The sequence below is a fragment of the Brachypodium distachyon genome, chromosome 5 (assembly GCF_000005505.3).
Source record: "Brachypodium distachyon strain Bd21 chromosome 5, Brachypodium_distachyon_v3.0, whole genome shotgun sequence".
Classification (NCBI taxonomy): Eukaryota; Viridiplantae; Streptophyta; class Magnoliopsida; order Poales; family Poaceae; genus Brachypodium; species Brachypodium distachyon.
The window spans coordinates 8,731,858-8,798,138 of record NC_016135.3 but is presented as its reverse complement, the minus strand read 5'-3'; the positions used below and the strand labels follow the sequence as shown (position 1 = coordinate 8,798,138).

The window sequence follows — 66,281 nt, the reverse complement described above, 5'->3', positions numbered from 1 at the left end:
TATTACGTGTTCTCGTCGACCTGCGAAGTTCAGTAGTTGTCTCATTCAAAACTTCATGATCATTATCATTAGCTTCCTCTCTAGCTGATGCAGGATGCACGGGAACAGTTTCTGGTGCTGCGCTACACTCAAATTCGAGAGAAGGTTCAATAACCTCATCGAGCTCTACCTTCCTCCCACTCACTTCTTTCGAGAGAAACTCCTTCTCTAGAAAGGACCCGTTCTTAGCGACAAACACTTTTCCTTCGGATCTGTGATAGAAGGTGTACCCAATTGTTTCTTTAGGGTATCCTATGAAGACGCATTTTTCCGACTTGGGTTCGAGCTTATCAGGTTGTAGCCTTTTTACATAAGCTTCGCATCCCCAAACTTTAAGAAAGGACAGCTTAGGTTTCTTGCCAAACCATAATTCATACGGTGTCGTTTCAACGGATTTAGATGAATCCTCCACCAATAGCCATCGTGATTAGTATTTCTTAGCCATGCTATGTTAGTAAACGTGGGAGGGAATCTCAATCACTGTGAAATGATGATGTGGAGTGATTTTGGAAACTTGGCAAAAACAACCCTAATGAACCATCCTGGGTGGACTGCTTTGAGAATTTGAGATGTTATGCGACGTCAGGTCCATTTCTATGGGTCCCTCTGAGTCGAGTCTCCGTGGATTCAGAGATGGATCGTCCATGGACGTCTCTTCCGTGGATTCGGGGAGCGCTTGCATCGCAAATGTGGAATGCCACCTGGGGTATCAGAGACTGGACTACTTTCCTGTTTAGTAGCTTCCAGTACAACCACAAGCTAAATGGGCTCTGGCTGGATGGAGTAAGAAATGTGAACCCAGATCCGAGGGATTGTACTGAGGTAGTTGTGTAGGTGGGAGCGCGGGTCCCTCAGGTGGTCTGGGCAAACATGTTCTGAAAATTCTTGAAGTCGATGCCGTTGCTACTCCCCCAGGAGGACAGCAAGGGATTAACACGTCGATTTCTTGTGGGGAATGTGTACAACCTCTCGAGAGTGTCAAATTAAGTACTTAGCCGTGTCCCCGGTTATGGACAATCATGAGCAACTAGATATTGGGCTGTAAGGAAAGTCTCACTCATTCCAACTTCTTAAATAAAATGAATGGTTTGAACAGGATAGGGGCACTTGATGTTTCTACTCAATGTGCTCTAGGTTAATAAGAGCATGGGTGTTTCTACCCCGTGTCCATTAGTTAACAATACTGTAACATTCAATCGTAGTAAGATAAACTATGTTTTGCTACCACGCCATAAAGCCTGAACCCCACTATACCTCAATTGCATATACTCGGTAGGATCTGTTATCACTTCCAGGTGAACTTGCCAATACATTCAAATGTATTGACCACGTAGTGGCTGCAATTAATAATGCAGGTGAATCAGACGAAGAGTGAGGTTCGTCGATGTTATTTGGGTCATGTGCTTACATTCTAACATGCTCTCTCCTCTAGGAGTAGATGAGGCCCATTTGTTCTACCTTTTCGCTGCAGCTTTATGATACAATGTTATCATGGTTTTGAAACAATATTTGTTTATGCTGGCCTAAGAGGTCATGCAAGTTTGTAAGTACAATTTAAGTTCTGGATGACACGATGTAATAAAGTACTGTTGACATTTGTATCTTGGTATTACATCTTGAACTGTGTGTGCTAGTGAGTCGATCTACGGACTAGCACAATTAAGCACAGAGATCGAACCCTACTAAGGGGGCGGTCGCTTCAATTTTTGCTAACTCTTTTGGGCCTAAAGACGTGTCAGAAGTTATTATCTTTGACACTTCCCTAAAGAAGAACACGTCAGTTTTGTTTCTTTATGTGAGTAAAAGAAGTTGCAGTTGACGTGTTTTTTCTGTCAACATCAGATTCAACCATTAAAATTTTAATTTAAATTGCAGGAAAACATTGAGCCAATCAGAATTTCATTCATTGCATTCAAGATCTGCTACATTTGAAACAAGATCGACCACATTACATTGCAGACAAAATCTGATACATCTTATCTTATAACTTTATAAAGTTGAAGCCTACTCAATGCAATAAATTTAGCAAGCGCACTGAAAACTCGCTGTGCAATTAAGCTTGGGTATTTCTCAGCATCTTCGGCAGCCATAAAGTGGGAATCGTGCTCCTTGTTTGCTGCAGCGCATTGCTCCTCATGTGCAAGAAGAGCTAAAGTGTCCTCATCATAATCACTGGCGGAATCATAACCACCGTCCTCAAGAGTGATCATCACACGAGCGGAGGGGCAGTCACGCGCAAAGTGGCCAAGCCCGCTGCATTTGCGGCATTGAATCTGGCTGGTTTTGCCCGTAGACGCCATGGATGAAGAAGAACTTGGTGCGGGTCCAGCGAGGGCGCGCTTGGCGGGAACAGGAGGCGATGTAGTAGTTGTAGCTCGCGTGGGTGTGGGCGTGGAAGTGGATGGTGCAGCAGCCCGTGACGACGAAGGCGATGTTCTCCAAGAAGTAGAACGCCCTGCAGAAAAGTGAGTTCGGATCGCCTCTCTCCGATCCTACACTTCGCATTCAGCATTGCAAGCAAGGTGGAACAAACGAGTTATAGTATGGTATGACTTATATCGAAGAATGGTCTGAATCTCCTTATTTAACCCGCCGAAAAATCGTGCAAGTAAAGCTTCATTATCTTCCACTATGCCACAACGCATCATACCAGTTTGTAATTCTTGATAGTACTCTTCTACAGAATTTTTGCCCTGATCTAAACGTGTTAATTTGTTGAGCAACGTACGCTGATATGATGGTGGCACAAAACGAGTTCGCATGGCCCGTTTCAAAGCATCCCAAGTAGTGACTGGGTTAGCATAATTAACACGACAATATTCAGTCCACCAGATGGAAGCAAAAATAGTGAACTCACAAGTAGCAGCACTAACACGTCTATCCTCTGGATAATTTAAGCATGTAAAACATTGTTGTACTTCTAATTCCCATGAAAGGTATGCATCAGGACTATATCTACCATCAAACATGGGTATATTCAATTTTAATTTCGCAACATGGTCATCATCACGTACCGGCGGCACATGCGGGCGTGCGTGGCGAATGAAGGGGCGTGGACAACCACGCGGCTGTTGTAGAACTTCCCCCTCGTCCTCTCGCTCGCCCTCGTACTCATCGTCCCCGTAAGACTCCTCATGTTGCTCCTCACGAGCAGGAGCAGCCGAGGTTTGACCTTGGTGAATGGGAACACGCTGTGCCGGCCCAGTGAATGCGTGGAGAGGGGGATCCCGAGTCGCGGTTGGTTGTGGCAAGCGCGCCATCAACTCCCGGAATTTGGCGTCGAGCTTGTTGGTGAAAGATGTTTCGAGGCCCTCGAGGTGTTCCATCGTATCATTAAAGCGTTTATCGATGTCCTGCATGTGATCGTCCAAAAGCTTGGTGAAGTTCGCCTGTACTTCGGCGCTTGTCGGTTCTGAAGTCTCCTCCCCACCTGTCATGATTAGTATTCAAAAAGCACAGCAATATGGGTGTATATGCTTCGGGCAAGTGGTGGACAACGCATAATCTGTCAAGCAAACCAAGATTCTTACCCGTTCTTACCCTGCAGCAGGTGGTGACTAGCAACCGTTGTGATTAAACCTCAGGAAGATTGAATAAAGTGATTGCCAAGCGGTGTCAACGCACGGTGTAGGAGTATGTGGAGCTCTGGGTGGCTGTATCCTAATATCTGTAGCAACAATTCAAAACAGTAATGCCACAAGTTGAATAATAGCTCAATGACGGTACCGTGCTGGCCCTAGGCTATACTGTGCTAGAGACGCGAGCCTAGAACACCTGGGAGTCACGCCGCGACACCAAAAGCAACAGATACAGTACTGGGAAACAGACAGATATATACGAAAACTCACTATGATGGAACGTGTCTCAAAACGAGAAGCAAGGTCTAAAACCTAGATAGCCTCGAAAAAATTTGTGGCCAAAACTGAAACTGCAAAAAGCTGCTTTGGAAAGCGTGCAGACGTCTCAAAATTTCCGCTATGATGGCGGATAGCTAAAAACGATCCCGGAAGCATACAAACAGTGTATGCTAAAAAAATTCGGAGAGGGTTCCGGACTCTCTTCTTTTTTTGTTACTCCCCTCTTTCCTTGCGGCCGAAACTTTCCGGACTTATATCAACTTACAGATCGGATCGGGATCTCTTCGTATGGGAAGCAAACTCTAAAAAGGAAAACAAAATAAACCTGATTTGATATGGTATGTGAAATCGACAACGATACGGATATGGATATGGTGGCGGAATTGGTGGTTGAGGAAGATGGTAAGTGGAACCGAAATTGATACGGTTATGGATATGTGGTGGCGGAATTGGTGGTGGCAAAAGATGGTAAGTGGAACCGAAATTGATACGGTTAGGGATATGTGGTGGTGTGGAAGATCGGCGAGCGAGGCGTGGTGGTGTGACGGCGGCGTGATGGCTATGAACAGAACTCGAAACTCTAAAGGTCTAGACTCTAAAACCAACACTCGACACGACGATGCAGACTAAAATTCAACAATGCACGTACTGAAAGAAAAGATGCAAATGCTCGAAATTGTTTGTAGGACAAGATCTAACCCTAATTATCTTTTTGGCTTTTTCGTGGACTGTAGGAATAAATCAGATGCAACTAATCTAGGAAAACAGTAAGATCTCACCGAGAAACCTGAAATCTGATACCACTTGATAGAGGTAAAGGTGCCCGATCTTTTGATGAGAAGATAGCTATCGATTTTTGGGTGGATGTCGACGTTGACGAACCGGCTACAAACGTGCGAGACGTTGCACCTCAGCGATCGCTACACCAACTTCCGAGGTTATTGACCACGTCGGAGCTAGATCAACCTGATCACGAAGGATCAATCCCTGCATGCAACCGAAGAACAAGCAAAAATTATAGATGCAATCAAGATATTGTGAATAAAGGTGAAGCTTTATTGATGGGATTCTGCAAGCGCGTAGTACAGAAGGTCGATTTGACACTTGTGCCTATGGCAAAGAGTAGCAAATAGCTAAGTCTTAAACTAAACAAAATCTGAGTCTAAACGAAGACCTAACGGGGGTATATATGGAGGACTAGAGGGGTATGCCTTGGGAAAGAAGGCCGAAACCCACTCTAGGTTGGTTTCCTTCACCTATACGGGCTCTAAAAGTTCAACCCATGTATGTGGACGAAAATTACATGGGCCTAGCCCAAACTTAAAAGGTGACGCAGCACCATATAATTATGTGGACGAAAATATGAAGGGAAAAGCTCTATATTTCGCCCACGTCTTCATCTCTCATTATGGTGGCTTCAACGTTCTGAAATCTCCCGTTGCGACGCCATCTTCAATCCTCACACGCTTGCTGCCTTCATCTCCATGCGTGATCATGCTCCAATGCTTGTCCCTCTCATCCATGCTAGGTCCATCATTCCTAAGTGTGACAAACACATCTGATTTAGGCAGCATCATATTCTCATGTATGTGAAGAATCGTTCCAAGAAACGAGTACCTGATAATTAAGTTGGCGTGCACGAGCTCTTGTGCTAGGTCCTTGTAATGTGACTGTAGGTGCTGCGGGTGTATCAACATGTGGGATGTCCTCATCACTGCACATGCAGCCTATCCACGTCATCGTCCACGTCAGCATTTTTCCCATCTTCTATTCATCCTTTTATTCACTGCTCCGTTCTACCCACAGGCCACAGCAGGCACCTAGGCCATGTTCCCAGCCCACCAGCGGTCTCCAGGGACCTGTGTAGTCGGGCAAAAAAATCGATCGATGATTCCATGTGCCCCGTGCTTCCCTTTGCCTTGCGCTGCCCCGAGCTTGGCCCTGATCTGGAAGAACAAACTTTCTGTCCGTTCCCCTTCATCTTCCACTTCCACTGCCCGCTACCATTCAATACAACTGTCAACCTCCTCCGCTTCCTCTTCTTCCTCCTCCTATATCTCCAGCAATTTCAGTAGTTGCCGCTAGCCCAAGTGCCCATCTCGCTTCATCTTCTTCTTTCTTGGTCGTTGCCCAACTATTCGAGCTTTAGGGTATCATTACCGATGTAGATCGGCATTCAGATTTTCTTGGTTCCGTCTAGAATTCGCCGTACAATTCGCGACCAGGCTACGAACCAATCGGCACCGCCGCCGTCGACCCGGAAGAGAAGGAGCGCAGGGAGGTCTTCGCCGTGGATGAGCGGAGTGCAGCCTGCGCACCGCCATGCTGGGAGCGGCCGGTGTGCGGTGCCAGCAGAGGGCGAAGAAATGGAACCCCCTGCCCAAGCATCCCGTACTTTGCTTCAGAACCATAACTGCGCCGCCGGCTTGCATGATGCACTAGGCTTCCCCAAATCCTCCATCACACATCAGGAACGGGAAGATTATTGATGAAGTACCTAATTTATTACCTTGATGATCAAAAGGAAGAGGAATGAATGAAGGTACGGGAGTTCTTTCTTAATCTATGAAGCTGATGCCTAATGGCATGATGCCTACCAATTGTTCGTCGAAAGGACAAACAAGAAGTTTAATCAGTGTACCTTTATCATTTAGCCTGAATTTCGGGCGGTAGACATAGTTTGTTTACTTTACCAATTAAGCTTTCCCACTATAATATCAGTTTGTTGCTATGATGCTTCTGCAATGTAATCATTGATGCCCCATTACATTGATCTACTTTTTTTACTGCACCCTTTCTACATTTATTAGTATGCAATTTGCTTCCAGCATGTAATATATACAAGCTTTATCTTTCTCATAGATATATTAGAGCTGAAATTTCAAAGACATTGACGTTCTTCCTTTGCCGAGCGTATGATAGATACAGATGCAACTTTTTATCTGTTGATAGTTTGATAGGTTATTGTTAATTGTCCGAATAACTGATCTTGATTTTGTATTTAAAACTAACTTTTGTTGTCTGCTGTATTTTGCCCATTTGGAGAAGCCGAGAAGCTGGTATGATAATTAAGTTATCATCATCACCATTTGCGATGCGACTTTTCATCTATATAATATTTTTTATTTGTCTGCTTCAGGAATTGGAATAGTGCCATGTTCTTTCTTATCTACCTTCTCTTACACACATTTGTGAGTTCAGCACTTTGAAGGGAGGCCAATACTTTCGATAATAAGTTCTTGCTTGCAAGTACTTCGGTTTAATGTTCTCATCTTATAATTTCTCCACACACCATCGGTTTCCTATACAGTGAACACTTGGTAGTGAGTCCACATGCAATTAAAATTCATAGTCGCTGACTGTGATCATGTTTGTGGTGGCAAAGGTAACCTATCATCTTTTGTTTGGAGATGCTTCTTTAAAATATAGTTGTTCAGTGCAGTTTGATGTTGTAAGAGCTTTCATGCTTCGTAGCCAAAACATATTTCAGTTAGCTCCGTTATAATACATAGGTTACTGTTATATATTATTAACGTTATTCCATTCTACTGTGATATGCAGTTCCAATGTTCGCAAGGTTATTAATTGTTAGTGCAATTTCAAAATCTGGTGACTGTTTGGTATTGATTGTGATTTTCCATGGAAGTTGTCCTTTTAGAGATAATAACAAAGCCTATAAAGGACTTCCGTGGCTGAACTAAGTCTAATTGTAACCTTGATGCATATTTAAGTTTCCTAATCATTTTTTAATTTGACGTAGTATTACTTTAATTGTACTCGAAACTCCTCGTATCTAAGACTATTTTTTGTGTGCCTATATCAATACATTAGACACTTAGCAGAATGTTCTCTTTTTAGCTAATTATAGTTTTATTTTGTTTGTTTTATTTTTAGTTTATAAAGATATGTTTTAACAATCCCGCAGCAATCGCGAGGGATATTATTATAAAGAAAACCGATTGCTTAATTCCCCGCTCAGTAGGCACCCCGTTGTCTCCGCTCGAGCAAACCTCCGCGTAAATCTTCCGATCGACTTGAGATCCAAAGCCCAGTAAGGAGATACGAGCTTGCGGACCGCGTCCTTGAAAGGCCCGGATAGACTATGAGCTTCCTCCTGGAAGTTTAACATAAGCGCGCACACACACACGTGCTATCCGCTAAAAAAACACACACACACAGATGCTAAAAACGATATCCGGCGCGAGCGGCCGAGGAAAACGCTTGCTATTACGAATGGTTGCCGCACTGCTCCCTCTCTCGCGAAGTTTCCGGTGACTTCCGGTGCGTCCGTTCTTTCCGTTTCTCTTCCTGGTGTGTTCCTTAATTCTACTCCGTTTCTTTTCTTTTCCTCTTCCGCGATCTCACACGTCCGGCTGGCATCCTTCGCTGTATATATTTCCTCTTCCATCCACCATCGGGCATCCATTTTCGTACCTCGCGTCACTAGCGGCGCCACTTCTCCTCTGCCACTTTGGCTGATGTGTTGTTCATTTCTTGCAGACTTAGGCCTTGTTTGATGTTAGTATATTTTTTAGTCACTAGTGTTTTGTTATTTGAGGGTTTTGGGTGTTCATCCAAAACACTCAAAAACCCAAAACACTAGTGTTTTTAAAAAAAACACTAGTTCGAGAAGTGTTTTAATTTGGTTAAAAAATGGAGTGTTTTGTTAGGAAAACTAGGAATAATCCCCTCCAAACCCTTCTTACCAAACAACCATTTGAGATTTGTAGTGTTTTTCAATTTGGAGTGTTTTATACCCTAAGAAACACTTCAAAAACTCTAGTACCAAACGGGGCCTTAGTTGTCAGCACGATGTGGCTCCCAATACATCTCAATTTTGAGAAAATTCCATATTTGCCATTGAGAATTTGCCTGTATGTCCAAATGCCACTGAGAATTTTCCTATTCCAAATATGCCACTCAAATTTTGCACGGGGTACAAATATGCCACTACCGTTAGTTGACCACGAGTTGACCGTTAAGTAAAAGATGAAAAGACAATTTTGCCCCTATGCAATATGTTGATGTTCCGTTTACAACAAATTACTCATTTTAGAAAACTTAGCTTTTCAATGTTTTTAGGATGCCCATAATACCATTTCAGAGTAAGTTTCAGCAATAATGATTTTAGCATGAAAAATTGTAAAATTTCAATAGCACTTCTCTTGATTTTAATTAACATCACAAAATTCATAATAGATTCAGCAAATTAATATACTAAAACTCATCATAATTTGTGGAGAGAGAGAGGGAGAAGAGACCGAGAGGGTATTTTAATTTTCTTGTTTCTTTTTGTTTTTTCTGACCTGTGGACCAAGAGTATTTCGGTCAATATGAAATTGACTTAACGGTCAACTAACGTTAGTGGCATATTTGTACCTCATATAAAATTTGAGTGACATATTTGGAACAGATAAATTCTCAATCATATTTAGACATACGTGCAAATTTTCAATGGCAAATATGAAATTATCTCCTCATTTTTGTGTTGATGCTCCCCATAATCCATGGCCTTGAACCAGTGCCGTGAGATGTGGTTCCCAGGCTCCCTGCAGTGCTGAACGGCTGATTGCTTCAAGGGTAGCTGGCGGAGAGATACGTGGGAGTCAGGGAATCAAAGACTTCGAAAGACCGAACCGCTACAGGCGAGAATGTGTACAGATAGTGCTTTAATTTCAGGCAACCATTTTTTCCTCCACAACATGTTTCTGCTCTTCCAATATAACGATTTTTCTTTGTGAAAGGCAAGGCAATAAGCTAGGTGGAACCTCATGGAATTTTTCAGAACTTTTGCTAAGCTATGTTGCATTGCAGCTCTATTATCTACTATGTCCAGTTTCTGATATTCATGATACGCTTTAAAATAATTTGCGCTTGTTCTAATTAGCTCTTCAAGAACTTTTCAATATATTCCTGCGGCGACGAGTGGGATTCAATTGTGTCAATCATTTTTTGGATTTTCTTTGCTTTTATATTGTACATCATTTTGTCACATTTTATAGTTTTTTAACGTAAAACAAAAACACTTTTACATTTCTCTCATTAGTTTTATCGATTTTAATCATCTATTTACGCATTCGTTTTAACATGGTTCCGCAGCAACGCGCGGGGCATCATCTCGTTTCATATAAGATCGACCACATTACATTGCATTGCATAAAGATCTGCTACATTTCATACAAGTACACACATCAGAGCGTTGTCGACAAGATCAAACAGCGTCCTGATATGTCGGCAACATCATCCATGAGCTGTGCAGCGCCACGCCCAAGAAGGCGAGGTGCGTGGCCCGAGACAACAAGAGGAGCCGGTGTTTAGGGGAGGAGGAAAGAGTAAGGTGCTTATGGCGGTGGAGATAGTTCAGGCAATGAAGAAGAACAAGAAGGGGATTTAAGTAATGTAATCACGATCACCGAGGGTACCTCATGGACATCTCCCAATGCCGTTTCGCCGCCGGAGCCTGGTCGACGGTGAACGATGCCCTGAGGAAGCTGTGGTTCAGGCTGAGGCGCCTGAGGCGGATGAGGCAGAGGCACTTGAGGTTGAGGCTGAGGCGGGAGAGCCTGCATGAAGACCCCTCGGAGGCGCCGGCTCAGCCAACACCGGCGGAGTTGACGAACATGGACGCTCCTGGATCTCCTACCCATTGAGACGACCATACGCAGCTATTATCTTGCGAACCATGGTGGAGTTCCTAGGCGACTTGCACTGCATCCGGCCGCTTTTATAGCCGAGGCGAGGCAGTCCAAGGACCAGAAGGGGAGACTACGGACCGGATAAAGAGGACCAGCATCTTCCCGATGCATCGCCATGGCTATGCATACACCTATACTAAGCTCGCTCTGAAGTCTGAACACGCTACATTTTTGACCTGCGCCCGTGACTTATATAGACTCTAGAAACATCTCTGACGCAGCCTATCTAGAACGTGTCACAGACATCATGTGACCATATATATTTCTGATGCCTGTCCCATAATAAGCGTCAGAAGATTCACAGACCTCCTGTGACCGTAGTTCTTTGACACACCTGTTTCTACCGCAAGCGTCAGAAGAGTCAATGACCTCCCGTGACAGTTGTTCTTTGACACCTGTTTCTACTGCAAAGGTCAGAAGATTATTGAGCATCAAAAGCTTTCACCGCTGACTTTTGTCAGACGAAAATGCGTCAGCTGTCTAGCAACCTATATATATCCCCGGTCCACTACTTATGGAAATAAAATTGCCAGAGCGACTGAAAAGCAAAAAAAAAACTCTCGCGAAATATCTTCCTTGAATTCTTCCTTCATGGGTCATAGTGGATACACCAACGATGGTGCTGAATCAATGATTCGTGGCTTAGGGACTCCGTTTCCTGCACCTTCTCCATCCAGGACATAGATCCTGAGTATGATCCTGAGTAACTCCTGTGCATTGAGGAAGATAGGATGGTGGAGGTAACTCATGTGTCGAAGCTGCAAGCCATGCTAGAGGAAGAAAAGAATGTAAACAATACATTGTCTGATGAGAAGTTCAAACTAGAGTTCGATCTTGCTATCCAGGACGGGGTGATAGAAGATCTCGAAACGGAGATACAAGAAGTGAAGAAACTGATTGAATATTTCAGAGTTCATCTACAAGAGCAGACCATCTTCTGTGTGGCATGTGTTAGCATTGCAGCGGTATTAGCTGTTGTTTTGATTTGTGTTTTTCTTAAACTACAGCGTCGCTTTAATTTGATTTAATTAGCCACTACGCGTCGTGCGTGTAAAAAAAGAAGTGAGTTCCATCAATTCCCTGACGGAAGTTAGGAAGTTAGGGTGGGTTCGGAAGTTCCCCAAGTTCCTAGAACTCCTTCGATCCAGCTTCTACGGGCCACTCCAGCGTCTCTGGCAAAGCAGAGAACCTTCAGCGTCACTCCACGTTCGGCTGGGCCGGAAGCCATTTTTCCTGGGCCGCGAGCCCATTTTCCTTTTATTTCTCCTGGTCATCTTCCACGGTCTCCCCAATTGATTCGTCTCTCACCCCCAATTCCTCCCCGTCGACTGCCCACAGCGGGATGGTGAGTAAAGCTCGCACCTACCGATTGATTCGCTGCGAGAGGAGGGAACAAGACGCGAGAGGAGGGGAGGGAGTCGTTGGGAGGAGGGAGAGCGACAGGCAGGGTCGCTGCGCCTCCGCCGGCGAGCTTGCTGCACGCGTGTGTGCTCGGCCAACCTGGGGGTGGCTGCTAGCCCGGGCACGGCTCAGGCCGGAGATGAGGCCGGATCTAAGGCCAGGAAAAATTGTTGAGGAAGCTAGTGCTGTGACCGGAGAAGAGAATGGAGGCGCCGGCGGCTGGGAAGACCCTCCCGCTGTCCCGCAGGTTGCTGGGACGGGAGTTGGTCGGGATATGGCACTCGCGATAAACGTGGATGAGGGAGGAAGAAGCATAACAGGCGAAACGTTTTCTCACTCGGCGGTGGCAGATTACGTAAATAGAAGCTGCTCCAACCGGTGCTCTGGGTTCTGTACAGCATATGACTAGCTTCGTTCGGCACTGTTTCACGGTGGAGTTTTGAGAAGCTGCAGGTCGGAAGGCTACCGAACACGTCCTCAGTGAGCATCAAACAGTATACTGACGTAACGACTCTACCACGAGTCAGAGAATTTCTCGTGAACAAAATTGACGCTTCCGCAAAACAAAGTGTCACAACAACTAGAGTTCGTTCTGACGCTTTTTAAACCATGATGCATCAGTCGAAAATAAGCGTCAGAAGTGTGAAAGTTCTCTGACGCGTCTAGTTGGTATGTGTCGGAAATATCTTCTTGCCGCGGCCTCCCTATGCTACCCGTGGCATCCCTTATAAGAAGCGTCGAGTTAAGGATCGGCGCTGACGCATTTTAGTTTTGCGTCAGTGGTGAGCTTCCAAAAGTAACGGATTCTTTAGGAGTGAGGGAAGCAGAAAGTTTAGGAAAGTTGTGGGAGTATTAGAGAACCATTTTTAGGAAAGTTGTTGGAGAACTAATTGTTTTTCGTGTCATCATGTTTTGCAAACAACTTTTGTTACCTATTAAATACAGTTTTTGTTAATTACCTATTAAATGGTTCTAAGTTTTACTGATCAATAGATATCATCTTACTATGTTGTGATCAACGTTTTCTAATAAATCCTTTTCTATATTCAGTATGGTATCACTTATAAAGCTTAGCGAGACCAATCTTTTGTCGGTTGATCCTCATGCATGATGGAAGTTCTAGGGTGATATAGCCTGATAGGGCGATTGTTTGGTCATTGCCTTATATTGTTGTGTGGCCAACAGAGCGAGGGAGAACAGTTTCATAGGCGATCTTGGAAGCATGCTTCATAACGAATATTGCTAGGGATGTCTGAGCCACAGGTAGCTCGGAATCTGCACCGATGCAATCTCAGATGTGCTTCGTCGAGCCCATGAGAGACTCTGTACTGAGTGACCTGGTACGGATTTCCATTGTATATAAGGCTTCTACGGCGGGGTGAAAGCCAAATTGACCACCTACGCATTATTTGGTGTTGATGTTACATTTTCTAACTTCCCCAGCAGAGGAGTTCCACATGAAATTTTCGAGCGAGACAACTATCGACTAAACTACCATAGGAAATTCTACCCTCGGATGCTTCGCGTGAGTTCTGCTGAAATATCTGCTTCTCTTCATGGGCGACTCAAGCTGCAGCGAGGATCTTGAACGTTGCCTCGGGTAGCGGCTACGCAGTGGTGAGCGGCTCCACCAGGCACTTCGCAGCTCCGCGGCGTTGAGCGAGGTTCCTGTAAAGCACTTTGACTTGCCTTTTCGGTATGCTTTTTGACTGCCTTCTGTCCTTGGGTTCGTTTAGTTTCTTCTCCTGCCTCAGTTTCTTGATTTGAAGATTGTATGCTCTAAACGCATCCAACTGATTTCTTTTTTTTATTTCCTCAAAGGTATACAATCTTCTCCATTTGGGTTGTTTCTTCACCATTTCCACCAATGTTTCAATGGAGGGCTTTTCATTCTAGCAACTACCTTGTCGTACTTCTCACGAACTTTCTCCATTAACTGATCTCTGGATTGTCCACCGACATATGTGCCTTTTCAATTCATTATAGCAATCATTGAACTTTAAACCTTCGTTGTATTCTTGGTCCAGTGGTTTTTGCATCGGATAGCTGATTTCTGTTACTCTTGAGGTGCATACGTGTGGTCTCTTGTGCTATTTGTTTAAAAAAAATCATTGTAGCAAGCATTGAACTTTAAGACCTTTGTTGTATTCTTCATCTAGTGGTTTTTGCATTGCATAGCTGTTTTTTGCTGTTCTTGAGGTGCATACATGATATTCTCTTGTGCTATTTGTTTCCAAAAGGGATCATACTTCTTTGAGTTGTCATCAATTGGAGATCCGGGACTGTTGCCTCCATACCCTCCATGTGAGTACTGAGTGGCATGGCCTTGGTAAGGGACACCCTAGCTAGTAGCTTGATGGTCCTGTTACGAATCCAGGGCAACTTGTTGCTGTAAATTGGGGGTGGGGGGGGGGGGGTAGTTAAGAAAATGGGGTTGAGATGTTCAACACGTGTCCTCACTCATGCGCTTCCGGGAGAGTCACACGTGGGTAGCAAGGTCGAGGTGGGAGAGCGCGGGCGCGTTGTGGAGCTTGAGCGAGATGGCGCCAGAGATGGAGTTGGCGGCGAGGGCGAGGTAGACGGAGTAGACCGCAGAGAAAGCGTGTAATGCCCCAACGTCACTCGTGGTAGCTCTCTAGGCTTCAAGATCGGCCTCATAGGCCAATACATGTCTTTCCAGCGCACTTTGTGCTAACTCATGAGCTCCCGGAAGAAACTTTCCCGGTCGGTCACCCATCCTCAAATTGCTCTCAGCCAAGCACGCTTAACTTTGAGGTTACTTTCGGATGGCCTACCGGAAAAGAAGGTATATCTTGTTGATATGAATATTCTATCAATCCTATTAAGCCATATGTCAGTGTGTCAGAAGGCGCCCAGCTTGGGTGTCAGGCCGCCGGCGAGCGCGGTGGCGGGGAGGCGGATAGAGACGAGGAGAAGCACGGCGACGTCAGAGATAAGCGGGACGCGCGCGGCGGGGGTGTCCCAGCGGAGGGTAGCGCCGCCGATGGCGGACCAACGGAGGCCCCCGCGAGAGGCACATCAGTGTGGAGGTGTTCCACGGGTGAGCTGGGCGTTTGGGGCGGCGGCGGTGCCTCCTCTGGCGCCACGACGTCGCCCCTGCAGAGGAGGAGGGAGGAGCGGAGGGCCATCGTGCTCTACCGGGCCGGATAGAGCATTGTGCTGCTCCATCGGACGAGAGGAAGAAGGCCTGCGGTGCCCAGGTTGCTCTACCGGACCGGATAGAGCACCGTGCTGCTCCATCGGACGCGAGGAAGAAGGCCCGCGGGAGGGGGCGGTGTCGCAGAAGCTTCCTCGAGATGCCGCCGATGGCTTCGTGGCGTGGCGGGTATGCTCTCGGCGAAGGCGGCGATGCGAGGATGACCTGAGTGCATTGGGTGGAGGGAGCTTTTCGGGAGAGGAGGACCTTCGGGGAGGAGATTTGACACGCTGGCGTGGCACGTGGCCTGGCATGTGGGTCACCTCGTCAGATTCGACACTCTGAACCGAGTGCTTGGTGGTTACGCATTACACAAAAGCGGTACTGATTAGAAACAATTAGCGAATGTTGACCTGTCGTTAATTTTACTCTTCGTAAAAACCTAGAAACGTTGCATTTCTTAGAACGAGTGCAATGTTGGTCAAACCCCATAGCTAAGAAGGGGCTAAGAACATCTGGACTTGATCCCTGCCCTTGGAGCATGCCGATGCTAAGGAATTTTTCTAGACCCGGCGCAAGTAGAAGGATCGACTCTAGCCGAACTTTGACTTTGTCGAGCCCACGCTTCAGGCGCTCCAGCTCCTCCACAACCTCCTGTTCTTGTACTATCGTGGCAGGGAAAAGGTAATGGGGAGATAAAATTTTACATGTTGTGGGTAAAACAGGTAGAGCTAAGAAATTCCATACATTGCAGTATATTTTGGGTTTGGAGACCCGGTGCTACCTTTCTATCTAGCCTTCCTCACGGTGTTGTTGCTCTTATAAGGTCAGAATCGTTCAATTCCATTTGACCTCGCTTTGCGACCTTCTACCTAATTTTGATCATATGGAAGCGAACATTTTGGCATACAATGACCCATTACCAACCTTAGTTATTTTGTTTTGTCAAAATTAACTAAAGTTTGGGCAGCCAAATACTTTCGCACGACTCTTGTTCACAGCCCATGTCTAGTGGACCCCTCACGTGGCGTCGGAGCTGTTTATCAGTTGACTAGTCTCACCCCACTCGCAGACACAGCGCCCAAGGCAAGATCCCATCGGTCCCCTCTCCTCCCCTTCCAAAAATTTCAAATCTTCCTTGTCCTCCCTCCCCTCTCTCTCTCTCTCATCCCCAACGTCTCCTTCCCTTCCCCCCCACACACTCTGTCTGGGCTCCGCGACAATGAGATCGCTCTTCGCCAAGCATGGGCGCCACCCCACCACGCCGCCTGCGCCCTTCGCCGGCGGCGAGACCCCGCCGCGCCGCCGCTTCCCCAAGGAGAACGTCGACCCTTCCTCCCCGGCGCACAATCCCCACGCCTCGGAGCACGCATCCCCTTCCCCCTACCGTTCCCCTTCTTCCGCCGCCAAGCCGTTCGGCATACGCAACAGGAGCCTACCCCCGCGGCCCCCGTCGTCCAACCCCCTCAAGCGAAAGCTCGACGTCTCCCCCGCGAGGACCGCCGCTGGCCCTGTGCTCGAGGGCGCTACTGCATCCGATTCTGGGGTCCAGGTACGGGCTAGGGTTTGGGGCTGTTAGGATTTGGTGGGGCGCTAGATCTGGCTTGATGTGGGGCGTCTGCGTGCTGTTTGGTTGCAGGTGGTGGTGAGGATACGGCCGCCGTGCCAGGTGGAGGGGGAGGAGGCTGGGGAGGATGGGCGGGGATCTGAGTGCGTGCGCAAGATGGCGAACAACTCGGTCGCGATTCAGGGGCAGGACTTCACTTTCGATGCGGTCGCTGACGCGGCCTCCACGCAGGTGAGGTTGGGATGAAATTGGGGGCTTACAGCTTTTTGTGTGGGGCAAAGGTTTTTGGCAGGCTCGTACGGATTAGGGGTTAGGTAAAATTTTGGTGGTTTTCAGTGGGTTTTGCACATTCGCGGTTACTGTTTGACTCTGATGAACCTTTGCTGAACTTTGGGGTTATTTTGTGTTTATCGGTGGCAGTAACATCTGAGACCGTTGATGCTTGATATCACAGTTATGTAGTTGGGCTAGTCCATTGGTTGGAGATATAAGCCAGAAAATTGATTTATTTGTTGGTTTTATCATGTCTTTAGGGTGATTTAGTTAAGTTAGCACTATTACAGGCAGGGTCTCGTTGTACTTATTTGACATTTACTTAGGTTAGTTGTTTACAGATGTAAATAGTTTCTACTCCCTCCGATCCATAAAAAGTGTCGCCCACTTAGTACTCCCTCCGTTCCATAATTCTTGTCTCAAATTTGACCAAAAATGGATGTATCTATTCCTAAAATGTGTCTAGATACATGTAATATTTCAACAAGAATTATGGAACGGAGGGAGGACAAAATTTGTACTAACTTAGTACAAAATGAGCGACACTTTTTATTGGATCAGAGGGAGTATTTGTTTTGCTTTCTGTATTTGAATGAAATACCGTAATATTTTTATAACTGGGTGCAAGTTTGTAAACCTTAGATTTTGTTATTTGATGGATTTTTTGCTTGTAGATTATAATTGTATTTGGTTCTGCAATGTTGTACTAAACTTTTCCTTAGCTGTGGCTATTTTTATTTTGATGCTCTGCCAGTGAATGGTTTGATTGAAGAGTTGTTGTTTGCTGTGGTGAAGGTTTAGTTCTACATATTTAATCTGTTTGGAATTATAGGAAGATGTATTCAAGCTTGTTGGGCTACCGCTTGTTGAGAATTGCTTGTCGGGTTTCAACAGCTCAATATTTGCCTATGGCCAGGTGACTTTTACCTACATTTATCATTTAAATTTACTTATACTATTGGGATCGTTTTATCTAAGCTCCCTCACTTTCACTTTTTCATATTGAAAAGACTGGGAGTGGAAAGACATACACAATGTGGGGCCCTCTCTCTGCACTTTCAGGAGGCTCGATGGGCTGCGAGAGGGGACTGACACCACGTGTTTTTGAGCAGCTGTTCTCCCGGATTAAAGAAGTACTAATGCGATGGATTTCAAAGCTGTCTTCTGTATTTTGAGTTTTTGTTACTTGAAACTGAAACTTTCTATTCCATCTGCAGGAACAAGCAAAACACATGGACAAAGAGCTAACTTACAATTGCACCTGCTCTTTTCTCGAGGCAATTGCTATTCTTAGTATCTAGAACATATTTTGTAGTTCTTATTTGTGTTGGCAATAGAAAATCTAATCCATCTTGACTATGTGCAGATCTACAATGAACAAATAACCGATTTGCTAGATCCACTGCAAAAAAATCTTCAGGTGAAAGCAAATTGCTAAGTTTAGTACAAACTTGTACGAAATCTGTGACAAAGTAATATGGATCGGAGGGAGGAGTAGCATAGTTGTACTTACATTTTTTTTTACTAATATGACATATTCATTGGCAGGTTCGAGAGGATGTTAGAACTGCTTGTGTTTATGTTGAATCATTGACAAAGGAGTTCGTTTTCAGTGTGAACGATGTAAATCAGCTATTGGTGAAGGTGTGTGTGTATCTCGATATTCACATCTAGAATATTTTCTGATATGTATTTGATCTCATGTTTCTGCTGATGAGTATTGGCCATAATTTCAAAATGATTTGTGTTTCGTACTTATCTCCCTCAAATTTGATTTGACCATCATTATCAGTATACTATCTCTCCAAATGATTTGCATTTGGTACATATCTCTCTAAAAGTAATTATCAGTACTCCGAGGTTAACTGCTTAACTAGTCGGCCTTTTCTTAATCTCTAAGATTTATTTGTCATAGTCTCTCTTCTGGTGATATACACTCTTTCAGTTATGTGGATAGTATATTCTGCACTAGAGGCAGGCCTACCACCAAAAGCTGTGAGTGTTGAACCACAGTGAGAATTAGTACTTAGAACCGTGTTGCGTGTCATTCCTGTGCTGTGTGTGTGTTGTCAAGAACTAGTTGCCCATGTCTAAACCACTTAATGAAAAGATGTGCCAATGCTTTCTGAACGTTCTCTAATTTCTTTATGTGGATAGTGGAGACTGCAGAGGGTGAAAGTTAGCTGAGTTCTGGTGGTTTTGGACTTTCCGAACAGAGTTGTATTATCTTGGAAGGTTTTTAGTGCTTTCTTTTTCCCCCGCAAAGTCTGATCATAGTAGTTGCATGCTTATTTCTTCATGATCGATCTTTTCCATTGACCCATACATATGCAGCATAATCTGTTTTAGTTTGATTCCCAACGTTTATTCATTACAATTTTTGCAGGGCCTGGCAAACCGGAGAACAGGGTCAACAAGTGCGAATGTGGATAGTTCACGCTCTCATTGTGTTTTTACATGTGTCATTAAATCCGAATCGAATGTAGGTGTTGACTTGGGGCTTGTATTACATTACATTATAGTTTGATTGGTATGCTGTGAGATGCAGTTATTTTACCAGGGTAAATCTTCCTGTTGTTTTGATAGTCTCATTATGTTTTGTATGTGCCATGAAATCTGAATGGAAGGCAGTTGTTGAATTTCAGCTATTGCATTATAGTTTCATTGATCATACATGTAGGATCTAAGTATTGTACCTGCAGTAGATGTTCCTGTACTTTCGATTGCGATATTCTATCTTTCCTTAAGCTGATCATTGTGCTGATTCTACTTTTACCGCTTCAGCTATATGCTGGTATATTTCTGCAAAAGCATACACCTAATTGAGGATGAATCATCTTGGGACACAATATTCTACTCCCTCCATTCCATAAAACAGCTCATATAAACTTGTGCACTTCAACCAAGATGAGCGCTCGTTTCTAGTGTCTAGCCAACCAAGTTGGTTTAGGAGTAACTGAATATAGTCACTTATTGGCTGGGAGCGGGAATCAATGAGAAGTGAGCTATATAAGGGAACAAATAGAAAAAAATTATATGTGGTGTTTTATGGAATGGAGGGAGTACCATAATTGGGTTGCCTCTTCTTCTTTGTTATTATGACGCTGTGTGGTCGCTGCTGTTTGCACCAGTAGCAAGCTTGAGGCCATAATCAGGGGCCAACAGTACGCATGGTACAGATATTAGCCAGATAATTTGAAACTCAATTTGTGAATTAGTTGCAATTCTTCAAAGGAGTTACACAATAAAAGGGGCCATCAGTATGTATGCTGGCCTTGCTGAAGCTGCACCCGTGGTTTGCACAGTGCAAGATGCGGAGTTTCAAAAAACATTGTAACTGGAGGTGTCAGTTCTGGTAGAACACGAAAAACATTGCTTTGCTTGCCTACATAAGTACAGTAAATCTGTTCCTGCAGTCATTCCTTTTCTTCATCTTATCAATAGTGTGTTTGATGGGTCAGTCCGTTGTTGGATCATACAAATATTTTTGTGGGATCATGCCATCTCATTTTCTACTAGCCTTGTGCTTAAGACTGGCCAGGCGGTGATGGACTCATTCCATTCCACAAATAGAACAAAATCTGTAAAATGGTCCACCAATCTCCCATATTTGTTGTCTTCATTCATTGCTTGTTTCAGTTTAGATGCATCTCTTAGTTCCTTAATGCTTTGTTATTGTTCTACAGAATCTTGAAGATGGCTCAAACTGCATAAGAATAAGCAGGATAAATTTAGTAGATCTTGCTGGATCTGAGCGGCAAAAGCTAACTCATGCAGCTGGGGATCGCCTGAAAGAAGCAGGAAATATAAATCGGTCCCTTTCAGCACTCGGGTATGGTTCTGTTTATAGTAATATCTAAAGTTAAAAAAATTTAAGTCGCGTCTTTGGTAATTGCTAATTTTCTCTAGACATAATCTATAGTGGTGAATTTTAGATACCTTTTCTTCTTAAGATGTGCTGTATTTGTGCAACACGGATAGATTCACTTGATGGCTGTACCAGAAATTTTGCTGTTAAAGAGAGATACCGTCATGCATCTTGTCATGATATGCTAATAGGTGTGATATTAAGGTTCTGATTATTATATTTGGTGTGTCACTGCAGAAATTTGATTAATATACTGGCAGAAATTTCACAATCTGGAAAGCAAAGGCACGTTCCTTATCGTGATTCAAAGCTGACATTTCTATTACAAGAATCCCTCGGTGGTAATGCAATGCTTGCAATGATTTGTGCTGTTTCACCGTCAGAAAGGTATTATAAATTATCCAAGTTGACCCAGAAGTCATTTTTCTCTGCTCTTTCAATGTTGTTTCATCTCTGTTTTTTTAATTGTTCCACAGATGTAAGAGTGAAACATTAAGCACTCTTAGGTTCGCTCAACGTGCTAAAGCTATAAAAAACAATGCTGTTGTCAATGAACAAAAAGAGGAAGATGTCAATGCACTGCATGAGCAGATCAGGCATTTGAAGGTACCATCATGTTCATATTGACAATAAAAAATCTCCTGATGTTTTTGCTCTTTGGCCTCAAGTTTGACAAATAGTGTTTCCTTGCAGGATGAACTTCATCGAATGAAGTCGAATGTAGGCTCTGAAGGAGGCAATGCCAATTTTTCTACTGGATGGAATGCCAGGCGCAGTTTGCATCTACTAAAAATGAGTTTGAATCGTCCTACAACATTCCAGGCTATCAAAGAAGACAGCGATGAAGAAATGGAGATAGATGAGAATGATGTTGAGGATCCCTGTAATCATGAAAGTATGGTAACATCCCCCTCAGGTCATAACGATTCTAAAAAGTTTCAGGCTTCAGGGGAGATACATGCTGGCTCTTCACACATTGATGCTTTTGATGGAGATAAAAATTCGATGCCTACAAAAAGGTCATGTTCTGATGCTAATAAGCTTGGAGATGACAGATGCAAGTTAAACCTCGCTGCCAGCATACAGAGAGGACTTCAAGTCATTGAAAGCCACCAAAACAATGGTGCATGGAGGAGAGCCTCGGTCGGGTTAAATGCTAGAATTAGGGAACTTCTTCCTTGCAAAGTTGATGTAGCGACTCAGACTGACCCTGAAGAATTCCACGCGAGAGATAACACACTGGCTCTAGTTCCTACTAGTCTAGTTGAGGTTTCTTCAAACGAGAGTAAGGATCCTGATGCTTGCAGGGATCTACAATTAGTTCTAGCTGATGATGCAGTACCATCTAATGAACTAAAGCAGAAGAAAATTCTCAAAGTAAGTTCAAGCAAAAGAAGTTGTTATGCATGCACCAGTTGGCTATAATTATAGCAGCAACAGTTATTTTGAACTTTTGTTTGCATAGGCTGTGGAGAAGGTCCTGGCTGGAGCCATCAGACGAGAGATGGCACGTGATGAACAGTGTGCAAAACAAGCTGTAGAAATTCAACAGCTAAATCGTTTGGTGGGTCTTTTTCTCCCTATTGAGAAATAAGAAACTCTTTTCTGCTCTCCTAACCATTCTGATATTCTAGGTGCAACAATATAAGCATGAGCGCGAATGCAATGCAGTAATTGCACAAGCAATGGAAGGAAAGATTGCTAGGCTTGAAAGTTTGATGGATGGAACTTTACCGACTGATGAGTTTGTACACGAGGACTATCTATCTCTTATGAACGAGCATAAGGTTGTATGATATTTCTATTTCTTTCATATATGAGCAAACAAATATTTTCCTTTTCAGTTCATCATTCTTTTTATTTCATGGGCTTATTTCCTTGAACTAACAAGTGCAGATCCTCCAAAAGAAATATGACAATCATCCTGAAGTCCTACGTGCTGAAGTTGAGCTTAAGGTACTGCAGCAGGAATTGGACTTGTGCAGGAATTACATGGATGAGAAAGAAGTTTTACAGGAGGAGATACATCATCTGAAAAGTCAGTTGCATTATATGCTTTCGTCATCTGCATCAATTCGCAGGCTCTGGCCTCCACTGCAATTGTGCCAGAGCGTTAATCCTTCACCCGGAGCAAAAGATGGTGATGGTGATACAAACGTCACGGACACTCCTGACTGTGATGAAGCTGAGAGTAAATGGCTTACTCTCAGAGAAGAGCTTAGAGTTGAGCTTGAAGCAAATAAATCTCTTGTTGGAAGGTTGCGGTCAGAATTAGAGTCAGAGAAAAAATGCTCAGAGGAATTGAAGGAGGCATTACAAACAGCAATGCAGGGACATGCTAGAATCTTGGAACAGTACGCTGAACTTGAAGAGAGGCATATCGGTTTGCTTGCAGTGCATAGGAGGATCCGTGAAGGTGTTGAAGATGTTAATATGAGGGCTGCAAAAGCTGGTGTCAAAGGAGCTGAGTTGCGGTTCATAAACTCCCTTGGTGCTGAAATCTCCATCCTGAGAGCAGAAAATAAAGGCCTTCAGGACCAGCTAAGGGATACAGCTGAAGCTGTTCAAGCTGCTGGTGAATTGCTAGTGCGATTAAAGGAGGCTGAGGAAGCCACAGCAGTTGCCCAGGTATGAGTTTCCTGTGTTGCTATGATCTAACGTCATTTTGACAGGCATACACATGATGCATGGAATTTTAGGTAACAGTTAATTTTATAACATAGTTTATGAACTTGGGAATTTGGGATGACACTAAACTTGTGAATTTAGCAATTCTTGAATTGCGCCAATGGTATCATCGTCCTTGAGTTTGCTAGTGTGCTGCATTGGTTTTGTGACATTACAGTTCAGTTTTAGTAAAAGAAGCTGTCTCTTATTGTTGCAGAAGCGAGCCTCGTTGGCTGAGGAGGAGACAGAGAAAGCCTATCAGGAGATTGATAACCTGAAAAAGAACTACGACCAGGAAATCGTCGCGCTAAACTATCGCCTCACAGAATACTGCCAGCAGAACAACAATGCTTTACTGCCGGCTGCATCCAGCAATCTCGAGGCTGCTACCACGGATGACGCAGTTGGTAGTTGCCCTGGTGACCAGCAATGGCCGAGGGAGTTGGACGCCTTCCACCAGCGTGGATCACTGGAGGTAACCAAGAGCACCGACCTCAACTCGTGGTTCTCTGGCTACGATAGATGTAACATCTGATGGAGCCGCATGTCTGTTAAGTTTTCTCTTTGTACCTTAGAGGAAAGGGGTAGTAGCACTATGTTGTACATCACAGAGGACGATGCTACTGATGAAGGTGCGTCTCTCTTCACTGTCTCTGTGAGGCGTGGCGCTACAGATCCTGCTTACTATTCTCCCATTGTATATTTCGATGTTGATGAACCCTCTACATTACAAGAGCGGGAGCAATGCTTTTGTGATTTATCGCTGTAATCTTTTACTGAAGAGCACTTGATAATCTTTTACCGAAGAGCATTTGGTACCATGCGGCTTTACTTGATGCAATTTGTGACAATGTCTCCCACCCCCTTCCTTTGATAATTGGGGTCTGTCCCTTGTTCTGAAGACCACGCGGTGGTTTTGTTTTCTTGTTAGTAGCTACTGCGGTCACGTTTGGATAGTGGCCGTGCCGATCCACCCAACGAGCACGGATTTTGTACATGTACGTTCACCGGACTGTGCTATCCGTAGCCGCATGAGCTGGTGCCGCGGGTGCAGGGCATCGTAGGTAGTAGCCACAAACCCCCCCGTACCCCATGCGTCTCCGGGCCGTCATGTCCCCCACCAACGACTCTTTTGGCGGACGCCGCTCCCAGTCCAAATCCGGCGGGTAGTAGAACAACCTAAAATCAAAATCGACTCTTCTGGCGGCCGCCGCGACTGAATCACCGGAGCGTGTAGTCAGTAGCCTAGTCTCCGTCCTGTCCCTTCTGTCTCACAAACCACACATTTTGGGGCATTCTCACGACGATATCACTTACCACTTTTGCTAACTAGTAAGTGTGTACGTGCCGCACGTCCTAAAAAATAAAGTATGTGTTTCGAAACTCATTATCATTATTGCTATTGTGCCATTGTGCGTATGTTCATTGTAGGTGCCGTGGAATCGATTAATCTCACAATTGCCTCCAAGATGAATTCCCTTGGGAATCTGTTTCAACTTTTCAGGGTCCATTTTAATTCACGCTTCAACCAGTGAACAATAATTTGAGAACTGGTAAAAAAATTTGGAGCTGTCCAGAATATATAATTTGGCGGAGACATACATGATTATTTCAGCCAACAGATCTACTTTAAGCTATACAAAAAGGCAACATATACTCTCACTGGATTGGTAAGATGTATGTGATGGTTTCAGGAAGATAATGCAAAAAATATTGAGCACATTGGAGATTAACACATCCAGATCTGCTACAAAAATTATCTCTTCCATGCTGACTCGCCAAAACCACCAAATTTGCTATAATGCAAAACCAAGATCTTACCAGGCAGAATCTATCTAAAACCATGATTTCTCCACTTGGATTTCCATTTCCTCTTGACAGCAAACACTCCATGACAATAGATCTTGCAGGTAACCATGAATTGCATTCATAGAAAAAAGCAATATAGTAAATCATCTTCAAACAATTCAAGTGAGAAATATAGCAGGTAACAGTTTGAGCGTTGAGACATTACTAATTATACTTATAAATCATCACAGCAGGCCAGTCATTCATGCGACAGTACTCTGGAACCACAGGATAGCATATCTGAACAACTACAGAAGGTAATTATGATTTTTGAAGCAGTCAATAATGTTTAACATTTAAGAACAATATATAGTAAAATCTACCGGATGATCAATGAATCTTGCAAAGCGTATTACTGAGAATCCTTTAATTCCCACCCAATGCATTGTAGTTCGTATGTGCACAACATTTTTCTGATTCTTCCCTCTAGCAGACTTTTTGAGCATCAGCACTGTAATGATGTTGAAACAGTTGGACATTGAGTCGAGAACTCTCGACTTTAAACTGAAGAATAAAGTGCAACAGTTAACCAGTAAATAGACCATATGACATAGCTAACAGAAGGCCGGACATATCACTTAGAAAAGTCCTCTGTGTGGCCAACTGGCCATACATGTGTAAAGCTTACATATTAGGCCATACATCCTATTGTGGCACAGTAGTAGAAGACCCATACATCCTATTGTGGCACAGTAGTAGAAGAAAATACAATAGTTTCATATACAATTTACCTTAGGCAAGGTCTCAGTAGCACATTCCACCCATGACACCCTAGTGCCCATCTCAGGTGCCTCTTTCTCCTTTTCATCTAAATCTGAACCTTTTCATCTAAAATACACGAAGGATCAGAATGGAAGGGTTGGCCAGCAAAAAGCAGTACAACTCTGTTGCATTTAGTCTACTGTGAGTTGCTTCTCCCAACTAAAACCTGGAACCAAAAATCAAACTTCCTCCCATGGTATAGCTCCCCAAATGAGCCACTCCCAATCTTTCTCCCAAGCTTAAACTTCCCTCGAATGACATTGTTGTTTCTCCTGTATATGGGTTGGTGATAACACCGAATCAAAGGAAAAATAGACCTATTCATCAAAGCATAGCACTGAATTCTTGTGGTTTGGTTTATCAAGTTAGCTGCCTATTGCCGCAATGCCTCGCCAAAGAAGCAACATTGCCCTCTTCCAACCATAACAAGACACTTCAAGGAATTGGGCAGTATAAGAAGTTCAGGTTGTACCAACCATAAGACATAATTTTAGATTGGTTGATTTTCAAATTATCATGCAACTAATCCAATCCACATCCACACACAGGGAAAGCACAAGCCATAGAGCATCCACGTCGAATCAACAGCTCAAAATATAGAACTCAGAAGACACAAATTCCCCAATGCATCCATGAGTTAGAACACGTGGCCAAAAATTCCCAAACGCATCCATCCATGGTTTGTAATTCCCCAACGCATCGAATGGAATCAAACAGGAGCACAAAAGCTAGAACTCATACCCAAAGTGTTCAGGTTGTAGCATCCTACTCGCGGCAGCGGCGATGCCTGAGGAGCCGGCGGCGGCGTGGGCGGAACGGGGCTGCGGGGGCGGGCGCGCGAGGGCGGCAGGGGTCGACGGAGGTCGTGCGAGAGCGGCGGCGTGGGGCGGCGGGCGTCGGGCGCGGAGTCGAGCGTACGCGAGGATCGGGGAAGGCACAGTACGTCGGACGGAAGTTAATCGCTAGACGTACCCCGGTTAAGAATTAGCAGAATCGGTTTGATGCGTACGGAGTAGTCGTGAGATGAGTTTTGTGGGGTTGTTTTAGAAAAAGAAAATGTTGGTGTTTTTATAATTAGTAGAGATTTGTCCAAAAAATCACACTTTTTCAGTCATATTGTGACGGCAGTTTTTCTTACGGCCAGGCCCACCTGTTAGGCATCCAATTTATCTACTCAACCCCCTGTCATTTCCATTATTTCCTTTTCTCCCCCTTCTTCCCCTTTGACTTGTTCCCCATCCTTTCTTTCACTTACGACACAGCACTCTTCTCTTCCTCCTCTCCGTCTTCCTCGGCTCTGGTGCCGCCTCCGCCACCGAGCCCTCCAAGCTGGCGCGGCAGTTCTCGACGGTGACCATCACCCACACCTCCAACTCCACCATCGTGTGCACCCTCGTCCTCGACAAAGCCACCGATGGTGGCGGCGGCTGCACGAAGCTCCGATGCGTCTCGCTCCCCTCCGGCGAGGTCACGACGTACCTCTCGGCGAACGTGCCGTTCAATGCCATCGCCGCCGGCAAGGACTTCCTGTGCGGGCTGATGGCGCTGCCAGGCAAAGAGATCATCAGGTGGCGGCGGCCTCCATGGCCCGAGGTCGCAGCCGCTGAGTCTGACGCCGTCCAAGAAACCCCGCTTCGACATCGCGGCCGCTCTCCTCGACAGATCTTCGAAATTGGCATGAAAAGCTGACAATATCTCACTGCGCGAGCTCACGGGGACGGAGTTATAAACTTTATTTCCTACGGTGTACGGGAGATGCGAGCGCAGGATCGACGGGATGGCTGAAGTCGAGTCTTGTAGCAGAATAACCCGGAGCGGAGAAAGGGAGGGAGACGAATTGGTGGGCAAACCTGCAAGGTGTGTGCTGAGAGCTGCCATCCGTGCTTCCTCTCCATGGTCACTCCCCTCTCCTCCTCGGCAGCGGTCCCCGGATCACCTCCCCCGACGGCAGGCGGCAACAGGGGGGGGGGGGGGGGGGAGGCCTGCAGTGCAGTCCCGTCAGCGGGTCGACGGCGCCTGGGAGGACGGCGATTAGGGGCAGCCGACGAAGAAGCTATCAGGGAGGCCGAGGCCGTGGACGCCCTGGTTCTGACACTTGGGCAGCCTTGGCCACGATGCAGGCCATACGGGAGGCGGACGGGAGGCCATACGGGAGGCCCCAACCAAGAAGCTTGGACGGCGTTCGGGGCCGTGGAGGCGGACGGCGACGCCATGTGCAGCTGCGCGGCTGTGGACTACGTAGTGGTGTGTTGGAGCAACGACGACCGGTTCGGGAAGAAGGGCCTGAGTGGATAAATTGGAGCTGGAGGAGAAAGGGGGGGAGAGTAGAGAGAATAGAAATAACAGGGGGTTGAGTGGATAAATTGGATGCCTGACAGGTGGGCCCGGACTGTAAGAAAAACTGTCAAATCGTTTAAACATGTCATTACAGGCTTGTCGTTACATCGTGACTGAAAAAGTGTGGTTTTGGGGGCAAATTAGCAAAACTGGTACCTTCATGAGAAACTTGCCCCAATATGTGTGATTTTGTGAAATTTACTCTTAAACCAGTGTAGTTGTTTTAGATGCGCGGTGTCGTGGACCACAACAACAATCACCGTGTCTGTGTGTGTTTTTTCTTGGTTCTTCATTAATCTCGTTTTTATCTTGCTCTGTCTGACGGTCTACAAGCCAGATGTGCTGCGTGTCGATCCTTTTTTTTTAGAAAAGGGAATTTTCCCGGTCTCTGCACCAAAACGATGCACACAACCAATTTATTTCCAAGTTAAATCATCACAGTAAATCAATCATGGATCACACAAAGTGGATACAAAAGTAAGCTAAACAAAGCAGAGATCTTGAGAAAAATGTCTATGCATCCTGCAGTCTAGCAACAGGCCGCCAGCCAGCCTGGTTGAAGATATCCCGAGTGACCATCTCCAGCCTGGTGCACCCAGAAGCCGAATGCTCCCACTTGTCCACAGGGAGGAGGAAGGACCATAGGCGGACCAGTGATGTGGCCTTGAAGATAACCTGCAAAAAGTGAACAATTCCGGATCCGTTAAAAATAGCTAATTTTTTTTAAATAATACGATTTTTTTAATCATTTTCAAAAATAATACGCGTTTTTAAAAAATATCAAAAATAATACGGCCTCGGCCTAGGCGAGGCCGAATGGGCCCAGTCGGCCTGGCCCAAGCCGATTTGGCCTAGTCGGCCTCGGCCAGGCCGACTGCAGGCCACCTGCTCAGCCCGTGGGGCCCCCACAAGGCAGTCGGCCTGGCCCAGGCCGACTGAAGCCCAGTAGGCTTCGCCGTGGCCGACTGGCCACTCGGCCTGGCCATGGCCGACAGGCCTCTCGTGGGCCGGGGGAATCTTCTTTTTCTCTTTTTTCCTTTTTCTCTTTCCTTTTCCTTTCCTCCCTTCCCATCGCGCGAGCCCAGCCAAACCCACCGAGCCCTCTTCTTCTTCCTGCCTGCACCTTCTGTTCTTCTTCTCCTCTTCTTCTTCCTCAAAAATGCCCCCAATTTCTAGCCAAAATGAGTGAGTTTTGATCCCGTTTAACCCACAAAACTGAATCCCCTTGCTATTTAGCACCCAATGACACCTTGATCTACTCTTTTCGTTGAACATTTTGAGCTAATTTCTTCTTGCTAAGTTGGGGCAATGGTGGTGGTTTGGAGGAGTTTGGAGGTGGTGGTGGTGCTCATCCGGTGACTGTGAGGCTTCTCGAGGTTGGGGTTCACACACTTCAAGGGTAAATCCTAATCTCTCACGTATTTATCCTATAATGTATATGTTTATGTGGATACGTGTGTATGTATATATAGAAGTATGTTTTAGCGTTTGGTAGTGTTCATTATTTTGGTCAACTGTTAATGTCGTACTGCATAGTATTTGATGCGTCTAAATATTATGGCCGATAGTAATATGTTTTGATAGAATAGATTTTTTTTATGCCGTACTGCTTAGTATTTGACGCGTATTAATATTTTTAATATGCCGTACTGCTTAGTATTTGACGCGTATTAATATTTTTAATATGCCGTACTGCTTAGTATTTGACGCGTATTAATATTTTTAATATGCCGTACTGCTTAGTATTTGACGCGTATTAATATTTTTTATATGCCGTACTGCTTAGTATTTGACGCGTATGAAAGCTTAGTATTTGACGCGTATTAATATTTTTTATATGCCGTACTGCTTAGTGTTAGACGTGTCTAAACATTTTTTATATGCCGTAGTGCTCAGGACCATCTGAGGAAGAACCTGTTGGGCTTTGTGACTTGCCAGATTTTGACCCACCCGGCACTAGGAGAAGGGTTGGGAGGCAGATTAAAAACTTTCAGCAGTGGATAGAGCACGAGCCTCTGGAGCGGTGGTCTTTGCTGCACGACGCACATGGCGCTAGGTACGGCGTCATGACTACTAACCTGGCAGAAACATACAACTTTGTCCTGAGGGGAAATAGGGCTTTACCACTTACAGCCATCGTCGAGGGTATTTTCCATGGCACGGTGAAGTATTTCAGAGATAGACGCCAGATAGCTGAAATGCATATCATGAACAACCCAAATACACCGTACTGTGAAAAGATTATGAAGTACATGGATGAGAAGATGGAAAAAGCTAGGTCTCATACTGTCGTTGCCATCGGTAGTCAAGAACACAGGTTTGAGGTGCCCTTGCCAACTGACAAGTTCAGCGTTGGAAATGAATTGAGGACATAGGAGGTGAAGATTGGAAATGAAGCGTGGCCAATGTGTGAGTGCACCTGCAACAACCAAAGTTGCTTCACATTCCTTACTCACATGTACTTGCTGCTTGCGGGCAGCTAGGGATGGACGCAATCTCATTTGTGTCTCCCTATTACCTGAAAGAGTCTGTGCTTAGCACATGGACGGGTGAGATGCTAGGGTTTCGTGCAATGGGCAATTTCAACAAGGTAACACCTGGTGAAAGGCGGTACATCCCTGACCCCAGGCTACTGCGGACAAGCACAGGCAGACGCCCGTCCAGGCGCATCCGAAATGATATGGATGAATCTGAAGCCGGAGGACCGTCACGACAATGTTTTCTATGCAACCATTTTGGCCACAGAGCTACTGCCTGTGGAAGAGGGAGACGTGGACGACGAGGGAGAGGAAGAACCTAGGCTTATCATGCATATGTGAAACTATGTGTTAATTTGTACTCTATGTTTTAATTTGTATTATATGTGAAACTATGTGTTAATTTGTGCTCTATGTTTTAATATGTACTCTATATGGAACTAAGTTTTATTTTGTACTCTGTGAAACTAAGTGTTAATTTGTGCCCTCTGTTTTAATTTGTTCTCTGTGTGTTAATTTGTACACTTTGTTCAACTATGTTTTAATATGTACTCTCAGTTTAACTATGCTTAATTTTAATTTGTATGTCTAACTATGTTTATAAATATTGCATGTACAAAATGGAGAGAGTATCATTGCTATCTCCGGAGATTGAGAGTAAGCATCGGGCTGCTCGATTGGTGGCGCATCCTGGGAGTGTCGAGCCCCTTGTCACGCGCACTCCTAAGGAAAATTGGATGATACACCCTGCCTGGATTCAACGGTATTTATTAAATCATCCCTTGCAAGTCCATTATATTTATTCATCCCTTGCATGTACATTTTATATGCATCCTTTGCATGTCCATTTTATTTATGCAGTTTGAAGTGGGCTGGCCTTTTACCTTTCGCACGACTTGTTGAGGCAACTCGTGGGGAAATGGTAGAGGGCGAGCAACGAGGCTTCAACTCTACACGGCTACAAATTGATCACTCGCTGCTGAGCTGCTTAGTGGACAGATGGAGGCCCGAGACACACACGTTTCACTTTCGCTAGGGAGAGATGGCTCCCACTCTCTAGGATGTGTCGATGCTACTGGGACTACCATTGGTGGGTGATCCCATAGGACCGTTGCAGGCACCAGCTAATTGGCAGGAGGGTATGGCACTATGCTTTCAAGGTATGTGTTAATTTGTGCCCTGTGTTTTAATTTGTACTTTATGTGGAACTAAGTGTTAATTTGTGCCCTACGTTTTCAAGGTATTCTTGCCGGAGCTGAGCCACTCACCTCGGAGGCTCACGGACCTAACCTAGATTGGTTGCTCAATTACCAGGTTAGATCGATGTGTTTTAAGTTAATATATCTAAGAGCATAGCTCCTATACTTGCATGGGTTTACTAAGACTTGGTTTTTGTTGCATGCAGATTCAGAAGTTTGGGTATCCAGAGACCCAAATGACCGAGCCTCAGATCACTCGGAGCCTTGAGGAATATGTAATGTGGCTTCTCAGGAAGGTGATGTTCACCGAGAACCACGTCACCACCATTAGCACACGCTACATCCCTATTGCAGTGGAGATCACGAATGCAACTTGTGGTGACAACATCACACAGAGGAGTTGGGGTTCGGCCGTCCTAGCGGCTACATACCGAGGTTTGTGCAACGCTTGCCAGCTTGCGTCGCCCAAGTCAGCCCTGCTTGGATGTCCTTTATTGTTGTAGTTCTGGTCGTGGGAGAGGCTTTCTATCGGTCGACCATACGTTACGGGTGATCACCCTAACCCTGAGCAGGAGTTGTTTGACTTAGAACACATCGACCTGCCTACTTTCGCGACAATTTGGACACGTAGCAAGGTATGTGCAATGTGAAATTCATACATTAGTTTACATAAACCATGAATGAAGCTAACTTCTTTTTTTTACAGAGACGCTTTGCACACGATCAGGTCAGGAATTGCTACCCATCATTCAACGAGCAGTTCAACGTGTTGCACTCTGAGGCGGTTGTCTGGGAGCCGTACACACAGGACGCTATCGAGGATAGATATCCTGGCGGGATGTCCACGGTCTGCACGAGAGATTACGCTTACTGGATGACGAAATCAAAGATCATCTTCGACGTCTGCGTGGAGGAGATGGCCCAGCAGAGGGTCATGAGGCAGCTTGGGGCACGCCAGTTGGTCGATCCTCCACCGACGGAGGATCCACTTCCACAGATCGTCCATAGGTATGTGCAATTCTCCAATTTAGGATTGTCGTCCAGAATTGTCCATAATTTAATTGTTCAACTTTCTATTGCGATCTCAGGTTTACCAGGAAGGGAAGTACCAGGACCCAGACTCAGTGGTTGCAGAGGGTTCAGTCGTACGTCAGAGAGTGAGAGACTGCGACGACACGGGTTTGGCCATTGGCGGCCTTTGATCTCGATCTATTCGACGGATATTTGCAGAGGTACATGACAGCTACCCGATTGAGCATCATTCAGCACTCTCACCCCTAGGAGATAGCCGAGCCGAGTTTGCGAGATATGTACCCTAGCCAGTCTACTTCAGGCTCTAGACAGCACGCGGTAAGTATCTTCTCTTAACATATTGCATGTGTTTGTTACGTACTTTGCCATATATATATAATACTCTTCGTGCCAATTGCAGGCTCAGTTGACACAGGATTTACAGGCCGAGTTCGCTGCGTATGGACGTTCGCTTTCGACCGGTCCACTTCTACTACCACGGGAGCCGCACCAGTCCTGGCTTAGACGAATGGAGGAGAAGCTACGCTCTGTTTACGCGGCTATCACGTGCACCCGTACTTCGGACGTTGTTCACCACCAGGCGTCCGTACGGCCCCCTCGTCACTCCACGCCCAAGCCACCTCCTCCTGAGCAGGCCGGAGGTTCGTCGTGGCACCAGCCGCAGTCTTCTTTCGACTATTGGCACCAGCAACTGCCCAGCAGCACCCCTCTTTTGAGGCTGGAGGTTAGGCGTGGCAGCTCCAGCAGAGTCCCAGGATGAACTTCGAGTTTCGTCCATAGACCCAGCCACAGGGTATGTATATTTCTATCTATTGTGTTCATTACCATGACTGCTACGCAATTGTAATGCTAAGTACTTTCCCACATGCAGGAGCCTACGGGCATCCGTTGTCGTTGGCCTAACCCTCGTGGGGTAGTGAGCAGGATCACGCTCAAGGAGAGGACTATTCTGTCCAACACAGCTGGATGTTCAGTACTCCGCCACCAGACCCCACACAGGAGGATACACAGTATCGTGAGGATGGGTCCATGATTCCTCAGCGCAACGTAGTGCCACCTCATAGGTATGGCTGGACCACGCCACAGGCACCCCCGGAACGCCGTCCCAGACGCCATGCCTGATATTTGGATGTAGGTCCTATGTATGAGACATATTTCTACCTATGTATGAGAGAGACACCTTACTAATTTTCGCATTCTTATTCAAGTTACATTTGCATATAAATAACGGGACTGAAATACATATGCAATAGAAAGACTTAAATTAAACCGACAACTTAAAATAGACGGGAAATGGTGGCGAGAAAAGGAGGCGGGAAAAGGAGGTGGGAAACGGTGGCGCGAAAACGAGGCGGGAAACGCTGGCGGGAAAAGGAGGCGGGAAACGGTGGCGCGAAAAGGAGACGGGAAAACCAGGCGGGAAAAAGAGGCGGGAAACGGTGGCGGGAGAATGAGTTTGAGAGTCTATAAATACCTCATCTCCGGTAGTCATCTAAGCATCCTTCGCACTACTGTTTTTTCCAATATTCAGTGTCCCCAAATGAGTTTGCCTTGCTCGGACCAGGGCGAGAGGCCGAGGAGGATGAAAGATGCGGTGTTGCCTCGGGGGGTGGAACATCTCAGGTGTTGGTGCAACAATCTATGCAAGGTGAGGGAGGTGACAGATTTTTCAGATAAGCTGGACATGAGGTTTTTCATGTGCGCGAACTATGAGTATGAACCACCTGTCCCGGTTTCGCCGTACGACAAGCCTCCGGTAAGCACATTTAGGTGTTCTAAAACATGTTTTCTATGTCATATCAGATTTGTAACAGTAGGCTTTTTTGTAGTCTCCTCCGCCCCTATGCATGTGGTATCGTTGGATTGACACGGAGATGCCGGATTGGGCGGTGGAAGAGATCAAAACAAGGTCTCGAAATGCATGGCAGCGTTTCACGCGGAGGAGCGTGCGGAAAAAGCTGCAGCCCAGGAGAAAGAGGAGCAAGAGAGAGAGATGAAAGAGCATGGGGAGGAACAACGTCATTGGATTGACGAAGCACTAAGGAAAAACAGGGAGAAAGCGCTTGAGATGCAAGAGGAGGAACGAAGGCGCAAGGATGCTCGTGAGGCAGAAAGGGAGAGGCAAAGAGAAAGGGCCGCCGTGGCAAAGGCTGCAGAAGAACGTGGCGATACGAGCGGAGAATGGCCTAAGTGGACTCAGTAGTGCTTGTGTTTCTAATGTATTTGCTATCTTTAATTATGTCCAATTGCGGTATTACCAATGTATGTTAATTTAGTCGTGCCTTGATTCCGTAACCAACATATTATCGATGTATGTTAATTTATCCAAATGTCAAGTCTTTCAGTTCAAACAAACCGCAAAGAATCGACACAGAAATTGTCCAGCAAATTATCGATATATATTACTCTTTATCCAAGTTGTCAAGTCTTTTACTTCAAAAAACCGCAAGGATTCGAGACAAAAAATGGGCCTCGGCCGTGTATGCGTTGATCATGCAACGAACTAGCGGCGAAGAATAATTACTTCCAATCGGATTCAGCGTGTTACTTTTATCCATGTTGTCGAGTATTTTAGTTCAAAAGACCGGAAGATCTGAAGAAAAAAATGGAATTACTTCGAATCGGCGCAAGGATCCGAAGAAAAAAAAGGGAATTACTTCGAATCGGTCTGGCCCAAACCGACTGAATCCAGTCGCCCTGGCCCAAACCAACTGGGCCAGTCGGCCTGGGCGAAGCCAACTGGGCTTCAGTCGGCCTGGGCCAGGCCGACTGGCGCGTGGGGGCCCCGTGGGCTAGGCAGGCGGCCTGCAGTCGGCCTCGGCCGCCGACTGGGCCTAATCGGCTTGGGCCAGGCCGACTGGGCCCATTCGGCCTCGCCCAGGCCGAGGCCGTATTATTTTTGTAAATTTTGAAAAACGCGTATTATTTTCGAAAATGATTAAAAAATCGTATTATTTAAAAAAATTTAGCTTAAAAATAACATCATTCCTGTTCTTCTAAATAGCCCAACAAACTGCAGACACTCCCACCCGTATGTGAGCTTTACTCTTTTTGTCTACCCCATTTAACTAGTTTCCAAACATATTAGAAATATTGGTTAGGGGGCAAATTAAAACAAAGTAAATAATTCTCCAAACCAGTTGGGCATAAGGACACGAGATAAAAATATGTTGAATGGACTCCTTCTCATCACAAAACAACATTTCATACATCCTGTCCAGTTCCTTTTGACAAGATTATCCTTCGTCAAAAGAACCTTGCAGTCAAGAAACCACATAAAATCTTAACTTTGAGGGGGATTTTTGGTTTCCAAAGATAATTACACGCAAAACCAGTTGGGCTATCCATAATACCTCTATACATGGATTTAACCGAGAAGTCCCCGTAACTAGTTAGCTTCCACGAGAATTTAGCTGATTGGGTGGAGAGATTAATCATCATTAATCGCTGGACCAAGTGCAACCACGTTGTCCACTTATTTCCGGTTAGTAGCCGCCCAAACTCAATATTCAGGGGTACCGTCGATAAAACATCGGCGACAAGAACATCTTTTCGTTGCACGATGTTAAATAATGATGGGTATTGAGACTCAAGAGGGCTATCCCCCAGCCAAGTATCTTCCCAGAACCGAGTGCCACAACCATCCACTAGAATGAAAGCACCTTTGTTAAAAAAAAACTCATCTTTAACTCGCATTAGGCCCTTCCAAAAAGGGGAATCAGCCGGCCATAACTTCGCTTGGGAGAGGGTGTTGGAATGGAGGTACTTATTACGAAGGAGCTGCTGCCACAGACCATCGACATTAAGCAGTTTAGACAGCCATTTGCTAAGTAAACACTTGTTCTTGACGTCAAGCATCTCAATGCCTAGTCCACCTTGATCGTTAGGGCGACAGATAATATTCCATTTGGTAAGCCGATATTTCCTCTTCTGATTATCGGATTGCCAAAAGAAACGTGATCTGTAGAAATCTAATCGTTGCCGAACCTTGACGGGTATCTCAAGAAAGGATAACATAAACATAGGCATACTCGTAAGTACATAATTTATCAGGACAAGTCGATCTCCGTATGAGAGTAACTTGCCCTTCCAACACCCCAGCTTCTTCTCAACGATCCTCAACCGCTTTCCACTCCTTATTGAGTAACTTCCTATAATGAATTGGAATCCCCAGGTAACGAAACGGGAGAGTTCCGCATTCGCAACCAAAAATCTGTCTATAGTCCGACTCTGCGGCTTGAGCCTAACCGAAACAGAAATTTTCACTCTTGTGAAAATTTATTTTAAGTCCCGAAAGTTGTTCAAATATACACAAGATCAGCTTCATATTAACTGCCTTTTCTAAATCATGTTCCATAAAAATAATTGTATCATCAGCATATTGGAGGCTGGACACTCCGCCCTCAACTAGATGAGGGATGAGGCCTCCCACCTGACCATCATCTTTCTCCCTATCGATAAGAATAGAAAGAATGTCTGGGACGATATTAAAAAGAATTGGGGAGAGTGGATCGCCTTGGCGCAACCCTTTCCGAGTCTGGAAGTAGTGGCCAATGTCGTCATTAACCCTTATTCCCACACTGCCCCCTTGCACAAAATGGGTGATCCAATTACACCATTTAGGGTCAAAACCTTTCGTTCGCAACGCTTGTTGAAGGAAGGGCCGCTTGACATTTTCTTCCGATGAAGTTCATGGATAGTCTCATGAAGAACAACTACCCCCTAAAGAATATGATGCCCAGGCATAATGGTTGTTTGTGTAGGACGAATCACACCTTGGGCAATCACTGTAATGCGATTGGTACCCACTTTCATGAAAATCTTAAAACTGACATTAAGCAAGCAAATGGGTCTGTACTGCTGAATTTGAACCGCATTCTCTTTCTTGGGGATGAGAGTAATAACCCCAAAGTTCAATTTAAACAGAGGCAACCCCCCATGTTGATAGGGGAAAGGTGCCCGATCTTTCGATGAGACGGTAGCTATCGATTTTTGGGTGGATGTCGACGTTGACGAACCGGCTACAAACGTGCGAGACGTTGCGCCTTAGCGATCGCTACACCAACTTCCGAGGTTATTGACCACGTCGGAGCTAGATCAACCTGATCACGAAGGATCAATCCCTGCATGCAACCGAAGAACAAGCAAGAATTATAGATGCAATCAAGATATTGCGAATAAAGGTGAAGCTTTATTGATGGGATTCTGCAAGCGCGTAGTACAGAAGGTCGATTTGACACTTGTGCCTATGGCAAAGAGTAGCGAATAGCTAAGTCTCAAACTAAACAAAATCCGAGTCTAAATGAAGACCTAACGGGGGTATATATGGAGGACTAGAGGGGTATGCGGCCAGCCTTGGGAAAGGAGGCCGAAACCCACTCTAGGTTGGTTTCCTTCACCTATACGGACTCCAAAAGTTCAGCCCATGTATGTGGACGAAAATTACATGGGCCTAGCCCAAACTTAAAAGGTGACGCAACACCATATAATTATGTGGACGAAATATGAAGGGAAAAGCTCTATATTTCGTCCACGTCTTCATCTCTCATTATGGTGGCTTCAACATTCTGAAATCTCCCGTTGCGGTGCCATCGTCAGTCCTCGCACGCTTGCTGCCTTCATCTCCATGCGTGATCATGCTCCAATGCTTGTCCCTCTCATCCATGCTAGGTCCATCATTCCTAAGTGTGAGAAATACATCTGATTTAGGCAGCATCATATTCTCATGTATGTGAAGAATCGTTTCAAGAAACGAAAGTACCTGATAATTAAGTTGGCGTGCGCGAGCTCTTGTGATAGGTCCTTGTAATGTGACTGTAGGTGCTGCAGGTGTATCAACATATGGGATGTCCTCATCATCCACCCGTTCTTGAAATGAAGTCGTCCCTGACACAATGTCATCTTCTTCTCCCAAATATGGCTTCAAATCTGCAATGTTAAATGTCGGACTTACCGTACCAAAATCTGCAGGAAGCTCAAGTTTATATGCATTATCATTAATTCGTTCTAACACCTTAAAAGGACCAGCAGCCCGTGGCATCAATTTTGATTTGCGTAAATCAGGAAAATGATCTTTGCGCAAGTGCAACCAAACGAGATCGCCAACATCAAACACAACATGCTTTCGGCCCTTATCTCCAACAGTTTTAAACTTAGCATTCATGTGTTCTATATTTTCCTTAGTAGTAGCATGCAACTTCAAGATTAATTCAGCACATTGTGAAGCGTCCAAATTATTTTGCACCGAAGATGGTAAAGGCAATAAATCAATAGGTGCACGAGGAACAAAACCATATACAATCTCAAAAGGGCACATCTTAGTGGTAGAATGCAGCGAACGATTATAAGCAAATTCAATATGAGGTAAACATTCTTCCCACAATCTTAAATTCTTCTTTAAAACAGCCCTCAACATAGTAGACAATGTTCTATTGACCACTTCGGTTTGTCCATCAGTTTGGGGATGACATGTAGTACTAAACAGCAATTTAGTCCCCAACTTAGCCCATAAACATCTCCAGAAGTGACTAAGAAACTTGGTATCACGATCTGAAACAATAGTATTTGGCACGCCATGCAAACGAACAATTTCACGAAAGAACAAATCAGCAACATGTGCAGCATCATCACTCTTGTGACAAGGAATAAAATGTGCCATTTTGGAAAATCTATCCACAATGACAAAAATACTATCCCTCCCCTTCTGTGTACGAGGCAAGCCTAAGTCTACAATATCATCCAGGCAAGGCTAACGTTGTAGCCGATGCATTGAGCCGCAAGGGCTATGTAAATGGACTAACAGCTGGAGAGTTACCACCAGAGTTGTGCGAACAGTTCAAAGACCTCAGACTGGAAATAGTACCTGAAGGTTATTTAGCCACCTTGAAAGTACAGCCCACGTTGCTGGATAGGATCAGAGAAGCACAGAAGGACGACTCAGAAATTAAGGAAATAAAAGAGAATATGCTTACTGGAAAGGCCAAAGAGTTTCGAGAAGACGATCAGAGTACCATATGGTTCGGAAGACGCATTTGCGTACCGCAAGATCCGGAAATCAAAAAGTTAATTCTGCAAGAAGCCCACGATTCACCATACTCAATCCACCCTGGAAACACAAAGATGTACATGGACCTCAAGGAAACATTTTGGTGGTCCGGATTGAAGCGTGACATCGCAGAGTTCATTGCCTTGTGCGATGTGTGCAGCAGAGTTAAGGCAGAACACCAGAAGCCAGCAGGGTTACTGAGACCATTGCCTATACCGGACTGGAAATGGGATAAAGTCGGCATGGACTTTATCACCGGGCTACCAAGGACTAGATCAGGATATGATTCCATTTGGGTAGTGGTTGACCGTTTGAGCAAGGTTGCCCACTTCATACCAGTGAAGACTACATACACCAGTGCACAGTTAGCGAAACGCTACATGTCCAGAATAGTGTGTTTACACGGAGTACCCAAGGAAATAGTTTCAGACAGAGGTACTCAATTTACCTCAAGATTTTGGGGACAACTACATGAGTCTCTAGGAACAAGACTAGAATTCAGTACAGCCTTTCATCCGCAGACGGATGGACAGACCGAGAGAGTAAATCAGATCCTTGAAGATATGTTGAGAGCTTGCGCTCTAGATTATGGGTCTAGTTGGGATGACAATTTGCCTTATGCAGAATTCTCATACAACAACAGTTTCCAAACCAGCATTGGAATGTCACCGTTTGAAGCTTTGTATGGAAGGAAATGCAGAACACCATTGTTATGGGATGGTGTAGGAGATCGTAGCCTATTCGGCCCAGATATGATCAAGGATGCCGAGGAAAAAGTTAGACTCATCCGAGACCGGCTGAAAGTAGCCCAGTCAAGGCAGAAAAGCTACGCAGATTCTAAACGTAGGGAAGTCATCTACGAGGCTGAAGACAGAGCGTATCTCAGAGTTTCACCGATACGCGGGGTAAATAGATTTGGTATAAAAGGGAAACTAGCACCCCGTTTCATTGGACCTTTCAAGATCTTGTCACGACAAGGAGAGGTAGCCTACAAGTTGGATTTGCCGGAAACACTGTCCAATGTCCACAACGTCTTCCACGTATCGCAACTGAAGAAGTGTCACCCCGAGATGGCCGACACACCCCTAAGGGATACGATACCTCTAGAAGAAGTCCAATTGCAGAGTGACCTCACATATGAGGAGAAACCGATCAGGATCTTGGACACAGCTGAGAGACAGACCCGATCCAAGACCATCAAGTTTTGCAAAGTTCAGTGGGAACATCACACAGAAGAAGAAGCCACTTGGGAACGCGAAGTTGATCTTCGAGAAGACCACCCACACCTCTTTGCTAGCCACACCGAATCTCGAGGACGAGATTCATCTTAAGGGGGTTAGGTCTGTAACATCCCAAAATTTCAAACTTTTACATGTGCATTGCATCCATGAGCACCATGCCACAATTGCATGTTTGAATTCAAATTTTGAATCACAAAAGGCTTTAAGAGATCTTGTTTACATCCCTGTAACCTTTGGATTTTCAAACCAATAGGGTTGATGTATAAAAAGGGTTTAGTGCATATATAAGCTATCCCATAATTTTTGGTTAATTATTTGGAGTTGAAAAAGTATTTTTATTTAAATAGTTATATGGCCCTAAAGCATTTATAGGGCAAATGTATTTTTACATATTTTATTTTGAAGAGAAACTACTCCCAAAAGTTGTATCTTGATAGAACAAGATTTTACAAATTTTCTGGATTTTATTTGGGCCAATTTGGAGCTCAAACTCAAAAGATATCAAAGAAATGAGAAAAGCAGAAAAAGAAAAGGCTAAAAGAAAAAAAATAGAAAACCGGACCGAACCGGCCTGGTCCGACCGCGCCCGAGCCGACCCGACCGGCCCAGCCACGTGCGCGCGCGCCCGCTGCCGCTGACGCGTGGGACCCACGCGTCAGGGTCTTCTTCCCCGCGAGGAAAGCCCCGCGCGTCACGCCGCCCGACCCGCGCGCAGTCGCCGCCGCCATCACCGCTCCCCGCCGATTTCGGCCTTCCCGAAGTGCTCCGCCCGCGTCATTATAAAGCTCCGCCTCCCCGCTTCTTTTTCCCTCTTCTCGCCCCCGCTCGCACGCCGCCAGGCCGCCCTAATTCGTCGCCGGAAAGCTCCGCCGCCGCCGCCATTCACCGCGCCGCCCCGACCTCGCCGGTGAGCCAGTTTTCCTGCGCTTTCAAATTTTTGGAGCCCCTCGTCCTTGCGCTTCGTTTGACGCGCGCCGCCTTTGCTCCCGTGCCCTGCAGCACCGCCCCGTCGCACCCCGAGCTTCGCCGGAATCCGCCGCCCGCGCCGCCGTCTTCGCGCCGACCTTGGCGTCGCCCCGACCGCCCCGCGCCGCGCTGACCGCGCCACCGGCCTCGCCGCCCCGCACCGCCCTCGCCCGTGATCTCCCCGAGCCGCCCCGACGCCGGAACCGCCCGCCGCCGCACCCCGTCACTCGCCGGAATCTCCCCCGGCCGAAACCCTAGCTCCGGTGAGCCCATCTTCGATCTCGGCCGTTGGATCTTGATCAACGGTCGGGATTAGAACATTTTATTTCTTTATAAACCGAACCGGTACCGATGAATAAGATAACGCCACGTGGCACCCGGTTTTATAAAATAAAATGTAATTTTAATCCCCCGGAAATAATAAAAGGCACTTTTGCAGATAGGCCCCTGTAACTTCAAATGATCATAACTTTAAATCTGTTTGGCCAAATTTAATGATCCACACCTTTTTGGAATCCTTAGAAAGTGTAGAATCTTTTGGCACTGTCCAAATTTAAATTTGAATACTTGAATCACATTCAAATTACAGATTAGGGTTCATACCATTTAAATCATAACTAATTATTTAGAAGTCCTTTTTGAATGAAACCAGTGCCCAAAATTTTGTTTTAATGTCCTCTGTCCAATGGGACAGAGAAACAAATGTTTTGAATTAATCTATTTGGCTGATGCTAATAAAACCTCATTTTAGGGTTTAAACCCTAGGCTTTGCAATTCATTTAAAAACCCTAATTGCATGTGCCTAATTATCAATGCCTTGGACCAGTAGATCACCCAAATAAAATCCACCCACCCATGTCATATGTTTTGCATCGCATCATGGCATACATATTCTTTTGTCATGTTTGTATTATGTGTTTATGTGTGTGTATATGTTTGTTGATTGTATAGTAGTCTCGGAGAGCGAACCTTGCGATTGTGACGAGTGTTTGAACTCCAACTACTATCAAGGCAAGTTCACTTTGACCATCATCCTATTATTTTATTATGCACTAGATTTTATTAGTTGCATTGTCAGGATTATTATTGTATCTATGCTAGCTATGATCTGTCCTAGTAGTATATGATACCCTTTGTCATGACCTTACCACCAATTGCCATCGTAGTAGTAAAATGCTATGCTATGATAATATACGAGGGTGGTATTAATACAATGTGATACTATTGAATTACAATATGAATTTCCTAGCGTATGGCAAAACAAGTAATTCAATGAACCATCCTGGGTGGGCTGCTTTGAGTTTTCGGATGTCGTGACGTTAGGTCCATTTCTATGGGGCCCGCTGAGTCGTCTCTCCGTGTGATTCGGGAGCGTCCATGGTCGTCTCCCCGTGCGATTCGGGGAGCGCCTGCGTCACAATGTGGGATGCCACCCGGGATAACCAGAGACTGGACTAGTTTCCTGTTTAGTAGCTTCCAGTACAACCACATGGTATTATGGGCTCTGCCAGGATGGATGTAAGAAATATGAACCTGGATCCGAGGTGACATCGGTATGTAGCAGTGTAGGTGGGGGCGCGTCCCTCAGGTGGTTTGGGGGAATATGTTCTGAAAATTCCTGTAATCGATGCCGTTGCTACTCCACCTGGAGGACAGCAAGGGATTAACACGTCGATTTCTTGTGGGTAAAGTGTACCACCTCTCGAGAGTGTCAAACTAAGTACTTAGCCGTGTCCCCGGTTACGGACAATTATGAGCAACTAGATATTGGAGCTGTAAGAAAAGTCTCACTCATTCCAATTTCCTAATAAAATGAATGGTTTGAACTGGGTAGGAGCATTGATGTTTCTACTCAATGTGCCTAGGTTAATAGGAGCATGGGTGTTTCTACCCCGTGTCCAATAGAATTCAAAACTATTTGTCTAAAAACGATAGGATTTGAATAATGATGCTTTTATGCAAAATAGCCAAACCCCACTTAGCCAAACTATGCATGTACTTGGTAGGTCCTTTATAACTCTAGAGAGCTTGCCAATACATTCAAATGTATTGACCACGTAGTGGCTGCAATTAACAATGCAGGTGGATCCGACGATGAGTGAGGCTTGTCGTTTTGTCATGGGTCATGTGCTTACATTCCAACATGCTCTCTCCTCTGGGAGTAGATGAGGCCCTTTTACTCTACTTTTCCGCTGCAGTTTCATGATACATTGTTGTCATGGTTTTGAACATTATTTGTTTATGCTGGCCCAAGATGTCATGCAAGTTTGTAAGTACAATTTAAGTTCTGGATGATACGATGTAATAAAGTACTTTTGACCTTTGTATCTTGGTATTACATCTTGAACTGTGTGTGCTAGTGAGTCGATCCAGGGACTAGCACAAGTAAGCACAGAGATCGAACCCTTGTGAAGGGGGATCGCTTCAGATGGTATCAGAGCAAAGTGTTGCCTGTAGGAACGTGACCCTAGTTTGGATTAAGATAAGACAAGAACAAAGACCAAACCTTAGGAATATTTCTCATCCCTTTCTGATCTATATCTTTATACATACATTTTATTCCTTATCCCTATTCATCTAACTCTTTGCATTTATAACTTACATATGCATGACATGTGTATTGTTTTATTCCACATATACACCGAATACTATGTTTATTACCACATATGCATGCTTAATATATTTTACCACAGATGCATATTCGATTTTTACACCATACACCACTATAATCATGTTGCCATGTTGTTCACATGTTAGTATGCATCCAATTTTATATTTACATTTCCACCCTTGATATTAATGTTCATCACTTGATTCCCACTCTACCACTTTTATTTTATTTTTACTTACATTCGACCATTTGATCATGTCACTGATACTCCCTTATCTCCTTCTTTATTTTCTATAGATGGGAAGCCCAACACCGTTCGGCAATGTACCGCCGTTCACCCGCGTCTACTACCCTTCCACGGACGACGACCAGCTGTTCAGTGCCCCTTTGGCGGCACTGTGTGCTTTCCTCGACCTGCCACCACCCAGGTTCAGAGGCCGAGTTGAGACCGCCGCACCCGAGGGATGGCAGCCACGGTGGGAGATCGAGGCGAAGATCCGGGGGCGTGAGATCGCGCCAGCTACACCGGATATCACCTTCATCAGCCGCTACCCCACCTTCGAGCAGGGCCTTCAGTTCGCCATGCAGTGCGCCTTCGCACAGGTGTGCCGGGACTATCGGCACGAGTTCCCCGAGGATTCCTCCTTCCTCCTCTTTGGAAGGCGGAACCATGCATGCTCGGCGGTGGCTACGACCAACGACGAGGATGCGACCCCAGTGACGACCCACTTCGAGAACATGGAGATAAACACCGTGGACTTGGAGTCTTGTCTCGAGCACGAGATGACCAGGGCCGACCTCGCCGAGGAGCAGGTTGGTATCCTGATGGGAGAGAAGACCCAGTGGCTGGAGGACAAGGCCGTGTTGGAGAACACTGTCCTCAATATGGGAGACGCCATCGAGCAGCTGCAGTACGAGAGGGACCAGGCTCGCTACTACTGCGAGCAGTTCCAAGCGTTCATCGCAGCAGCAGCCGCAGCAGCACCAGCTGCCGCGCCGGCGCCAGACCAGGTCCCACCTCCACCACAGGATCAGGAGATGGAGGCTCAGGAGGAGGAGCCGACTGAGGAGGAGGAGCCCCAGGAGGTCCACGAGATGGACACCCCTGCTACAAACACCCGCTCCAAGATGAAGGCGAACGGGACCACACCGACAGCCACACTCCCTTAGATCTGTTGATGCCTACCAGACTTTATCTTTTCTTCTAGCTATAGGTAGTGCGAGTTAGTCATTGACCATACAATCTATGTGTATGGAAATGTAGGTCGATTGCTTTCTCCTCGTACTCTTTTCTTTATGGGCAATGCCCCACCATAAACAAGTGTGTTTTGTTATGATTTTTCAAAACCTTTTATGTTGATGAGTGTATGATTGTTATATGCTTGAGTTACTACCTGGTTTTGAGGGTTTAGTTATCCTTAGCTCTATTCTATCTGTTTTCCTCATCTATGCTACCCTAAGCAGATGCCTCCGAGACGCCGGAACCCCGCCAACAACGCTGAGGCTAACAATGCCGAAGCTGACGGAAACGCTGCCACCATGCAACAGTTATTGGCCGCTCAGACCCAATTCTTCCAGATGATCACCCAGCAATTGGCCAACAACAATGCCAACCACCAGCAGAACCAGAACAACCAGCAACACCACCCACCCCAAGTGGATATGCTGACCAGATTCCTACGTTTGCGCCCGCCCACTTTTTCTAACTCCACTGAGCCTATTATGGCTGACGATTGGCTCCGGTCAGTCAACAAGAACTTGGTCACCATCAACTGCACTGACGAAGAGAAGGTGCGGTTTGCAGCTCATTTGCTAGAAGGACCCGCAGCGTCATGGTGGGAAAATTTTCAGATCACCACCCCCATCGAGGATGTCACCTGGGACATGTTCCAGGAAGCCTTCCGCACTGCCCACATCTCTGCGGGAGTGCTCAGCCTGAAGAAGAAGGAGTTTCACAGACTACGACAAGGAAGCCGCTCTGTGTCAGAGTACATAGAAGTATTCAACCAGCTGTCCCGCTATGCACCGGACGATGTGAACACCGACGCCAAGCGCAGAGAGAAGTTCTTGGATGGTCTGAACGACGAGCTGTCAGTTCAACTTGCTATTGCTTACACCCCGACCTACCAGTCCTTGATCGACAAGGCCATTATTTTGGAAAGCAAGCTCACTCAAATGGAGAGCCGCAAGAAAAGACTTCACCAAGGGGGCTCTCACACTGGACCGCACCAGAAGCAGCGCACCTCCTATGATGGAAGTGGCAGTTCCTCCTTGAGCAGGAACGGGAACCAGAGCAACCACCGCAGTGGAGGTAATAGTCACCACCACCGCCAGGGAAGCCAAGGACACCACCATCAGGGTGGCAATGTGAACCGGCACCATCCACAGCACCAGCCTCAGCAACAGCACCAGTTCGCTCGCCCAAGGCCCATCAATGGCAACGGGAACGGCAGGAACAACGGCAATGGCCAGAACAACAATGGTCAGAACCACAATGCCAATAAGGACATGAGCAAGGTGGAGTGCTACAAGTGTCACAAGATGGGACACTATGCCACCAACTGCCCGGACAACCAGGATGGCACTGGGAACAAGCCCAATCCATTCCAGAAGGGCCACGTGAATCACGTGGATGTGGAAGAGATCACCGAGGAACCAGGTATCATACTTGGCACCTTCCACATTAATGCTTATGAAGTATTAGTTCTATTTGACACTGGAGCATCGCATTCATTCATTTCAAGAGTATTGGTAGAAAGAGGCAAATTAACCTCTAAGACCATGGCTAGACCCATGAAAGTGAACTCACCGGGTGGAACAATACTAGCAACCCGACACTGTCGCCAGCTACCCCTAAGTATTGGGAGACACATTTTTCCCTCTGATCTCATAGTTATAGATTCCCGAGGACTGGACCTAATCCTGGGAATGGACTGGTTGACCTTATATGAAGGATTAGTAGACTGTGCCCAGAGGACTGTCACACTCACTACCCCAGACAAGAGACGCATCCGGTACAAGTCAACCCATGAGCTTAAGAGACCCAAGGTTAATGCTCTTAAGGGGGTTAGCATGGACGAAGTACCAATAGTGAAGGAATACCCAGACGTATTTCCAGAGGAATTACCAGGCATGCCACCGGACCGTGATGTGGAGTTCCTTATTGAGTTAATGCCAGGAAGTGGACCCATAGCCAAGAGACCATATAAGATGGCTGTGGACGAGTTGAAAGAATTGAAAAAGCAGCTAGCGGAACAGTTAGCGAAAGGGTTCATCCGTCCCAGTTCATCACCATGGGGAGCACCTGTCCTGTTTGTAGAAAAGAAGGACAAGAGCCAACGGATGTGCATTGACTATCGTTCACTCAACGAGGTGACGATAAAGAATAAGTATCCTTTGCCCTTAATCAATGACCTATTCGACCAGTTGAAGGGAGCTCAAGTGTTCTCAAAGATCGATCTGCGATCAGGGTATTTTCAGCTGAAAATCCAGGAGATGGATATACCCAAGACAGCATTCACCACTAGGTATGGACTGTACGAGTACACCGTGATGCCTTTTGGTTTGACCAATGCACCTGCATACTTCATGAACATGATGAACAAGGTGTTCATGGAATTCTTGGACAAGTTCGTCGTAGTATTCATCGATGACATTCTGATCTATTCCAAGAGCAAAAAGGAACATGAGCAGCATCTGCGCATGATTTTGGAGAAGTTGAGAATGCGCCAGCTGTACGCCAAATTCAGCAAGTGTGAATTTTGGTTATCAGAAGTCAGCTTTCTTGGACACATAGTGTCAGGAGCCGGAGTAGCCGTTGACCCAGCTAAGGTTGCAGCAGTTACAGAATGGGAGGCACCGAAGAACGTCGGAGAAGTCCGTAGTTTCCTTGGACTTGCTGGTTACTATCGGAGATTCATTGAGAATTTCTCCAAAATGGCGAAACCCATGACAGAGCTGTTAAAGAAAGAGAAGAAGTTTGCCTGGAATGAGTTTTGTGAAGAGAGTTTCCAAGAATTGAAGAAAAGGCTAGTGTCCGCACCCATCCTTGTTTTGCCTGACCTACAGGAGGATTTTCAAGTATACTGTGACGCCTCACGTCAAGGATTGGGAGGAGTGTTAATGCAAGGAGGAAGAGTTGTAGCATACGCTTCGCGGCAACTAAAGAGCCACGAAGGCAACTACCCCACTCATGACTTGGAATTAGCATCGGTAGTGCACGCCCTGAAGACCTGGAGGCACTATCTGATGGGAAAGCATTGTGAGCTGTTCACGGATCACAAGAGCCTGAAATATATATTCACCCAGAAGGAGCTGAACCTGAGGCAGAGAAGATGGTTAGAACTGATAAAGGATTATGACCTGAGTCTACAATATCATCCAGGCAAGGCTAACGTTGTAGCCGATGCATTGAGCCGCAAGGGCTATGTAAATGGACTAACAGCTGGAGAGTTACCACCAGAGTTGTGCGAACAGTTCAAAGACCTCAGACTGGAAATAGTACCTGAAGGTTATTTAGCCACCTTGAAAGTACAGCCCACGTTGCTGGATAGGATCAGAGAAGCACAGAAGGACGACTCAGAAATTAAGGAAATAAAAGAGAATATGCTTACTGGAAAGGCCAAAGAGTTTCGAGAAGACGATCAGAGTACCATATGGTTCGGAAGACGCATTTGCGTACCGCAAGATCCGGAAATCAAAAAGTTAATTCTGCAAGAAGCCCACGATTCACCATACTCAATCCACCCTGGAAACACAAAGATGTACATGGACCTCAAGGAAACATTTTGGTGGTCCGGATTGAAGCGTGACATCGCAGAGTTCATTGCCTTGTGCGATGTGTGCAGCAGAGTTAAGGCAGAACACCAGAAGCCAGCAGGGTTACTGAGACCATTGCCTATACCGGACTGGAAATGGGATAAAGTCGGCATGGACTTTATCACCGGGCTACCAAGGACTAGATCAGGATATGATTCCATTTGGGTAGTGGTTGACCGTTTGAGCAAGGTTGCCCACTTCATACCAGTGAAGACTACATACACCAGTGCACAGTTAGCGAAACGCTACATGTCCAGAATAGTGTGTTTACACGGAGTACCCAAGGAAATAGTTTCAGACAGAGGTACTCAATTTACCTCAAGATTTTGGGGACAACTACATGAGTCTCTAGGAACAAGACTAGAATTCAGTACAGCCTTTCATCCGCAGACGGATGGACAGACCGAGAGAGTAAATCAGATCCTTGAAGATATGTTGAGAGCTTGCGCTCTAGATTATGGGTCTAGTTGGGATGACAATTTGCCTTATGCAGAATTCTCATACAACAACAGTTTCCAAACCAGCATTGGAATGTCACCGTTTGAAGCTTTGTATGGAAGGAAATGCAGAACACCATTGTTATGGGATGGTGTAGGAGATCGTAGCCTATTCGGCCCAGATATGATCAAGGATGCCGAGGAAAAAGTTAGACTCATCCGAGACCGGCTGAAAGTAGCCCAGTCAAGGCAGAAAAGCTACGCAGATTCTAAACGTAGGGAAGTCATCTACGAGGCTGAAGACAGAGCGTATCTCAGAGTTTCACCGATACGCGGGGTAAATAGATTTGGTATAAAAGGGAAACTAGCACCCCGTTTCATTGGACCTTTCAAGATCTTGTCACGACAAGGAGAGGTAGCCTACAAGTTGGATTTGCCGGAAACACTGTCCAATGTCCACAACGTCTTCCACGTATCGCAACTGAAGAAGTGTCACCCCGAGATGGCCGACACACCCCTAAGGGATACGATACCTCTAGAAGAAGTCCAATTGCAGAGTGACCTCACATATGAGGAGAAACCGATCAGGATCTTGGACACAGCTGAGAGACAGACCCGATCCAAGACCATCAAGTTTTGCAAAGTTCAGTGGGAACATCACACAGAAGAAGAAGCCACTTGGGAACGCGAAGTTGATCTTCGAGAAGACCACCCACACCTCTTTGCTAGCCACACCGAATCTCGAGGACGAGATTCATCTTAAGGGGGTTAGGTCTGTAACATCCCAAAATTTCAAACTTTTACATGTGCATTGCATCCATGAGCACCATGCCACAATTGCATGTTTGAATTCAAATTTTGAATCACAAAAGGCTTTAAGAGATCTTGTTTACATCCCTGTAACCTTTGGATTTTCAAACCAATAGGGTTGATGTATAAAAAGGGTTTAGTGCATATATAAGCTATCCCATAATTTTTGGTTAATTATTTGGAGTTGAAAAAGTATTTTTATTTAAATAGTTATATGGCCCTAAAGCATTTATAGGGCAAATGTATTTTTACATATTTTATTTTGAAGAGAAACTACTCCCAAAAGTTGTATCTTGATAGAACAAGATTTTACAAATTTTCTGGATTTTATTTGGGCCAATTTGGAGCTCAAACTCAAAAGATATCAAAGAAATGAGAAAAGCAGAAAAAGAAAAGGCTAAAAGAAAAAAAATAGAAAACCGGACCGAACCGGCCTGGTCCGACCGCGCCCGAGCCGACCCGACCGGCCCAGCCACGTGCGCGCGCGCCCGCTGCCGCTGACGCGTGGGACCCACGCGTCAGGGTCTTCTTCCCCGCGAGGAAAGCCCCGCGCGTCACGCCGCCCGACCCGCGCGCAGTCGCCGCCGCCATCACCGCTCCCCGCCGATTTCGGCCTTCCCGAAGTGCTCCGCCCGCGTCATTATAAAGCTCCGCCTCCCCGCTTCTTTTTCCCTCTTCTCGCCCCCGCTCGCACGCCGCCAGGCCGCCCTAATTCGTCGCCGGAAAGCTCCGCCGCCGCCGCCATTCACCGCGCCGCCCCGACCTCGCCGGTGAGCCAGTTTTCCTGCGCTTTCAAATTTTTGGAGCCCCTCGTCCTTGCGCTTCGTTTGACGCGCGCCGCCTTTGCTCCCGTGCCCTGCAGCACCGCCCCGTCGCACCCCGAGCTTCGCCGGAATCCGCCGCCCGCGCCGCCGTCTTCGCGCCGACCTTGGCGTCGCCCCGACCGCCCCGCGCCGCGCTGACCGCGCCACCGGCCTCGCCGCCCCGCACCGCCCTCGCCCGTGATCTCCCCGAGCCGCCCCGACGCCGGAACCGCCCGCCGCCGCACCCCGTCACTCGCCGGAATCTCCCCCGGCCGAAACCCTAGCTCCGGTGAGCCCATCTTCGATCTCGGCCGTTGGATCTTGATCAACGGTCGGGATTAGAACATTTTATTTCTTTATAAACCGAACCGGTACCGATGAATAAGATAACGCCACGTGGCACCCGGTTTTATAAAATAAAATGTAATTTTAATCCCCCGGAAATAATAAAAGGCACTTTTGCAGATAGGCCCCTGTAACTTCAAATGATCATAACTTTAAATCTGTTTGGCCAAATTTAATGATCCACACCTTTTTGGAATCCTTAGAAAGTGTAGAATCTTTTGGCACTGTCCAAATTTAAATTTGAATACTTGAATCACATTCAAATTACAGATTAGGGTTCATACCATTTAAATCATAACTAATTATTTAGAAGTCCTTTTTGAATGAAACCAGTGCCCAAAATTTTGTTTTAATGTCCTCTGTCCAATGGGACAGAGAAACAAATGTTTTGAATTAATCTATTTGGCTGATGCTAATAAAACCTCATTTTAGGGTTTAAACCCTAGGCTTTGCAATTCATTTAAAAACCCTAATTGCATGTGCCTAATTATCAATGCCTTGGACCAGTAGATCACCCAAATAAAATCCACCCACCCATGTCATATGTTTTGCATCGCATCATGGCATACATATTCTTTTGTCATGTTTGTATTATGTGTTTATGTGTGTGTATATGTTTGTTGATTGTATAGTAGTCTCGGAGAGCGAACCTTGCGATTGTGACGAGTGTTTGAACTCCAACTACTATCAAGGCAAGTTCACTTTGACCATCATCCTATTATTTTATTATGCACTAGATTTTATTAGTTGCATTGTCAGGATTATTATTGTATCTATGCTAGCTATGATCTGTCCTAGTAGTATATGATACCCTTTGTCATGACCTTACCACCAATTGCCATCGTAGTAGTAAAATGCTATGCTATGATAATATACGAGGGTGGTATTAATACAATGTGATACTATTGAATTACAATATGAATTTCCTAGCGTATGGCAAAACAAGTAATTCAATGAACCATCCTGGGTGGGCTGCTTTGAGTTTTCGGATGTCGTGACGTTAGGTCCATTTCTATGGGGCCCGCTGAGTCGTCTCTCCGTGTGATTCGGGAGCGTCCATGGTCGTCTCCCCGTGCGATTCGGGGAGCGCCTGCGTCACAATGTGGGATGCCACCCGGGATAACCAGAGACTGGACTAGTTTCCTGTTTAGTAGCTTCCAGTACAACCACATGGTATTATGGGCTCTGCCAGGATGGATGTAAGAAATATGAACCTGGATCCGAGGTGACATCGGTATGTAGCAGTGTAGGTGGGGGCGCGTCCCTCAGGTGGTTTGGGGGAATATGTTCTGAAAATTCCTGTAATCGATGCCGTTGCTACTCCACCTGGAGGACAGCAAGGGATTAACACGTCGATTTCTTGTGGGTAAAGTGTACCACCTCTCGAGAGTGTCAAACTAAGTACTTAGCCGTGTCCCCGGTTACGGACAATTATGAGCAACTAGATATTGGAGCTGTAAGAAAAGTCTCACTCATTCCAATTTCCTAATAAAATGAATGGTTTGAACTGGGTAGGAGCATTGATGTTTCTACTCAATGTGCCTAGGTTAATAGGAGCATGGGTGTTTCTACCCCGTGTCCAATAGAATTCAAAACTATTTGTCTAAAAACGATAGGATTTGAATAATGATGCTTTTATGCAAAATAGCCAAACCCCACTTAGCCAAACTATGCATGTACTTGGTAGGTCCTTTATAACTCTAGAGAGCTTGCCAATACATTCAAATGTATTGACCACGTAGTGGCTGCAATTAACAATGCAGGTGGATCCGACGATGAGTGAGGCTTGTCGTTTTGTCATGGGTCATGTGCTTACATTCCAACATGCTCTCTCCTCTGGGAGTAGATGAGGCCCTTTTACTCTACTTTTCCGCTGCAGTTTCATGATACATTGTTGTCATGGTTTTGAACATTATTTGTTTATGCTGGCCCAAGATGTCATGCAAGTTTGTAAGTACAATTTAAGTTCTGGATGATACGATGTAATAAAGTACTTTTGACCTTTGTATCTTGGTATTACATCTTGAACTGTGTGTGCTAGTGAGTCGATCCAGGGACTAGCACAAGTAAGCACAGAGATCGAACCCTTGTGAAGGGGGATCGCTTCATCTTCACACCAAAGTGACCCATTAAACCTCCTCCATGCGCCTCCTGCAACAACAAAAGACGAACGGAACTATCCTGAATACATAGTTTGTTAGCACGGAACACAAATCCATCATTGAGGACGAATTTGTTCCAAGTTTTCCCTTCTTTACAATTCTGCAATACATCTTTAAAATCAACATCATGCGCATATTGTTGTTTGATAGTTTCCAATCCAAAAATGCGAAAATCAAGCTGAGATAACATGGTATAACGGCGTGACAAAGCATTAGCAATAACATTATCTTTACCCTTTTTGTGTTTAATAACATAAGGAAAAGATTCAATAAATTCAACCCATTTTGCATGACGCTTATTCAACTTAGCTTGACTACGAATGTGCTTCAAAGATTCATGATCAGAATGTATAACAAATTCTTTATGCCATAAATAATGTTGCCAAGTTTCTAATGTCCAAACCAGTGCATATAACTCTTTATCATAAGTAGAATAATTCAGACTTGGCCCACTTAGTTTTTCACTAAAATATGCAACAGGTTTACCCTCTTGTAACAAGACACCTCCCAATCCAATACCACTAGCATCACATTCAAGTTCAAATGTCTTATTGAAATTAGGAAGTTGTAATAAAGGAGCATGAGTTAACCTGTCTTTCAGTAACATGAAAGCGTCTTGTTGTGCATCACCCCAAACAAAGGGAACATCTTTCTTTGTAAGCTCGTTCAGCGGCGCAGCAATGGATCCTAAATCTTTGACAAAGCGCCTATAGAACCCCGCGAGTCCAAGAAAACTCCGCACTTGTGTGACCGTTTTTGGTGGAGGCCAACTCGAAATGGCCTCAATCTTGGCAGGATCAACTTCAATGCCCTGCGCTGTCACAACAAAGCCAAGAAAAGCAACTCGATCGGTGCAGAAGGTGCACTCCTCGAGATTACCAAACAAACGTGCATCGCGTAAAGCATTAAAAACAGCACGTAAATGATCCAAATGTTCCTCTAACGATGTGCTATAAATAAGAATATCATCAAAGTATACCACCACAAAACGCCCAATAAAAGCACGTAAAACTTCATTCATTAATCGCATGAATGTGCTGGGAGCATTAGTTAAACCAAAAGGCATTACTAACCACTCATATAAACCGAACTTTGTTTTAAATGCTGTTTTCTATTCATCTCCTAACTTCATACGAATCTGGTGGTAACCACTACGCAAATCAACTTTAGAGAATATGGTGGAGCCACTCAATTCATCTAGCATATCATCTAATCGTGGTATAGGATGACGGTAACGAATGGTAATATTATTGATAGCGCGACAATCAGTACACATGCGTGATGAACCATCTTTCTTTGGAACCAAAATAATAGGTACAGCACAAGGGCTAAGAGACTCACGAATGTGACATTTGTCGAGTAGTGCTTGAATTTGGCGCTGAATTTCTTTGGTTTCCTCCGGGTTGGTACGATAGGGCGCACGGTTGGGCAGCGATGCTCCAGGAATTAAGTCAATTTGATGCTCGATTCCGCGAATAGGTGGCAGTCCCGGAGGTACATCTTGTGGAAAAACATCCACAAACTCCTGCAAAATGTTAGCAACAGCAGGTGGCAAAGAGGGAGGCATCTCCTCGAATGAAAACAGGACCTCTGTGCAAACAATAGCATAACATGTGGTAGTACTCACATCAATTTCAGAAATATCAGATTTGCTAGCAAGCAAGCAAGTACTCTTCAAACGAATTTCATTAGCATGTTTAGGTGCAGATTTGGAAGTACTTTTAGAAGGCATAAGTTCCTTAGCAACCATCTGATTTTCACTCAACGTTTTCTCCTCATTATGTGCTCTACTAGCTCTAGCAAGATCATCTTTTAAAATACTTTCAGGAGACATAGGAAGTAGCACAATTGGCTTATCATTATGAACAAGAGAGTATTGGTTTGTGCTACCATGGTGTACAGAATTTGTGTCAAATTGCCATGGTCTACCAAGTAAAAGAGCACATGCTTGCATAGGTACAACATCACACTCAACATAATCAGCATATGCGGCAATAGTAAAATGCAGACGAGCAGTACGTGTTACCTTAACTTTGCCGCTGTTGTTAAACCATTGAATGTGGTACGGACGAGGGTGGAGTCGTGTCGTGAGAGAAAGCTTCTCCACCATCTCCATACTCGCCAAATTATTACAGCTCCCACCATCAATAATAATGCGAACACATCGATCTTTTACCACACCAATAATAATGCGAACACATCGATCTTTTACCACACCCTTGGTATGGAACAAATTATGGCGCTGATTTGGTTCAGGCCTTCGTCACTTGTGCACTCAAAACTCGCTGTGCAATTAAGCTTGGGTATTTCTCAGCATCTTCGGCAGCCATAAAGTGGGAATCGTGCTCCTTGTTTGCTGCAGCGCATTGCTCCTCATGTGCAAGAAGAGCTAAAGTGTCCTCATCATAATCACTGGCGGAATCATAACCACCGTCCTCAAGAGCGATCATCACACGAGGGGAGGGGCAATCACGCACAAAGTGGCCAAGCCCGCTGCATTTGCGGCATTGAATCTGGCTGGTTTTGCCCGTAGACGCCATGGAGGAAGAAGAACTTGGTGCGGGTCCAACGGAGGCACGCTTGGCGGCAACATGAGGCGATGTAGTAGTTGTAGCTCGCGTGGGTGTGGAAGTGGAAGTGGATGGTGCAGCAGCCCGTGACGAAGAAGGCGATGTTCTCCAAGAATTAGAATTCCCTGTAGAAAAGTTAGTTCTGGTCGCCTCTCTCCGATCCTGCACTTCACATTCAGCATTGCAAGCAAGGTGGAACAAACGAGTTATAGTATGGTATGACTTATATCGAAGAATGGTCTGAATCTCCTTATTTAACCCGCCGAAAAATCATGCAAGTAAAGCTTCATTATCTTCCACTATGCCACAACGCATCATACCAGTTTGTAATTCTTGATAGTACTCTTCTACAGAATGTTTGCCCTGATCTAAACGTGTTAATTTGTTGAGCAAGGTACGCTGATATGATGGTGGCACAAAACGAGTTCGCATGGCCCGTTTCAAAGCATCCCATGTAGTGACTGGATTAGCATAATTAACACGACAATATTCAGTCCACCAGATGGAAGCAAAACTAGTGAACTCACAAGTAGCAGCACTAACACGTCTATCCTCTGGATAATTTAAGCATGTAAAACATTGTTGTACTTCTAATTCCCATGAAAGGTATGCATCAGGATTATATCTACCATTGTAGAACTTCCCCCTCATCCTCTCGCTCGCCCTCGGACTCGTCGTCCCCGTAAGACTCCTCATGTTGCTCCTCACGAGCAGCAGCAGCCGAGGTTTGACCTTGGTGAACGGGAACACGCTGTGCCCGCCCAGCGAATGCGTGGAGAGGGGGAGCCCGAGTGGCGGTAGGTTGTGGCAAGCGCGCCATCAACTCCCGGAATTTGGCGTCGAGCTTGTCGGTGAAAGATGTTTCGAGGCCCTCAAGGTGTTCCATCGTATCATTAAAGCGTTTGTCGACGTCCTGCATGTGATCGTCCAAAAGCTTGGTGAAGTTCGCCTGTACTTCGGCGCTTGTTGGTTCTGAAGTCTCCTCCCCACCTGTCATGATTAGTATTCAAAAAGCACAGCAATATGGGTGTATATGCTTCGGGCAAGTGGTGGAGAACGCGTAATCTGTCAAGCAAACCAAGATTCTTACCCGTTCTTACCCTGCAGCAGGTGGTGACTAGCAACCGTTGTGATTAAACCTCAGGAAGATTGAATAAAGCGATTGCCAGGCGGTGTCAACGCACGGTGTAGGAATATGTGGAGCTCTGGGTGGCTGTATCCTAATATCTGTAGCAACAATTCAAAACAGTAATGCCACAAGTTGAATAATAGCTCAACGACGGTACCGTGCTGGCCCTAGGCAATACCGTGCTAGAGACGCGAGCCTAGAACACCTGGGAGTTACGCCACGACACCAAAAGCAACAGGTACAGTGCTAGGAAACAGACAGATATATACGAAAACTCACTATGATGGAACGTGACTCAAAACGAGAAGCAAGGTCTAAAACCTAGATAGCCTCGAAAATATGTGTGGCCAAAAACTGAAACTGCAAAAAGCTGCTCTGGAAAGCGTGCAGACGTCTCAAAATTTCTGCTATGATGGCGGTTAGCTAAAAACGATCCCGGAAGTATAAAAATAGTGTATGCTAAATTTTTTTTCAGAGATGATTCCAGACTCTTTTTTTTTTACTCCCCTCCTCTTTCCTTGCGGCCGAAACTTTCCGGACTTATATCAACTTACAGATCGGATCGAGATCTCTTCGTACGGGAAGCAAACTCTAAAAAGGAAAACAAAATAAACCTGATTTGATACGGTATGTGAAATCGACAATGATACGGATATGGATATGTGGTGGCGGAATTGGTGGCGGAAGATGGTAAGTGGAACCGAAATTGATACGGTTAAGGATATGTGGTGGCGGAATTGGTGGCAGAAGGTAAGTGGAACCGAAATTGATACGGTTAGGGATATGTGGTGGCGTGGAAGATCGGCGAGCGAGGCGAGGCGGTGTGACGGCGGCGTGACGGCTATGAACAGAACTCGAAACTCTAAAGGTCTAGACTCTAAAACCAACACTCAACACGACGATGCAGACTAAAATTCTACAATGCACGTACTGAAAGATAAGATGCAAAGGCTTGAAATTGTTTGTAGGACAAGATCTAACCCTAATTTTTTTTTTGGCTTTTTCGTGGACTGTAGGAATAAATCAGATGCAACTAAGCTAGGAAAACAGTAAGATCTCACCGAGCAACCTGAAATCTGATACCACTTGATAGGGGAAAGGTGCCCGATCTTTCGATGAGACGGTAGCTATCGATTTTTGGGTGGATGTCGACGTTGACGAACCGGCTACAAACGTGCGAGACGTTGCGCCTTAGCGATCGCTACACCAACTTCTGAGGTTATTGACCACGTCGGAGCTAGATCAACCTGATCACGAAGGATCAATCCCTGCATGCAACTGAAGAACAAGCAAGAACTATAGATGCAATCAAGATACTGCGAATAAAGGTGAAGCTTTATTGATGGGATTCTGCAAGCATGTAGTACAGAAGGTCGATTTGACACTTGTGCCTATGGCGAAGAGTAGCGAATAGCTAAGTCTCAAACTAAACAAAATCCGAGTCTAAACGAAGACCTAACGGGGGTATATATGGAGGACTAGAGGGGTATGCGGCCAGCCTTGGGAAAGGAGGCCGAAACCCACTCTAGGTTGGTTTCCTTCACCTATACGGACTCCAAAAGTTCAGCCCATGTATGTGGACGAAAATTACATGGGCCTAGCCCAAACTTAAAAGGTGACGCAGCACCATATAATTATGTGGACGAAATATGAAGGGAAAAGCTCTATATTTCGCCCACGTCTTCATCTCTCATTATGGTGGCTTCAACATTCTGAAATCTCCCGTTGCGGCACCATCGTCAGTCCTCACACGCTTGCTGCCTTCATCTCCATGCGTGATCATGCTCCAATGCTTGTCCCTATCCATGCTAGGTCCATCATTCCTAAGTGTGAGAAATACATCTGATTTAGGCAGCATCATATTCTCATGTATGTGAAGAATCGTTTCAAGAAACGAAAGTACCTGATAATTAAGTTGGCGTGCGCGAGCTCTTGTGATAGGTCCTTGTAATGTGACTGTAGGTGCTGTGGGTGTATCAACATGTGGGATGTCCTCATCACATGTTGAAGCTGAACAAACAGGGCCATCAAGTCAACCTTTAAAACATCCCAAAAAACCTGATAGAACTCAGCAGGAAAGCCATCAGGTCCAGGAGCCTTGTTATGCTCCATCTGAAAAATCGCATCATGTACAAGGATTTTATTTTCAGCCGGTGAAACCTGTGGGATTCCCTGCAAATTATCTTCCACAAGCGAGAAAGAATTCGGGACAGGTGTCCCAAAAAGTTTCTTGTAATACTCTGTGATATAAACGCGAAGGTTATCTTGCCCTACAATAGTACCTTCATCATGTTCTAGTTGGAAGATTTTTTTCTTTCTATGCTTGCCATTAGCAATAAGTTGAATTATTTTTGTATTGTTTCCATCCTCCTGGATATACTTGACTTTTGCCAGTTGCGCCCGCTTGGATTGCTCATCCCGACGCAGCTTGGACACAAAATCATTAGCCGCGCATAGCGCATCCCTCTCAGCCACAGAGAGCGGAGATGATTCAGCTTTGATGTCAAGGGTGTAAATAAAAAGGAGCAGACGATCACGCTCTTTCTTATAATGCCCACTTTGATTCTTCGCCCAACCACGAAGGAAGCGACGAAGATGTCTAATCTTATTCTGCCAGCGCTCGATGGGTGAAGAACGGCCACGACACACGGCCCATTCGATTACAATAATCTCGTAGAATCCCTCCTAACGCAACCAAGATAACTCAAACAAAAATTGAGCTTTATTACCAAGGTGGGCCTGATCACCAGAATCAAGAAGAGGGGATTATGATCCGAGCCTCAGCGAGTAAGAGCCTGAACCGTCACCAAGGGAAACTTTTGCTCCCAATCAATGCTAGTCAACACATGGTCCAACTTCTCATGTGTTGGAGTGTCCCGACGACTCGCCCAAGTATATTGATGACCTGAGAGAACTATTTCTCTCAAGTCCAGGCTCTCAATAATAGCATTGAAAATAAAAGTCCAGCGGGCATTAAAGTTATCATTATTTTTCTTCTCCTGACGACGAATAATATTAAAATCACCACCAACCACCATGGGTAAAGGTTCGGACTCACACATCCTGACAAGCTCCGCCAAAAAATTAGGTTTATGAATATCTTGGGCTGACCCGTAGACCGGGACCAAGACCCACTCAAAGCCATCATATTTGGAGAGAAGGTGAAACTTAACACAATAATCTCCCGAATCAACTCGTTTGACCTGGAGATTAACTATGTTAAAACCAACTAAGATACCACTAGAGCGACTATGAGGCAATAACACATACCACACATAGTCCAAACCGCCTGCCAGGTGTTTCAAAAAAGGACTAGCAAAATTCGAACGACCTGTCTCAAATAAAGCAATAAAATCTAATCTATGCTCTCGGATGGTCTCCTGAATAAGTCGGTGCTTGGCAGGGTCACGAATCCCCTCACAATTCCAAAATAGACCTTTCATTAGGAATAATTCCGTTGTTTACGCACTCGCGTACTTCGTCGGACCGCAGAGAGATCGCAAGTCTTTTCTTACGACGTCGCTTTTGAATACCAGCAGGAGCCGTATCCGTATGATCCCGTGGCTCCCCGAGAGTATCCTCATCAAAATACACACAAAGATCCAAGAGATTGGAGACCAACAACGAATGCGGGTCTCCATCAGCATCACCACATGGCCCAATTCTTTTCTAAGAACAGTAGCCGCCCGTTCAAATTCAGTTGACTTAAGTAAATTAACAGACTGTCTTGTTGGTCAACGGACTCCCCAAAAGAAATTCCTAATCTAGTAGCTCTTGCAATAATCTCATAATTAGGAATAGCAGTAAAAGAGAGGGAACTCGCAGTGGTACCTGGAAAGGGAGGAGCATCGCGAAACTGGGCACGACGAGTCGCACGGTCCAGCTGAGAAGCGTCCGCATCCGTCTGAGCATGAATGCGCGCACTGGATCGAACACCAGCCATTGCGACATCCGGAATCCCTCCGAACAAGATCACCTCCTCTAGTGATGGAGTCGACCTCCCCATAGTGGACCCGGGAGAGAGAGGCGGCGACACCATGGCCGTCTGCCATGAGGGCCCCACCGGAGATAGAAGCGGCGACCCCATGGTCGTCTGCCATGAGGGCCCCACCGGAACAGTCCGCGCTAAATGGGTCTTCCCGCTGGAGATGCCTTGATAGAATTACATTGTTGCTGTCATTTTTAGGCTCTGAAACAAAACATTGGCGCAATACCTCTACTAGTGAGTTAAATATTATTCTCGGTGGCAAACGGGTATGAATTCATAACCTGCTGCTTGCTTTGACCGGACATTCCAAATCTGCCAACCTGGCCTGCTTGGCCAAATCCTAGTGCCAACCTGGCCTGCTTGGGCCAAATCCTAGTGCCAGTTTGACCAAACATTTTTATATGTAAACTGGGCCAACTGCCTTGTCATCGTATACTATAATATTATTAATCCATAAACAACTTACACTTAACTCATGTCTCTGCAACGCCAACAACAAGATAACAATGTACAAAGCTGTTGATGTTCTCCTTACATATAGCATTTGATTCTAGCGCAACTTGCCATAGGAAGATTGCCTATTTGAAGAGGATGAAGGGGCTGTGCTTCCGGTGCCTTAGCAACAAACACCTCGTCAACAATTGCAGGGAGCCAGTCAGATGCTGGAACTGCAAAAGCTTCGGGCACCTTGCCCGTAGCTGTCCCAAAACTCCAATGCCACAGCCCTTGTGTTGTCTCCTCCACTTTCTGCTAAGCTCCGCGACAAGAAGAAGCTACGCCGACGTCGTCATGTCTTCGTCCGGCAATCGTCGTGGGAGGCATGAAGACAGGCCGGAGTTGGACCACTGCGCTATGGCTGCTACTCAGGATATGCTGGAAGGAGAGCGTGCTTTCATCAGCCATGCCGTGGTGGTCTGGCTGGGCGAGAACCGGCCACGCACGGAGCTCTACCACGTCATCGAAGCTTTCAAGGCGGAGTTCGGAGTGCATTCCCATCAGATTCAGGTCTCCGAGCACGCTCCGGAGGACTGGCTGGTTTTCTTCACCGACCCCAGCTTGGCTGAGGCGGCTGCTGCCAGGCAGGCTTCAGATGTGGTGGGCGCCACTTCCGCGTGGCTCCATGGAGCGCGGACAGGCACACAGAGGAGGTTGACATGCCTTTTCGTGCTCGTCTTTGCATTGAGAACTTACCTGTCAATGCATGGGTGAGAGAAGCTGCTGAGAAGATCATCGGGCCTCACTGTGCAGTGTGCACTGGACTTCATTGAGCCGAGTTCAGTGCGCCGTGAGAACACTTCTACCTTCAACGTGTGGGTCTCGACCTCGGACCCTTTCGCCATCGCCAAGGCCATGTGGCTCACCAACACGGCCCCTGCCGACGGAACCCCTGCATCCTACGCCGTCTCACTACGTCAACCCCTTCCGAGGCGTGAACCCAGGCGCGGATGCTGCTGCAGGCTTACTGTGCACCTCGACCAGTACATCGACCTCTCCGCACGGGTCGGGGGAACCCGTCAAGATGCACTGGAAGCTTGGTGGCTCTGACGGTTCCAGCAGCAGGCGACGGTACTGCAGTGAGCAAGGCGGTCGCGACTCCTTCTCCAAGCGCGACCACGACGACGATGAAGAAGAGGGACGCCGTGGTCGCGGTGATGGCCGCAAGGACAAGTCCTGGCACCGTGGCTGGCTGTCCAGGAGCAAGAGCGGCCGCCACGAGCCATATCGCCGCAAGGACTCCCGCGGGAGGCACCCTGCCTATGATGATATGGCACTGGGCGCGAACTGCACTGGGTCTGGTCCTCTACGCCGGCGCTACAACGGCAAGAAGCGAGCTACAACGACTTCTCCTACAAAAAAAGGTATGGCGTGTTAGGTGTGCTTCAAGTCCTGTGCATGCTGCAGCTCGCCATCGCTCTCGCAGCCCGCCTCCTCCTGCTGCAAGTTCCCAGGTCCCGCCTTCGCCTGCTTTGCCGCCTCCGCCGCCCTGTTTTGCTGATCTTCCTGCATGGGCTCCGCCTTCTCCTGCTCCCGAATGTGCACCCATCGACAGCTCGGACTCCATGATCGCTGAAGCCTGCCTCCAGCTGCGCCATGTTTCATCAGATTCTAACATGGCTGCTCTTGATGCTGCCCCTGTTTCTCAGCAGGTTCTGGTTGTGCAGGACACAAATACTGCAGCTGAAGGCTCCGTGGAACTCGCCCAAGGGTCGGAAGTACAGGTTGCTGATGGTAGCTGCACTCTGCAAGAGTTCCTGGACAACATCGCGCAGCCACGACCTCGGCATCTCCTCCCAACGCCGGCAAAGTCTGCTACAAGCAAGCGCCAACTCCAGCAGAACATCGCCAACGACCCTGCCCAACAGAACATGCAAGAGAACTCCATTGTCCGTCGCAGCGCGCGCCTCTCCAAAAATCCAAAGGGGGCTGGCGCGCTGGAACTGAAGGCTCAAGAATTCCTCGCGCGCGGGCTCGGCATCATTTCTGATGGCGAGGACTTCGATGATGCTGCCAAGTCTCTCTTCGTCAAGATGTTCCAAGGTCCAGAGCCACTCACTGAAGCTGCAATCCTCGCCATCGACAAGCTGGTTGTATTGATCAAGAAAAAGATGCAGAAAAAGAAAGGAAAGGGGAAGGGGAAGGCCAAAGAAACCCTTCTCCTAGGTGCTGCTCCAGTCGTCGATGTCTGATTCAAGCAAGTGTCTGTCTCCTGCGTGCGTAGTGTGCGGCCTGTTTCCAATGCGCATGCTTCTTCATGTAATGCTTCGTGTTAGTCGTCGTATTTTTCGCGTTAGTCGTCGTGTCTGCCAGCATTGTGTGCGGCCTCCGTCTTTGTTCCAGACTTCCTGCGGCTTATGCAGGCCTTTCTACAAAGCAAAGACAATCGTGTTCGGCTATATTTTTGTTTCTTCGATTGCGCCACTGCTTCAGCCTGTTTACTCCAGTTTTATGGTTCTTCCAGTTGTGTTCCTTGGTTACCCATCAGTGGCGGAGCGTGAGCTAAACATAAGAGGGGGCGATTCCATATCAAAACAGCCTATGCACGAAAAAATGACAAGTGATAGATATAAGAGATAATTTGAGGGCAATGCCATGATAATATATTTATCTTGTTCATAAAAATACCTAGTTCACATCTATCTGGTTATGGTAGACAGATAAATTTTGGTGTTTCGAAAAAAAAACACATCTAATGACCAAAAGATAACTAATAGGATGAATAATTAGAGAACTGCTCTTCTGCTCTTCCTAGCTTCGAAATCTGCAATTATTTCTTCAAAACCATTTTTTATGCCATTTCTCCTTCTACTTGTAGCAGCAACCTGTCTGGAAGGTTGTTTCCCCATTGTTATCTAAATCAGAGAAGATAAAATTTCTTCATCTCCTTTTCTTTTAAAAATGAATGCATCTTCTGTTCTTTCCCATGGTTATCTAATCAGAAATTCATAATGCATTGAATCAATTAATGCAACATTTCAATTATGAGAACATCGCAAAAATTCAGAACTCACAAAGACTCAAAGCAACAGGGCAAGCCAGCAGACAGCAGTCATGCTCGGTGTGCGTTGGCCGGCGGCCGCAGGCCAAGCGGGCGGCAAGCCGTGTGCCGGTGTGCGTGCTGCAGGCTGCAGTTGCTGCTGCACTGCTGCAGTACGTGGATGCCGCCAGAATGTGAGAACTGAGAACTGAGCAGGAAAGAAGGGGAATGAGGAACGCCATGCCATTAGCGATTTGGGATTGGGAACTGGGAAGGGTCCGTGCTTTGGTGCTTGGAGGAGAACATGCGTGTTGTTGGGCTGCCCTTTTCATGGGCTGGGCCTGAAGATATCTATTTAATTACTTTTTGCACTTTTCAAAGGGGGGGTTGTGGCCCAGGTTAGCCTCCACGTACCTCCGCCAGTGTTACCCATGACTGTGAAAGATGTCATTGTCCTTTCCTGGAATGCGAGAGGGCTCAATGCTGGAGCTAAGCAAGATGCTGTTAGATGTGTTGTCCAAAATTCCAGAGCCTCTATAATCTGTTTCCAAGAAACAAAGCTTGAGAATGTTGAGGCCAGCGTTGTCGAGCGAACGTTAGGCCACGCCTTCGTCGACCATTTTGCCTTCCTGCCAGCAGTGGGCACCAGAAGTGGCACCCTCCTTGCCTGCTCTTCTAATTTCTTCTCTCTCTCCCATGTCA

General features: G+C 45.9%; 2 protein-coding genes and 2 long non-coding RNA genes across 9 annotated transcripts; 3 read left to right on the top strand and 1 right to left on the bottom strand.

Annotated features, from left to right (window-relative positions):
• Positions 1–8,024: 8,024 nt before the first annotated feature.
• Positions 8,025–9,779, top strand: LOC112269243. Its single transcript, XR_002960778.1, has 2 exons — positions 8,025–8,177; positions 9,419–9,779. It is a non-coding gene; the product is annotated as an uncharacterized LOC112269243 (long non-coding RNA).
• Positions 9,780–16,280: 6,501 nt separating this feature from the next.
• LOC100834164 (kinesin-like protein KIN-12A) lies at positions 16,281–24,355 on the top strand. Its single transcript, XM_010241471.3, has 16 exons — positions 16,281–16,701; positions 16,789–16,947; positions 17,822–17,905; positions 18,000–18,122; positions 18,207–18,266; positions 18,356–18,409; positions 18,538–18,633; positions 19,376–19,471; positions 20,676–20,821; positions 21,095–21,244; positions 21,334–21,463; positions 21,551–22,234; positions 22,323–22,421; positions 22,492–22,644; positions 22,754–23,485; positions 23,742–24,355. The coding sequence occupies exons 1-16, from the start codon at positions 16,372–16,374 to the stop codon at positions 24,057–24,059; spliced, it is 3,414 nt and encodes a 1,137-aa protein (XP_010239773.1). The 5' UTR covers positions 16,281–16,371; the 3' UTR covers positions 24,060–24,355.
• A 701-nt stretch (positions 24,356–25,056) lies between these two features.
• Positions 25,057–28,406, bottom strand: LOC104585302. Of its 4 annotated transcripts, none has more exons than XR_732951.3 (2): positions 27,985–28,406; positions 25,057–26,200 (listed from the first exon to the last, which is right to left on the bottom strand). It is a non-coding gene; the product is annotated as an uncharacterized LOC104585302 (long non-coding RNA). The 4 variants fall into 4 exon arrangements; XR_002960726.1 differs by having other exon boundaries at positions 25,057–26,406; positions 27,985–28,096; XR_001404705.2 differs by lacking the exon at positions 27,985–28,406 and adding an exon at positions 26,876–27,976 and having other exon boundaries at positions 25,057–26,406.
• Positions 28,407–62,577: 34,171 nt separating this feature from the next.
• On the top strand, positions 62,578–65,122 carry LOC112269423. 3 transcript variants are annotated; one of them, XM_024456150.1, is made up of 2 exons: positions 62,578–63,963; positions 64,267–65,122. In XM_024456150.1, the coding sequence occupies exons 1-2, from the start codon at positions 63,550–63,552 to the stop codon at positions 64,789–64,791; spliced, it is 939 nt and encodes a 312-aa protein (XP_024311918.1). In that variant the 5' UTR covers positions 62,578–63,549; the 3' UTR covers positions 64,792–65,122. The 3 variants fall into 3 exon arrangements, with proteins under 3 accessions (XP_024311918.1, XP_024311917.1, XP_024311916.1); XM_024456149.1 differs by having other exon boundaries at positions 64,252–65,122; XM_024456148.1 differs by having other exon boundaries at positions 64,249–65,122.
• The last annotated feature ends 1,159 nt before the right edge of the window (positions 65,123–66,281 follow it).

Coding starts and splice junctions, on each gene's coding strand:
- LOC112269423 (XM_024456148.1), top strand. CDS start 63,550: ATGCTGCTGCAGGCTTACTGTGCACCTCGACCAGTACATCGACCTCTC. Junction 63,964..64,248: donor GACTTCTCCTACAAAAAAAG/GTATGGCGTGTT, acceptor CCTGTTTCTCAG/CAGGTTCTGGTTGTGCAGGA.
- LOC100834164 (XM_010241471.3), top strand. CDS start 16,372: ATGAGATCGCTCTTCGCCAAGCATGGGCGCCACCCCACCACGCCGCCT. Junction 16,702..16,788: donor CATCCGATTCTGGGGTCCAG/GTACGGGCTAGG, acceptor GTTTGGTTGCAG/GTGGTGGTGAGGATACGGCC. Junction 16,948..17,821: donor CTGACGCGGCCTCCACGCAG/GTGAGGTTGGGA, acceptor TTGGAATTATAG/GAAGATGTATTCAAGCTTGT.